General features: G+C 39.3%; 1 protein-coding gene and 1 long non-coding RNA gene across 3 annotated transcripts in view; one reads left to right on the top strand and one right to left on the bottom strand.

Moving 5' to 3' along the window:
- Positions 1-2,650: 2,650 nt before the first annotated feature.
- On the top strand, positions 2,651-13,362 carry LOC308395504. 2 transcript variants are annotated; one of them, XR_013971394.1, is made up of 4 exons: positions 2,651-2,821; positions 4,442-4,529; positions 10,720-10,807; positions 11,906-13,362. It is a non-coding gene; the product is annotated as an uncharacterized lncRNA (long non-coding RNA). The 2 variants fall into 2 exon arrangements; XR_013971395.1 differs by lacking the exon at positions 4,442-4,529.
- A 42,296-nt stretch (positions 13,363-55,658) lies between these two features.
- LOC308394739 (zeta-sarcoglycan-like) overlaps positions 55,659-72,089 on the bottom strand; it is a 378,502-nt gene continuing 362,071 nt past the window's right edge. Inside the window, exon 8 of the mRNA XM_080879204.1 lies at positions 55,659-58,234. Within this exon, the coding sequence (XP_080735330.1) occupies positions 58,028-58,234 (207 nt within the window). The 3' untranslated portion in view covers positions 55,659-58,027. The remainder of the gene's footprint in view (positions 58,235-72,089) is intronic.

The raw sequence follows: 72,089 nt of genomic DNA on the forward strand, positions 1-72,089 counted from the left end.
AAATAAAAATCTCCTGGATCACCTGTTGAGAGAAGAATAGAAAACAAGCAAAAAAAGACAAAAAAAAAGAAAAAAAGAAACAAAGCAACATACTAAACACAACACCATCGCATTAATCTAGCTAAGTGTAAACAGCAGTAAATACTAAATATTCAATGTTGTTGTGCAGCACGCAGGACAGATGTGCTTCGAAGTAGCAGCCAAGAAAGGTGTAATTTGGGTCTACGAGCAGTGAACACCTGTGTGCATACCTGTGTGGATCAGCGCGCTTGTATTCCAAAGGTTTCTCCATGTAACGATCTGCTAGGGAGTGTGGGGGGGCCACAGCCCCGTCCTCCAGGGTGTGAAGCAGGTATGGAGGAGATCAAAACTCCAGACATCCAGAGGCCCCCAGAACACAAGAAACCATGGAAGACCAACAGAGGGGCAGCCGCGCCACTGTTCCAGTAAGAGCTGAGGAGAGTCCCAGATGAGGGTTCACTCAGCAGCCGCGGAGCAGAAGCCAGGGGGAGTTGCAGTGACGCGCCCGTGAGCTCCGCCGGCCGCCAGCTGTGCCTGAGTGACCGAGCCCCAGGCCGAGAGGCCGGGGGCACCCCACCCCCGAAGGGGCCCGAGCGAGCCCCAGGCTCCAGGCCCCGATAAGCGGCCGCCAAGGAGTGAGCCGGTGTGTACCTGGACGCCCACCCCCAGACACAAAGAACCACCAACGCACCGACACCTGAGGGAGTCCGCCACCGGCAGGGGAAGTGGTGGTAGGTGGAGATAGGCCTCCAAACCTTGGAGGGCCTGAAGTGTCCCCAGAGAGGTGGCGTCTGATACCCAACCTGACATATAGACACAGACATACAGGCACACACAGACACAAACATCCATTCCCCCCCTCATGCTCTCATATGCACTCACTCCACACTCAACCAACGTGGAGACAGACATAAAGAGACGCTGTACACATGATCACACTCCCCAAGCGTACTCTACAAACCGGGTCTAGGTACCCTTGCCCCTGGAGGGGGGAACTGCACCCAGACCCAGGTGGTGTTACCCTTTTCCCTGCGGTGGGGAGAGGCAGACCACCCCGACTCCGTAGCAGCAGGGAGGCCCCACACTCCAGACCGCAGTCGGACGGCCAACTCCACCTGCCCATCTCTGTTTGCAAACCATTCGCCAAATGTAAATAAAGCCGTAGAAAGTACATTGCAAACCTGAGACCCTAGTCCTTCAAATAAAAATTGTGCCTTATACTTTGTCCCTCTTCTACTGGTGTGAGAGCCTTTCTGTGGATGTGTGGGATTTTGTGTTCCAGTGGGAGAGTGTGCCTGAGGTCTCCACCCTGCTGATCACACACCTGAGCCTCATACCAAATCACACACCTACAGGCTGTTGGACTGATTCCTGTTGGTGAAAAAAAAAGCTGGAGCATCTTTTCGGTCATAGCCAGACTGTTGCACCGCATGCGGTATTGCAAGCTTAGCTCAAAACTATTACTCGTCTGTTGTTTAATTATTATTGTGCGCTTTACTCACCTTCATGTGTGAAGTGTCCGAAGAGAAGCTGTGGATAGAGGATCTCATTATGACAGACACGGAAAGGAGAGAACTGCTGGAATTTGATCGTGTAGAAGAATGTTACAAGCAACATAGTGTTCGCCACGGCTTCTCCAGACCCTTTCATGTCTGTAACATGTGCTCAGGGTTAACCTGTTCTCATCTCTGAAAAGCAAAGCGTGGCAGTGGACCCGCCAATTTTATATTCTGGTTGGGCTCCATGGTCCCAAGCAGTGAGCATAAGGCCCACCACAAGATGTAGGGCCTTCAGGCAACCCTCGTGAAATTTGTTTCTGATTGTCCGGTCAGAGACTTTCGCATTAGTGACCTGATGGAGGACATTCTGTAGGGCTCTGAGGGTGCTCATCCCCTTCCTCTCTGTACAAAAGAGCAGATACTGCTCCTGCTGGTTACGGCGCTTCTACGTAGGGCTGCTCGATTATGGCAAAAATGATAATCACGATTATTTTCACTGAAATTGAGATCTCGATTATTTGACGATATTTATTTAACCCTTTAAGACCTACTATAGAACCAAGTCCGCCAGAGCTTATATTATTTTTTTTACATGCTGTAGTGCCATTTGTGGGAGCATTTCAAGTTGCTATACAACTGTTATAGCCCATATTTTAATAATATGTATGCATTAAGTCCATAGTAACTACATTAATTGCAAAAAAGTGCAATAAACTACAAGAAAATTGAAAATCGTTTTTGTTTTTTTACATATATTTCTACTTGGAGAAATTTAAGAGGTTTATCCCTCAAAACTTTAAATACAAAAAAGTTGCAAAAAATAGTTTACAACAACAGGAAATTTATTTTGAGTGTCTTCATAGTTTTATTTTGGAGATACACCAATTTTTATATACACTGCAGGAAAAACAAAAAAACAATCCTATGATGCAAATTTGCAAAGAAAACAGCATGTGCATCAAAATAAACTATTTCCAGCAGTGCAATTTGAGTTCTAAGCATCCCAGCAACTATTCAGAAAAGTCAAACATGACCAGTATAGGTTTTTAAGGCCTACAAGTAAAGAACTACATTTCCGCGAAAATGACATCACTTCCGGTTTCGGCCAGGAAATGGCGGACATGTGATAGTTCGCGCTGACGACTTTTTCAATGTGGGAAGTGTTACGAACAGCTGATAGGATCGGCAAAGCGTGTTTCTGGAATATTATGTTTTTGTTCCTGCAAGCGCTTTTTATGCAATTTTTGCAAAGCTGTATGTGGAAGGAAACCGTGACCGAGGACAAGCTGATGGCATCAGATGTAAGTACAACTCCTCCGGTTTCATATGCAAAACAAATTATTGCGCTAGCTTACACGGTTCAGGTTCTACAGGGATTTAAAAATTGTTACACAAAACGGAGCATGCAGCTCTGACCGGCTTTAAAGGGTTAACAATGACTTTAAAAAATAATATAAAATAGTGTGCAACACCACTGAAGTTTTTTTTTTTTAAACTCTCTTTTCAACCAACGGCAGTCACTCTCCAAATAACTTCTGCTTAGCTTTCCGAGCTTCCCTCGGGTCCTCTTAATCAGCGGTCTCCAACCTTTTTTGCGCCACGGACCGGTTTATGCCCGACAATATTTTCACGGACCGGCCTTTAAGGTGTCGCGGATAAATGAGGGAGGGGCTAATAATCGGCTCAGTCATTTTTAATGATCGTTGAAAGCCCAGATCGTAATCGTGATTAAAATTCGATTAATTGAGCAGCCCTACTTCTACGTCCCTTTCCAGATCTCCTAGAGTAACTGCTTGTCTCCTGGAATCTCCGTCATGAGACTGTGCTGGGAAACACAGCAAACTTTGTATTGATGTATTGATGTGTCATTCTGGAGGTGTTAGACTGCGAAACCTCTGTAGGGTTCAGGTATTCCGAGTCAAATACAAAACTAGTGACAAAACAGTCAGAAACTGGTTTTACAGTGGTCTCCATCTGTAAAACCAGTTTCTGTTTTGGGGGTCTCATTGTTTCCCCTGTACTGCACCTGTTGTTAATTTCAAGAGAACCAAAGCAGCTGAATCTGATTAACAACCCCCTCTGCTACTTCACCGACCAGATCAACATCGCAGAGGTTTTACTGACTTGATGCTATAAGTGTTTCTTTATTTTTCTTTTATTTTTGAGCTGTGTACAGCTACCACCTCAAGTTCTCCCCAGAGGAAAGAACCAGGTGAGGGATGTGATATTTGGAGTGAGTGGGTACATTAACTGACTATAGGAGGTTAAATGTAATCACCAAGAATATGAAAGGTGTAATTTAGGTAAGGCAGCGGAGAGGAATTCAGAAAAATACTCTGATGCTTTGATGAAATTCCCATCTTTCTATAAATTAAAATAATCACACAATCACAATCTAATCACAAAACGAAATACTTTAAATGCAGTAAAAATACCAGAAGAGCACTTATAAAGAAACAGCTAAATTTCTCCTTCTTCCACAGGGTTGAGAAAGATACAAGTGATTAAATTCTGAAGGTTGTTTTTAGTTAGCAACTTAAATCAGCCTGAGTGCGAGCAGACCAACAACTGATGGAGAGTGAGTTGAAAATATTTGTTGGTCCACGCAAGAATATCATCTGCATTTATCTTTTATTGAGATAACTGGAATGACAGTATCAATCTGATAAGTTGCTCTTTGAATTACAACAGTTGCCGAAATAGCTCAGTTGGGAGAGCGTCACACTGAAGATCTGAAGGTCCCTGGTTCAAGCTTGGTTTTTGGCATGGTGGTCCATTGACATAGTTTCCTTATGAATTAATAAAGTATTGTGATAATGTTGTAGCTTACATCTGGTGGTGAGATTTACACGGCAGATAATTTATTAATTAAACAAATACAATTAATCTATTTTCTTCCACTTATCTATGGACGGGGGCAGCAGCCTAAGCAGAGAATCCCAGACCTCTCTCCAGCCACCTCTTCCAGCTTATCCAGGAGAACAAGATCTTCCCAGGCCAGACTTGAAGGTGCTAATTCTCATTCTTTCCACTGCACATTGGGCTACAAACCACTAGTTATGGTCCTGTAATGCCAACAGGACCACAATTTCTAGCAGAGAAGCCTAGAAATTCTGTCCATAAAAATTATGAACAGAACCAGTGACAAAGGATACCCCTGTGGACTCAACACCCACCATAAACAAGTCCAACTTCTTGCCAGCAATGCAGACCAAATTATTGCAGTTGTTGTACGGTGACTAAATTGCACGTAACGATGGGCCACACACTATATTACCAAAGTATATCTCATATGACAATAAATGAGAAAACTGTTTGTTTCTATATTTTCAATGTCCAAAACTTTTTTTTTCAACTAGGATGTAATCATTTCATGATCATTACCAAACTAACTGGTAGCTGGTTTATGCTGAACTGCCATGGTACAGTTCCGATCAAAAGTTTAAGACAACCTGAAAATTGGCAAAAAAAATCACATTTTGCATGGTTGGATCTTAAAGAGATTACAAGTAGAGCTTCAACATGCAACAAGAAGAAATGGGAGTGAGACAAAACATTTTTGAGCATGCAATTTATTGAAAATGACGCTTAATCCCACCTAAGATGTTTTTTAAGTGCCACAGAGGAGGGGGTGCCATAATGGTGTGAGGTGCTTTTTCCTTCAGTGGAACAATGGAGGTCCAGGGGCATCAAACGGTGGCTATGTCTGGATGCTGCAGGGAGCGTCCCTCATGACTGAGGGCCTTCGTCTGTGTGATAACGACTGGATTTTTCAACAGGACAACCCTACAGTACACAATGCTGGCAGGACAAGGGGCTTCTTCCAGGATAATGACATCACTCTTTTGGACCAACCAACTGAGAACCTTTGGGGATGGATGGCAAGGGAAGTTTACAAAAATGGACAACAGTTTCAGACAGTAAATGCCCTTCGTGCAGCCGTCTTCACCACTTGGAGAAATGTTTCCACTCACCTCATGGAAACTCTTGCATGCTGCAACGAACTTTGGAAGTGATCAACAATAACACAGTGATGAGTTGTTCATGTGTGTTTGTTTTGTTTGCACATTTTTATTCTAAACATTGCACACGCTTATAAACCTTTTAATATCATAATCCAGAATCGAAATTTTTCAGCTAGTAATTGTAATTTTAAGCATTTATTGCTTTAGTAAAATAAAATACACTATTTGACACCTATGCTAATTAGGAATGTGCTATAAATGGTAAATGGCCTGTATTTGTATAGCGCTTTACTTAGTACCTATAGACCCTAAAGCGCTTTACACTACATTCAGTCATCCACCCGCTGGTGATGGCAAACTAAATGGTAGCCACAGCTGCTGGTGCCACCGGGCCCTCTGACCACCACCAGTAGGCAACAGGTGAAGTGTCTTGCCCAAGGACACAATGACCGAAACTGTTGGAGCCGGGGCTTGAACCAGCAACCTTCCGATTACAAGACAAACTGCCAACTCTTGAGCCACAATCGCTCCATGAGTGTGAGTTTCTATAAATCATAAAAATCAACTCATAAACAAAATAAGACCTCAAATAGGCCCACATTTTCAAGAAATTACAAGCTTAAAAAAGTTCCAACATATTTCCAAAGTTATAAAAATAACAAATTGCCATCTGATCTTTGGTTTAAGCCCTCTTTCTGCGCTGTAAAATAAATGTTTTATGGGATACTATTGAAAGGCAGGCAGACACACCAAACAGTGATGAGCTCATTACCTCCATTTTCTCAGTGAGGCAACCACCTGACTAAATATTTATATATCATGAAGTTAGAAATTAAATGCTAATCCACATATAAAATTAAACAAAACTATGTTGAAAGAATGGAAAGAAGGCCCTAGACCTGAGCACAAGCCTGTGCCTAAGGCTGTGCAAAGATGTAAGCATATATTTAAACAAGAAGCTGTTCAAAATAATGATGTATAATAATTTCAGAAAAATCTAAGAGATACATTTGCAGAACCAACAGAATAAAACTGCTTGGCCTTGAATGATTTATCACACTTAAAAGGCAATAAAACACCAACGCTGGAAAACAGAGAGAGCACTGATGTTGAATTTTGTTTGAAATGAGCCTTAATGAGCCAGAAATAGTTGCTAAGCAACATCTGTTTTGACATTCCCAGTGTGCATTTTCTGTCCCTATTTTCTTCTACTTTACCCTTTCTTCGTCAAAATATCATTATATAAAACCTATAACACTATCAGAATCAGAATCAGAAACTTTATTGTCATTGTCATGAGAACAACGAAATTAAGAATGGTCCCCGATCATTGCATCATCCCTAGCAATATCAAAATATAAATAAAACAATAAAATTCAATAAATAAAATAGATAGAATACTTAAAATACTAATAAGATATAACAGTAAAACATTCACATACATTCCCACACACATGCTTCAGACCGTGCATAGATTAACACAAGAGTGGCGTGATGGACATTTTTTTGTAGTATTCAGATGTGTTATTGCAGTTGGATAACAGCTGTGTTTGAGTCTATTAGTCCTTGCTCTGATTGCCCTGTACCGTCTGCCTGAGGGCAACAGTTCGAACAGGGAGTGGCCAGGATGTGAGGTGTCTTTTATGATGTTTTGGGCCTTTTTAAAACAGTGGGCGTTGTGTAGAACTTCCAGTGTGGGGAGAGGGCAGCCAGTGATCTTTTGGGCGGTGTTAATGATCCCTTGGAGTGCTTTCCTCTGAGCCCCTGTGCAGCTAGTGTACCAGATGCATATGCAGTAAGTTAGAACACTCTCAATGGTGGCTCTGTAGAAGGACACCAGCAGTCTCTGTGTGATGTTATTCCTCCTGAGAATTCTCAGGAAGTACAGTCTCTGTTGGGCCTTTTTCAGCAGCTCGGAGGTGTTCACACTCCAGGAAAGGTTCTCCTCTATATTGACTCCCAGGAAGCGGAAGCTTGCCACCCTTTCTACACAGTCCCCATTTATGAATAGTGGTTGGATCTCTGCCTTTTTCCTTCTGAAGTCTATTATGAGTTCTTTGGTTTTTGAAGTGTTGAGGAGGAGGTTATTGTCCTTACACCATGACGTCAGCTGCTCCACCTCGTCTCTGTACGTAGACTCGTCTCCCTTGGAAATGAGCCCCACCACTGTGGTGTCATCTGCAAATTTCACAAAGATGTTGCTGTGGTGGCGAGGAGTGCAGTCGTGTGTGTAGAGAGAGTAGAGCAGTGGACTGAGCACACAGCCCTGGGGTGAGCCAGTGCTGAGACTCAGGGCTGAGGATGTGTGATGGCCAACTCTGACTCTCTGTCTACGGCCCGAGAGGAAGCTATTGATCCACATGCAGGTGCTGTATGGAAGCCCCAGGTCTTGTAGCTTGGCCACCAGTTTGTGTGGAAGGATGGTGTTAAAAGCTGAGCAGTAATCCACGAAGAGCATCCGCACATAGCTACCATGCTCTTCCAGGTGAGTTAATGCAGCATGGAGTGCTGTGGCTACAGCGTCTTCCGTGGATCGGTTTGCTCTGTAGGCAAACTGGTGTGGATCCAGGCTGCGGGGCAGGGCTGCTGTGATGTGTCTGCGGACCAGCTTCTCAAAGCATTTCATTACCACTGGGGTGAGTGCCACCGGTCTGTAGTCATTCAGGCCGGTGATGTGGGGCTTCTTAGGCAAGGGGACTATGGTGGAGGACTTCAGGCAGAGTACGCACAGTGAGTAATAGTTCCTAATAGCAGTTATCTTGAATTTTGCTGGCAAGTTTTCCCTTTGAAGTTTTGGTTCCGTGGTATTGCACAAAAACTCATCAAACAGAATAAATATCAGTGGCTTCTGAGCATATTGGAATGATCAGCCAAAAACATTGTCTTTTTTGGTCATTTCTCCAACTCCAAACTGGATATGGCCAGAAATATGACTGAACAGAAATGCTGATGCATAAAAGGAAGTGATTTAATGCTAAGTATATATGCCTGCAATTCTTAGAAAAAAAGTGTAAATGTCTTGCCCCAGTCACTCAGGCCTAGAAATTGGTCTGCAACCAGTTGCTAGGGAAAATATTATCTATTTCCTGACCAGTTGGTGAGTGGTTGCTGTAGATGACTCACTCTGAATCTGTTGCTAAAGCCTGAGTCACACAAGCCCATAAACTAGTTAGTAAACATCTGGCAACCACTGGACTCTAGGGAAAAACCTGCTAGTTGCGGTTTTAAGGCACAACTTTGTTTTTAATCACTATCAGATTTTTGATTGATTTTGCCTGGCAGCAACCACCAACTTCCAGCAACCATTCGCCATCCTGTTAAGCAATATGCAATATTCCTTGGATAGGGCACACAGGTATAGACAGGTTTCTATGCATGTGTGACTAAGGCATTAGCTTATACTTTCATTGTGGTAATTTTAAATACTGGTTTTGCAGATTTTATTATTTTGTTCTGCTATTCTGTTACATGCTCCAAAAACTCACTCAGCAGCAAAATCCCATACAGAAATTAATGCAGACAAACTGAACAGAGAAAACAATTTCCTCGTTGTCCTTGCTTCACCAGTTATACACACATATTTTTATTTTTTCAGTGCTATTAATATGTAAATTGATATCATCCTTTCTGCACAGACAAACACACAAAGGAGACACCTTCATACAAGTGCTGATTGACAGACCAGTATGAGGCACACACTTCTTCTATTTGTCAGCAATCAATGCACTAAATTAAATAGCAATCCAGGGGATTAACTACTGCATGCAAGAAGAGAGGAGGGGTGAAGATGGTGTACACATACACAATGAAGATGCTGACTTTTAACATTTGAAAAAACTACTTAATCTTGCTGTCATTGCAGATATGAATACATGTGCACATATACAGTCAGGGACAGGAGGTGATATAAGTACTAGAAGAGAATACAACTTGTCCTGGCCACACAGCTGTCTCTGTTTCAGCTGCAGGACACACACACACACACACACACACACACACACACACACACACACACACACACACACACACACACACACACACACACACACACACACACACACACAGGCCTTCATGTTCTTGTTTTCCCTCCCTTTCAGGCTCTCTCATACACTAATGGCCTAGTTTCAAACTGCTGAATTAAGGGTTTAGTGACTAACAGACTGTGTTTTTTGTGTGTGACCGCTTTAGGTGCGCAGACAATCATCATTATACTGCCATAAAAATATGCCTTCTCTCACTATTTATTCTGATCTGTCCCAGTCTGGGAGAAATAAGATCAGATTTAGCATTGCTAAAGTCATACAAGGATGCCCTAATTTGGCTTCACACATTCCAAATTGTATCATAAAATGCAAAAATCATGCACTTCTTTCATGTGTTTCTGTGTGATTTGTGAAGTGTTTTGAAGCTAGAAGACTGATTTGATCTACATGTACACAGTTTTCTCATGGGTATGTTACATTTTCATCAGTTAGTTAAAACAAGAAAATTTCGCACTTGTGGAAATAAAGAAGATTAATACTGGCAATTATTTCCAATTATCCTCTATCTAATGGAAGCTTCATAGTATAGTTGCTTACACATTCACCTAACAAGTGAAAGGTTCCTCATTTAGTCCCAGGAGCAGACACAAATCCCTCGGGGGTTACATCAGGAAGGGCATTTGGTGTAAAAAAAAATCAAAAAATCTGCCAAATCGAACATGCAGAGCTACCCGCTGTGGCCCTTGGGGTCTACTGTAACAGATAGGCTTACTGTGAATGGGATTTTTTGCTCATGCGGTTTGGGAAATATAACTCTTACTTTCTTTTCCCCCCCTAAAACATTGATACATGATAAAGATGAAAGTTTTCGAATAAATTTGACATTAAAGTAATGTTAACTAAGTTTTTAAATGTTCAAAAGTCATCATATCTATCCAAAGACTCAGATCAGATGGTGAAATTGTGGTGCTCTCAGTGATGTCTCCAGATTTGTTTGACACCCACGGAAGACTATTGATGGAAGTAAATCTTTCTTCATCAGATTCATTATGTCTTGTCTTTTATTTGTTTCTTTTCGTGTCCCTATCAGGCTTTGCATTGCAGTTTATGAGGAAATCATAGCTTTGGTTCTGCCTTGTGAGAACGAATCTTTGATATATGGTTTGGTATGTTTCATAGAGAATTTCTCTACAAGCAGAGTTCCATGAAGCACAGTAAAGTGTAAAGTGTCTGGTCTTCTTGTTTTGGCAGATCAGACTGATGATGTTATCAAAGAAACATAAAGAGGCTTTTAAACTCTCAGTGAAGTCAGAATTCCAACAATAACAACAAAGAAAAGGTAAAATATTTTGGGAAATACTGATTTTGTCTATTTGTTTGTTTACTGCATGTACAGATAAACTGTTTAACAAAACAATTATTGCATTGAAAATCCTAATTTGCATGACCTCAATACATTTAACGTTACTACCTATTTTGCTGTACAGTATTTCTGATTTTTTTTATTGTATTTGATTTTTCTTGACGTTTTAAACTTTTATATTACTATTTCTAGGGAAGTTAGATAACTAACTGCTCGTGTTAACAAACAAAAGAAAATGATAATTGAACACACAGACCTTTACTTTTCAAAGCACGACATAAGTGATGCTGTCATGGCTGCAGAAGCAGACATATAGAGTTATGAGAGAAGGACCCAAGTGCAGGCACTGACGACTGACTTTACTGCAAGTGAGCTTTATTTACAGTAGGAAAGTGAAATACAAACAAAAGCTGAGGGGATAGGAAACAGGAGGGACACACAGCTGGGGCTAATCAGACATCACGCGACAGGGAGGAAGCAAGGCAGTAAACGCTGACATAGGACAAGGACTGTCAAAGTAAAACAGGAATCACGAGACATACGCAAAGACACAGACTCAGAGAGACAGGCTTCACTCTGAGACATGGCTGACTCAGGAACACAGGGAAGATAGAGACAAGGGTGACTAGACATGGGACGTGGGACCAGGACTAGCACAGAGAAGACATAGGAATTGACACAGACTAAGAAAAATAGAAAAATACAGAGGAAGGAAGAACTAAGATCACTAAGCACAACAGAAAAATAACCTAAACCAGCACCAACAATAGTCAAATAATATTAAATCAAGATCTGAAACATAAATACTGGGTTGCAGACCCAGCACCATGACAGATGGAGAGGCTGAAGTGCAACTGACTATTTATTATTTTAATCTTGGCATGTGACGTGTCTTGTTTGACTATTATTTTTCCAAAAGTAAAGAGTAAAGATAAAGCAAAGATAAAATAGTAAAGACAAAAATTAAACAAATATAAAGTAAAAGATGTGGTTTCTACCCCTTTCATCCTGAACTGAAAGCATTCCCCTCTTCTACTTTTCCCTGTTTCATGTATGGTCTTTGATGGAGGGCAGCCAGCAGTGAACGACCCTTTCAGCCACTCACACTCTGAGCTATCAAAGACTGTGATAGATGATGGGAAAGAATTCTCAGTGATGGATTTGGATCACAATGTGTTGTGACACATTGTACGGGGCTGCTGACATAAAAATCCCATTTCTTGACTTACACACATATAACATACACACACGTATACATAGATACACACACTGAGGATGACAGTATCAACTCACTGTGTCATCTTTCTCATTGACAGCATTTTTAAGTGTCTCTGCAGGTTTGAAAGAAAGAGAATCTCTATAGGTTGGTGTTTTCACTAAAGACAAGTTGCAAGAGAATTTGAGTATCTCCTGTGACTCTTCCCTTACCATCAGGTTATAACACCATCTTCCACTTTGGGAAACACAACTGTCAACTCCCCCCCACCCCCTCCCCGCCTTTTTTTGTGAATACCATCTGAGCATCTTATATAAGGCTCTTGTGGCATTCCTTCTTTTCAGCCTCTGTCTTTTTATTCTCACCTGCAGGCATTTCTGAAGGAGCTTCCTCAAACAAAGATCAATGCTGAAAGTAGAGGGAATAGCCACATGAGAAAGCTTTTGTGTCTTTTTCCTTTAGCAAAAGAAAGCAGAAAAAGTAGAAAAAAATGGGGGGGGGGGGCTTCATTTACTTTATCATCTACATTGGAGTTCAGTGGAAAACCCCAAGGGTAAATGCCATCTTTTGGAAAGATGAATTAAGCACACAGCCATTCATCCACCAAAATCAGAAGGTTTCAAGTTGATTTTTCTGTATGTATGTTTAAAATATACAAAAGTGTGTATTTTGTGTGTATTTTGTGTAATGTTTTGTAACCCTCCCTACATAAATAACCATAGAAATGAAAATAATACAAATGACATCCCTACATAAGAGCTAACCCAAAATACTGCAAAATCCAGGCTTGGATGAAGCATTAATATTCCCCTTGGTCAAAAAACATGATATTAACAAGGACAAAAAATAAAATATAGGAGAACTCAAATTAATGCATGCTATCAAAACAGGGATTTGCAGATATGCAATATATACTGTCTATGCTGTTCACTAAGACTATGGAAGGCAAGTTGCCCATTTGCAAGTGTTTTACTTAGTAATACACAATACAAATAAAATAATCTCTTCAGTGTAAACTGCATGAACTGTCTCCTTTTGGCTATCCCTGGGTAATAGATATATGATTGTAGTCCCTGTAATATCCCTTTGGATTGCAGAAGAAAAGGTTTACAGGTCTGCTACAGAACATGAAAATCTGTATTTCTGTAGACTCAGAAATCCAAACCTAATCTCATGCAAAATGACGCAGCGTCTTAAACCATGAATGGAAACCCAACTAAACTGATAGTAGGACACTGCTGACTTTCAAACCAATCATCATGCCTTCTTTGTCATAACCTTTGCCTATCTGACCTTCTGGTTTGTACCTACCTGTACTCCTTGGCAGCAAATAAATGTTAATTTTTAAAAACACTGGAGTTTAAATGTGGTCATATTCAAATGGTAATGATTATCTGAAGAACTGTAGTTTGCTAAGAATGAGATTTTGTTAGAAAGGATGTTAGTCGGTGCCAGGAAAATACTGAATGATATTACTTGTAGACACTGAGCTTTTTTAACTTTATTCTTTCACATCTGTAAGCTGCATTACAAAAGGTTTCTCTAAAGAGTTGTAGAAGGGAACTGCTCTGCTTGTAATGATTCTTCAGCGGCAAACTGTGTGGGACTTAGTGTCATTCTCAGTAAATGGGATGCTGAGAATCTAAGGAATGCTTCTCTATCACATACCCCCGCATTCATTTCTAAAGTTATGTAAGCATTCATTTAACTTTGGAATCGACTAGAGTCAGTCAGGTTCTGTCATCACAAACGCAAGCCCCAATTTTCCCTTTCAAGGTTTACCAAAGGACACACGACAATGGAGGTTTCAGCATCAGGCCTTGTAATTATTGTGAAAAATTCAAGAGAAGGAGATTAATGCCCTCTACCATAGCACGTACTAATTTCTGCTCACTGTGTTACGCAAACTTCTTTCAAATAAACCAAGGGCAAAATATAAAATAGCCCTAATCATATTACGGCAACAAAATATTTTTGTCATGATCAGGCTGTGTGCAGGCAGGATGGGGACCCAAACGCAAACTCACGGGAAAACAGGACTGAACTCAAAATACAGCTTTATTGCTGACAAAAGATAACGGCGACACAAAATAATACGAAACTGAATTGGGAAGTACTAAGGAACTGACTTACGAGGAAACACACGGAGGGGCACACAGTCACGAGGGAGAACGCGACACTGAACTGAGGGAGATGTGGACATAAATGCACAGAGGGTAAACGAGGGAAGTGGGAGCACATGGGGAACACAGCTGACACAGATAACCGTAACGAGACAGGGCAGGGGTGAACACAACATGACGCATACTGACGAGAGACTGTCAAAGTAAAACAGGAAGTACACAGAGGTTCAGACAGGAGGAGAGAGCACGGACATAACGGAAAACATGGAATAAAACACAAGGAGGGGAAACAAGGGTTCACAGATACATAAAGGGGAACACAGGAGGTAACCAAATAAGGAACATCTTAACTAAACAACCTAGGAACCAAGGCATAAATAGAGAACAGAATACAAAACACACAAAAACTAAGAATACTGGCCCAGGACCATGACAATTTTGCTTTCAGAATAAAAATTAAGTCCGTGGATTATTCTGTGTCATCTCCTTTAATACAATAATAATAATAATAATAATAATAATAATAATAATAATAACAAAAACTTTATAACAATTTCTCTCTACTAGACACAACTAATACACACACTTGTGCTGTCTATGTACTTGCATATTTCTATACTTATTTGCCGAGATGCTTTTGTGTGTTCTGGTGTATAGATGTCCTGTCTCTGTTTGGAAACAGAGGCAGAATTTACTCTGTGTGTTTACTTCAGTACAAACAAGGATTGTGTTTGTTTTCTTATCTTGAGTGTGTGTTTTTGCACACCGGTGTATGTATGTGTGAGATGAAGTTTGTAATTAAACTCAAATCCATTACATTACAGTGGGGAGTTTTTCAGGAAGATTCATTTCTACAAAGGCACCACCTCCTCCAAGTCCTTTTAATTTGACAGATAAGTTTATCCATTTTTTCCTTTTGGGGGATAAACTGTACACAATACATCCCTGCATGGTGCCGCACAAATGAAAACTATAATTAAAAGTGACATGGCGGGTTTGGAGTAGTCATGAAAGCATTTGTGTGCATTTTGTCTCTCATAAACAACATAGTCATAGTTGACAAACTGTCCAGCACTTTTTGTAGTTGACATTCAATTCAAATTTTTTTTTATATAGCACTGGCTCACAATAATTATAACCTAGAGGCAGTTTCTATTGTAAGTTCAAGACCCACAAATATTAGAGAGAAAACCCCAACAATCAGACAATCATCTACAAGTAGTACTTTGTAACAACAGGAAGTAAAAACTCTCTTTAAACAAGAAGAGACCTCCAGCAGAACCAGTCTTTGGGAGGGACAGTTGTGTCCTACTTCGGGATGAAGGGAAAGACAAGAAAAAAGAAGGGCACACAGAGACGAGGACAAAACACAAACTATGGGAGACAGAAGACAAAGTATTTATGATATGTAGCAGCGGTAGTGAGTGAAGAAGAAACACCCAGAAACCTGAGCCTATATCAGCATAACTGAGGACTGATCCAATCCTAACTATCGGCTGAATCACAAATGACAGTTATAAGTCTAATATTAACAGTAGAGAGTATGTCTGTCTCCTGAATCTGAAATGGGAGCTGTTTCCACAGAGAAGTGGCCTGATAGGTGAAGGCTCTGCCTCCCATTCTACTTTTAGAAACTCTAAGAACCACAAATAACCCTGCAGTCTGAGAGCAGAAGTGTTCTACTGGGACAATATGTTATTATTAGCCTTATAGTAACATAATCAGGCCCCCTCACATCTTACAGATCTTAAAAAATCTTTAAGATGCGACGAGCCATGATGAGGTTTTGTACGTGATAAGAAGGGCTTTAAATTAAGTTCCAAATTGAGTGTAGGGAGGAATCTGATCTTTCTTTTTAGTCCCTGTTAGTACTCCAAAAGTGTGACATTTTAAATAAAATTGTAGAATGGCTTGAGATGCCAGTTGGACTGAATAGCCTAATAAGGAATTACACTAGAGTGAATGAAGAAAGCAATTCTGCATATTTATTTAACATGCATGTTGAAGAACACATCCCAGTTAAGAATAACTCCAGTGACTTCTCACAGTGTTACCGTAGGACAGAGTAATGCCACACAGAGTAGGTTTCTGGTTGGATGCCATGTTTCTGAGGTATAAGGGCAAAGTAGAATAACCTCGGTACTGTCCGGATTTAGAAGTATAAAATTACAAGTTATCCAGGCCTTTATGGCTTTAAGGCATGCCTGTAGCACTGTGTCTTACATAGGGAAACACAGAGCTGTCCCAGTGCTTTTAATGGAAATTAAATAAAAAAAAGAATTCAAAAATTTGAAATAAAAAAAGAAATGATGTATCTTATTCTATAATTATAATAACAAGTATACAATGATACTACACCCCTTTGTTAAATTATTGAGGTTTAGCAAAAAGTATACTGTCCACAGGTCACATACAAAGCAAATTTACAAAGAAATATGATACCAAAAATACTCATTACACAGGGAAAATTGCAATACATGCATTCAATTGATTGTATATATGTTTTTACCGTATCTGCTATTTTTACATGGTCACTCACTTTGGCCCAACTTCAGTCCCAATTTTGTAATCAAACCAATTTGCAACTGATTTTACAGTCTGGCAAACTTTCTGGTAGTTGTTTTCCTCTGCAATTTACAGGGAGTGTTGATGCCTGATTAAGTCCTAAACCAATCCTAATCTGGATCTTTTGGGTATCTGGCAAGATCCAAAGTCTGATTTCCCACAACCAAGCATGAAATTACCTCAGTGGCCTTGCACAATGACAGAAGTTAACAGTAAGAAACACAGTGTAGACCAAAGAGCTTGTTTTATGGACAGAACACAGGCTAGCATTTTTACTTTTCATTTTTTCCTCGAGGACGAGGATACAGCTATCTTCTTGTAACCCAGCTGGAATAATCTTCTCATCATCCAGAACAAGAAAACAGTCTCGAGTGTGGGGGTAGAAGTATAACTTTAAAATTCACACTTATCTTTTAACAGAAGACAGAAACATGATTTCAAAAAAAAAAAAAAGGTTATTGTTGAAATTTTAGTCAGCAGTGTCCTACTATCAGTTTAGTTGGGTTTCCATTCATGGTTTAAGACGCTGCGTCATCTTGCATGAGATTAGCCTTATGTTAATTATATCTAATAACTCCTGGTGTGACGTGACTCTATGGGCCATGAAAAGAACAAATAGCTTAGTACACACTCTCTCTCTCTCTCTCTCTCACTCTCTCTCTCACACACACACACACACACACACACACACACACACACACACACACACACACACACACACACACACACACACACAGGGAGTCGGTGAGTGTTAAATAATGTAAAATGTGATGAGAACCATGTTGGTAGTTTCGCTCACTCGTATGTATGATTTATTCACAAAGCTCTCTCTTTCTTTTGATGTGATTTTGTGTGATGCGTTATGTGAGGTGAGAGACACACTTCCTTTCTTCACCCAAGAAGAAAAAGGGGATTTAGTCACAGGATAACACAAGTGAAACGGAACGGTCGAGGAAGATGGGGACGACGAGTTTTCAGGCAAAAATAAATAAATAAAAAATGCAGAAGCAGGGAGGACAGACAAAGTGCCTTTCAATTACTTTCCTCTAGAGAACATGAAAGAAACTCGTCATTTCACCTAAATGGAAATTGTTCCAGGTCTGGAGAGACCTAAACCCAAAACATTCCCACCCACATTTAAATAAACTAAACCCACTTAAACATCTTATTAGCAGAGAGGTCCAAATAAGATTAGCACTTACTGGACAGCTGTTAGTGATGTTACGCATTCGCTCTTTCCATTATCTCTCTTTTCCCCACTCACTAAGTGACAATAAGAAGTAGTTGTTTAACAAAAAGTCTAGTTTCTGCAATTTTTACTGCCTGTGATTATAATCTACAATAATCCACTCCATAATGCTTCCAAGACAAAAAAGAGGCAGAGAATTTGAATTGGGGATTTGTATTACTCCAGTTACTTTTGTTTTGCATATTTTTGTCTTAGCCTTACTTTTAAGCTTGCATTTGAAATGGAACACCATCTTAATCGAAGTTTGCACTAATCTAAATGCTAAATGCAGACAGTTGAGATGTGAGGACAAAAACAGCAACATTAACAGGAAAATACACAGAGGGAAAGCAAGTTTAGAATTGCAAGTTTATAATACTATCAACATTGTTTGTTGTTTATTGACCATATTTGTAGATATTTATCTGTATTTGTCAGTGTGTGTGTGTGTGTGTGTGTGTGTGTGTGTGTGTGTGTGTGTGTGTGTGTGTGTGTGTACACCAGCACTGAGAAATCTGACCTTTACTACAAGTTGTAATATGTTCCTGCTTTTCTCTCTGGTGTGCTTTAGAAGTATATTAATCTGTGGTACTAAACCAAACTCATATAACTCCAATGTCAAGTACCAAAGGGTAAAAGGGGAGCACAAACCTCAATTTCACCAGGTTATCCTGGCCTTATGAAAACATGAAACAAAAAGGACATCATGTCATTTATATACAGCAGTTTGACAGATGATTAGTTTGAAGAGTCACATAGTAATTCACTTCCCAATTTTGGATATATTCAGTAATAACAATAACAAAAACAAAGTAGTACGTTTGAACAAGGTTATCTGTTTTTGTAGTAAACATTTATTTCTATATTTTATGTAGACTGGTTCAGAGGAAACATTTCCAACTGAAATCATCATTCAGTCTAGCAGGTGACATTGTGTTGAGTGCTGGGATCCAGTGCATCTCTCTCTGTGACAGCAGCTTTGACAAATTGCCTCCTGTTGCAGGAAGAGTTACATATTTAACATCCAATAAATTCCTCCTCCAGCATTATGGATATTGCACTTATATGCAGCATACATAATGTTTTAAAAAAGTATTGGTTTGCAATGAATCACGGTGAAAGTTACTAGTCACAAATGGAATAAACTTGGAACAGTGGTGAACTTTCCCAGGAGTGGCTGATGTATCAAAATGATTCTAGTATTGCATCAACGACTGTTCCAGGAGGCCACAAAAGTACCCAGAACACTGAGGTCACTTAGGGTCAGTGTTTATTATTCAAAATTATGAAAGAAACTGGATAATAATGGTATCCATGTGAGAGCTCCAAGCTGAAAGCCACTGTCCATCCATCCATCCATCCATCTTCAACCGCTTTATCCGAGGCCGAATGCACTAACATGAGACACAGACCTTCAAAGTAAAACAAGAAGTACACAGAGGCAGCCTGGAGGGGGAAAGAGAACTTGGAGGAGCACATGTTGGGATGAGGAACACAAGGAGTGGGAACACGGCACCAGAACTAACATCACAATATAAACACAGACACACAGAGGAGGACACAGAGGGCAACTATATGAGGGAAACTTATTAAATACTCAGGGAACTAAACAGAGAATACAGGAAACCTAAACTAGAACACTAGACAATATAGGATAAATTAGGACTAACAAAGTAAACTTTGAACATAAGCCTGTAGAGATTGGTACTGTTCTAGAGTTTCCCCCTCGAAACCACTATAACTAAGGAGATGGTGGTGGATCACAGAAGAGTTAGGCCATTCCATCCACCAGTTTCCATGTGAAGGACACTGAGGTGGAGCACTGTTATAAATGTCTGGGGCTCCTATTGAATAACAAGCTGAACCAGTCCCTGCTCTCTACATGAAGGGGCAGAGCTGCATCTACTTCCTGCAGAGGCTGACATCCTTTGGTGCATGTGATAAGATGCTGCACATACTTTATTAGTCTGTGGTGGCCAGTAGTCTCTTTTATGCTGTTCAGAGTGCAGCCTGATGGACAAATATAGCAAGTGGCTGGACATGCTGATGAAAAAAACACAGCTTGGTGCTTGGCAGGAAACCGGACTCGCTTAAGACTGTGGTGGGGAAGAGCACAATGAATAAACTGAAAGTTATAATGAACAACAGAAAACACCCTCTCCACAGCCTCCTGGCAGGGCAGAGGAACAAAGGTAGATGGCTCCTGTCACTGTGCTGCAGATCTGATCAGTTCAGGAGGTCCTTTGTCCCCACTGCAAAAAAGCTTTCTAAGACTCTCTGTAAGTGTGATAAATGAGGAATGGGCAAATACTTTCTCAAAGCTCCTTATGTACAAATGATTTTAAATCATTTGATTTAAAATCTATAGTGCTGGTGTAGAGAGGCAAAATTACAAAAGTGTCACTTTCCAAAAACATATGGACGTAAGAGGAATTGTGACTTTCTTTTGTTGAAATGAATCAATCTGTTTTTCCTTTTAGCATAAGAGGGATTAAATTGCAACAATTAATCTTAGTGCAGCCAAGCAGCTGTCATCCCTTTGCTGCTGCTTCTTTAAAACTTTGGTAGTTTATAAAACTTGCCTGTTTTCACAAATGATGCATATGCGTGTATGTGTGTACATGTGGGTAATTGTGTTAAATTAGCTGGCTGCTGAATGACGCTACACTTAATATTGTTAATATATTGTTAACTTTATATTACCATAATCATCTTGCATTTCCTCATTGAATCCTAATTTAATGCATCATTTAAATAAAATGATCACATTACATTAACTTATCAAACAATTATAACAGTACTTGCATTACATAAGTTCTCTGCACAATGAGAGGATAGCAAAAAAATACAAAAAAACCCTTCAGCTTCATAATATAGATATTAATGTGTCTATTATCCACAAAAAGGCAATATGATGAGACATGAGCACACTGCACCTAGACCAGATATAACTATTTAGTGCTGCTAACCTGGCACCCTCTCTTTTCAAGCGTAAAACCCCCAAACCCAGAGTGGTGCTCAAGATGAGTGTATGCTGACCCCGAACCAATCAGCAAAAGCTGGATTTTCAACAGGTATCAAAAGCAGCAATGAGCTGCCAGGTTTATAGTACTGTGGCCTCCACTGTACTAAAACCTCCACCTGTACCTACTCAAAAAATATATGTTGTTTGTCAGTTGTCAAAGGTTTATATTGTTAACTTGTAATTATGAGACAATGCACCGCAGGCCATGTAATGCAAAAGTGATACAAAATAACATAGAAGTAATGTTAGGAATTTCTTTTTAGTTTTAACTGTTTTGTGTAAAAACAAAGTACAAAGTAGGAAAACTCAATAAATCTGCTTCTTAAATGTTTAGCCAGGAGATATTTTAACACACCAGCTTCCACAGACCTCTAAATAAACAGTTTAGCATATATTTGGCTACTATGATAGTACATGATCATGGATGAAGTGTTGTGTAACTTCCTATCTCTTGGTAGCCAGTTGGACATATAGATAGAGTTAAACCTTATGATCTCTGAACTCAAATGCAATAACCGCAAACAAACGAACAAAAAATCAGCCAAAAGTACGTTTATAAAGGATACATTAAAATAAAAAAATATTTAATTTCATATTTTAGCACTACTTAGCAGAAATCTGTCTGTGCAACATGAAGATATAGTGCATGGGTGCAGTTTTCTCACTAAGGTTACGTCATGAATTATGGTTATGAGCATGTTTCTAAGAGATGTGTCAAATCAAGGGCTCACAAATCAATGGGGTAATGCAGTTCTAGCTTTGTCCTCCTTTTCTATACAGTCTGTGACTATGTCAGCTTTCACCAATGCCTTCACAGCACAGACCGTGTGAGGAAATGTTAGAAGAGGATTACAAAAGTTTGAGGCGTGTTTGGGAAAAATGCACATGACCTATCCAAATTTTCCACTGCTTCTGTTTGTGCCAGAATGATACACTGGCGCACACACACACACACACACACACACACACACACACACACACACACACACACACACACACACACACACACACACACATACAGAATAAACATTTTAATTATCTCTCTCCCACATATACACATGCACATAGAGATATGTACGCAAATGCAATCTCGCATCAACAGAGATACACACACTCATACATAAAGGCAAACTCAAAGAGTGCAGACTTAGCAAGGTAAACATAGGCACCATTACACATGCAGTTTAATATGTACCCACACACACACTCACATACACAAACTCTCACACATGCACAGTCCCCCCACAGCCCAAATCCTCTCTGGCTTGTTTAGACAACCCACTGCTTTCCAGTAAATCCTAAATAAGCTAATCCCAGAACATCAACAAATGTAATTTTCAGCTTACCATAAAACACATGCAAATGGAAGGCAACCCCTCTATGCCCTCACTGTGACAATATGTGAGTGCATGGATATGGGTATTTTGTAATGTGCAGGTAATGTCCGACAGGCAAAAATGATGATGAATGTAGGTGAAGAGGTGCATAAGGCTAAGAAGGTCATCCAAGCATGGCATATATAGAGAAAAAAATATGGCTTTTGTTGGAGTGGGGGTAGCAATTAAATCCACAAATTTCTTAAGTAACCTTGACATTGTTAGTGCTGTCTATGTCATAAAGTCACTGAGTTGACATATAACCCAATAATAATGTGTTACAAAACCTGTTACAAAACACATTATCACTGAAAAATACAAAACTGGGATCAACTAGTCAGACACAGACTATGATGTGAATATGAAAATGTGACATAGTCTGAGCTAGTTATTGTGTACTGTAGTTTGTTCCTCCTCTGAGTCCAGGTTGTGGGATGGGGAGGCCCTCCAGCCACCTGCAGGGCAGAGTCTGAGTTCCCATTCACCAGGAAGGCACACCCATTTCTCACCAAGCTGCAACCAACCACCAGTACTTAAGGATCAGTGCCTCCGGTCTTTGCCAGATAGTCTGTTGCTGTTCAGTGCTTAATCTTGCCTGAATCAGGAACATATCACTTACCTGTACAGCTTACCTGACTCCACAAGACTGGTCTTCTTTACCTTAAAACACTCACCTACATTCAGATTCCTACCGCTCTCTGCTGGCCCTCCTGGAACTCTCAAGTAAGCAATAGTTTCTCAATGTTTTCCCTGTCAACAATCATCTCTGCAGATCTCTCTCTCCTGAAACTGGATTAACTCCCCTCTCCTCTTCCTCAGTGTTCCTGAGGATCCAGCCCTCAGTTCCTGCTTCCCGGCATCTGCAAATTCTTAAAAAATAAAGACTCTGAATTTTATAAAACTGTCTCAACCATGGCCACATTTGAGCCCTCCCTTTTGTTTTTGCCTGTAATAAAATGGCATCTCTTGAAAAAGAAAAACAATCAGCAGATATTTATTTATTAATTTTTTAACAGAATTCAATTGAAAAGTGCAAATAAATTATTAATAAGGGTTTTGGTTTAGGCAGCAGTTGTGCTCCTCTCTTTAGTGATCCCTTATTTGTCAAAAGTGTTGGAACAGTTGAGATGCATTTTTTCTAAACACAGCATCTCCATGACTTTTAAACCCAAAAACACGCTGCTCAAAAACACCCGGTCCACCCCATGGATCGGGTCCCCGACACAAACATTGACTTACCTGGATGATTGAGCATGCATCAATGCTGGAAAACTTCTTAAGTTTAGGCTTGAATCACTAGAATAAGGTCTTTTGTTGAGAATCAAATACTAAGTCACTGATTTTCTTTTCTGGGCCATTCATTTATTAATTATCAATATTCATCCATTTCTTTTCAAGCTGCCAAAGAGTTGTGGAGCCTTTCCAAGATATACTCACTGGAGGGGAGTACTGACTGTTTGCCAGTCATCACATAATTATGGCAATTGCATTCACAAGTATAGACTAATTAGAGTGTCTTGTTTACCTCACTTTGAATCAGCTGGTAGGAAGACACAAAGGTGAATGCAGAAACAGAAATGAAAGTTTTAACACAAATCAAACTGAATATGCTGGCTTTACAGGTTATAATGTGTTACTGATACAGAATCTGAAGGATAAACTCCATAAGTAGCTGCTGGTATGCACAAAGATACTTTAAAAAGTGTTGACTAACCTGAGAATTTTCTTTCTACAACATCCTCCAGCCTACAGTAAAGCACCAGAAGACTTAGCTCAGGATGTCATGCACCAACACAAATGGAAGGAAATCTCATTTTTGATTAACCCAAAAGTGTTTACTAGATCTAGGAAATTTGTGCATTATTGAATCTAAGGGCATGCGTATATCCCAGTGCACAAGTTTCAGTATCTACTAGGGTTATTTATGGATGTGTCTGGAAACCTGTGTGTGCGCTCTGGCCCAGGTAAACATTAATCATTAGCCTTGCCATATGGTGGCCACGTTGATCACATTCCCCTGACAGGCAGGGCAGCTTATTCTGGAAAGAGGATGTACTGGTTCAGGTGAAAGCAAGTACACATGTTCATGCACACGACACACACACACCCAGACACAAAAACACACACGATCCTAAAGCCAACAGGAAACTCAATCTGTAACACAAATTCCCCTTGCTGCCACGTTGGGTTTGAGTATGTCTACAGATATGCTGTTGCTGTTATCAACAGTTAGGAAAAAGAAAAGGACTAAACAAGAGTTGAAGTTTCTTTTCCTCAGTGAAAACTGTGTCTATATTTCCTGTGAAGACAATTATCTGGTGTTGACAGAAAGAAAAATAATATATATTTAAAAAAGGGGGGAAGAGGCAGGCATACCCTGAACAGGTTGCCAGCTTGTCACAAGGCAACCAGAGAGACAGACAACCATTCATACCTATGACCAATTTAGAATCACCAATAAACCTAACCCCACTAACTGCATGTCTTTGGACTATGGGAGGAAGCCAGAGTACCTAGAGCCCAAAAACTATTTGTAAGTGTCTAGAGCTGTCTCTAATTCTTGGTGTGATGTAATGCTAATGTTTTATAGGCCTATCTGTTATCATACAATACACCTCTACCTTCTTTTGGTAATTGTCTTTTTTCATACATACAAGTGGAAATATCTGGTTAGTGGCACAACTTTCATAGATTTTATTTTCAATGCCATCCTGCTTATTTCACTGTGACTGCAGGTGATCTAACATACTTTGGATTATGAGCTGTTCCTCTAATCTTTATCTGTCAAAAAAAATTGTTTTCCAAAGTGATCTGAATTTTCTATTCGACTTTTCTAATTTTCAGATGGATAGCAGATTTTCATGTTTTGTTGAACCTTTGTATAATGATTTCACATCTCTAAAAAATGTTCTTCACTTGGCTGGATATTGCAAAGTCTTTTTTCCCCTTTTACTTTACCAGGTAAAAGACACTGAAAACATCCAGTACTATTTTACCTCATGAGCACATGCGTCTTTTTATGTTGTTCCTTCATATGTGCAAAACTGTCCTAATATTCCCACTATCTCCCTGATAAATTTGTTTTGTTTTTGCAGTTTAAGGATTACCTTCATTTGCATTTAAATGTTTTTGGTTCACAGCAACAGCTTCCAAATGCAAATCCCACACTTAGAATCAACTTCAGACCTTTCACCAGTCTAATTTATGAGGAACTGCACACACCTGTCCATTAAAAAGCTTTTTAGTCAGTTGTGTATGAGAGTCTGAAACTAGAGGACTGTGTTTAAAAGTGACTATAATTCCTTGACAGTGAATGTAGTATTGTTAAATATGTAAACTTTGTTTTCAATTCAATTCAATTTTATTTATACAGCGCCAAATCACAACAGTCACCTCAAGGCGCTTTATATTGTAAGGTAGACCTTACAATAATACATACAGAGGAAAAAACAACAATCATATGACCCTCTATGAGCAAGGACTTTGGCAACAGTGGGAAGGAAAAAAAACCTTTTAACAGGAAAAAACCTCCTGCAGAACCAGGCTCATGGAGGGGCGACCATCTACCGCGACCGGCTGGGGTGAGAGAAAAAAGACCGGATAAAAGACATGCTGTTGACACGCATTTCAAGAATTCAACTGCATACTGATTGTTTTATTTAAAATCTGTTGTGGTTGTATACACGGTTAAAGCTGTGAACATGTCACTGTTCAAAAAACTGTATTTCCCTGTAAGTAGCACAATGTCTTATCATTGGCATCACATAACTGAATAAATGACTTTTTAGAATTGGAAAGCATTTGATTTCTTTTGTTTAATACCTTGTATTGGGTGTTACTGTGACCTAGGTTGAGTATGTTTCAGTTTCAGTATCAGCACCCCAACTTCCTCTCCTGTTAATGACCTAAGGCAGTGATTTTTGTGGAGGAAGCTGTACAGAAAGCAATACACTTTTGCATCTTGAGTGTTCTTGTACTTCATATCCAACCTGTTCAAGCACACTCAGGAATGGCATGCTTAAATATATCCAAGTTGGGTACTCAGTTATCACACTAGTTAAAGAAACTGTACTGTCAAACTAGCTTATAATGGATTGCATTTATATAGCGCTTTTCGAGGCACCCAAAGCGCTTTACAATGCCACTATTCATTCACTCTCACATTCACACACTGGTGGAGGCAAGCTACGGTGTAGCTACAGTTGCCCTGGGGCAGACTGACAGAAGCGAGGCTGCCATATTGTGCCATCGGCCCCTCTGGCCAACACCAGTAGGCGGTAAGGTAAGGTGTCTTGCCCAAGGACACAACGACCAGGACAGAGAGCCTGGGGATTGAACCGGTGACCTTCCGGCTTCCCAACCCCCTGAGCCACAGTCGCCCTAATAGTGGTTTAAAATGGAACTGAACCACCCAGAAAAACATCAGCTATAATGTATCTAAATATATACAAGTCTGGTATTAGTGTAATATTACTTTGCACTATGTATTATGTATGACATAGACTAAATTCTTGGGACCAAAAATGAGCCTGTTTTCTATTTATTTTCACCTCAACCAAATTTGTAGTCTCAGTTACTTTAAATGTGCATTTATGATTGTCATGTCATAAATGACCACTCCTCCTTGAATCGCTACCTTATCGTGGTGGAGGGGTTTGTGTGTCACAGGGATCCCAGGGGCTATGTTGTCTGGGGGCTTTTGCCCCCTGGTAGGGTCTCCCATGGCAAATTGGCCCTGGGTGAGGGACCAGACAAAGAGCGATTCATAAGACCCTTATGAAAAGGACACCGAGGGAACAGTTTACCCTGCCCGGGATAGGGTTACCGGGGCCCCGCCCTGGAGCCAGGCCCGGGGAGGGTGCCCGAGGGCGAGCGTCTGGTGGCCGGGCCTTAGTCCATGGGGCCCGGCCGGGCACAGCCCGAAGAGGAGACATGGGCCCATCCTCCCGCAGGCCCACCACCCACAGGAGGCGCCATAGGGGTCGGGTGCATTGTGTGCCGGGTGGCGGCCAGGAGCGGAGGCCCTGGCGGACTGACCCCCGGCTGCCAAGACTGGCAATAGGGACATGGAATGTCACCTCTCTGGTGGGGAAGGAGCCTGAGTTAGTGCGTGAGGTTGAGAGGTACCGGCTAGATATAGTCGGGCTCACCTCTACACATGGCTTGGGCTCTGGAACCAGTCTCCTGGAGAGGGGCTGGACTCTGTCTCAGTCTGGAGTTGCCCCTGGTGGGAGGCGGCGGGCTGGGGTGGGTATCCTAATATCCCCTCGGCTTGCTGCCGGTACGTTGGGGTTTTTCCCGGTGGACGAGAGGGTTTGTTCCCTGCGCCTTAGGGTCGGGGAACGGGTCCTGACTGTCATCTGCGCTTATGCGCCGAGTGGCAGTTCAGAGTACCCAGCCTTCTTAGAGTCCCTGGGGGGGGGGGGTGCTGGAGGGTGCTCCACCTGGAGACTCTGTTGTCCTGCTGCTCTGTTATTGGACTTCTGTGCTAATCACAGTTTGGCCATAACGAACACCCTGTTCGAACATAAGAGTGTCCATAAGTGCACGTGGCACCAGGACGCTCTAGGCCGTAGGTCGATGATCGATTTTGTAATCGTATCAGCAGACCTGCGACCATATGTTCTGGACACTCGGGTAAAGAGAGGGGCTGAGCTGTCAACTGATCACCACCTGGTGGTGAGTTGGATCAGGTGGCGGGGGAGGACGCTGGACAGACCTGGTGCACCTAAACGCGTAGTGAGGGTGTGCTGGGAACGTCTAGCAGAGGCCCCAGTCCGCGAGATCTTCAACGCACACCTCCGGCAGAGCTTCAACAGCATTCCGAGGGAGACTGGGGACATTGAGTCCGAATGGACCATGTTCAGCGTCTCCATTGCCGAAGCTGCTGCATTGAGCTGCGGCCGCAAGGTGGTTGGTGCCTGCCGTGGTGGTAATCCCCGAACCAAATGGTGGACACCAGAGGTGAAGGAGCCACCAGGCTGAAGAAGGAGTCCTATCGGGCTTGGTTAGCCTGTGGGACTCCGGAGGCAGCCGACAGGTATCGACAGGCCAAGCGGAATGCGGCTCGGGCAGTGGCTGAAGCAAAAACTCGGGTGTGGGAGGAGTTCGGAGAGGCCATGGAAAAAGACTTTCGGACTGCCTCGAAGAGATTCTGGCAAACCGTCAGACGTCTCAGGAGGGGAAAGCGGTGCTCTACCTGCACTGTGTATAGTGCTGGCGGAGCGCTGCTGACGTTGACTGAGAAAATTGTCAGGCGGTGGAAGGAATACTTCGAGGACCTCCTTAATCCCACTGACACGTCTTCCGAGGAGGAAGCAGAGTCTGGGGATGAGGGGAATGACCCGCCAATTTCCGGGGGCGAGGTCACTGAGGCAGTTAAAAAACTCCTTGGTGGCAGAGCCCCTGGTGTTGATGAGGTCCGCCCCGAGTTCCTGAAGGCTCTGGACGTTGTAGGGCTGTCCTGGTTGACACGCCTCTGCAATGTTGCGTGGAGATCAGGGGCAGTACCTGTGGACTGGCAGACCGGGGTGGTGGTCCCCATCTTTAAGAAAGGGGACCGGAGGGTGTGTTCCAACTACAGGGGGATCACACTCCTCAGCCTCCCTGGGAAAGTCTACGCCAGGGTGCTGGAAAGGAGAGTTCGTCCGTTAGTCAAACCTCGGATACAGGAGGAACAATGCGGTTTTCGTCCTGGTCGCGGAACACTGGACCAGCTCTTTATCCTCTCCAGGATACTTGAGGGTGCATGGGAGTTTGCCCAACCAGTCTACATGTGTTTCGTGGACTTGGAGAAGGCATTCGACCGTGTCCCTCGGGGTGTCCTGTGGGAGGTGTTGCGGGAATATGGGGTGTCTGGCCCATTGCTACGGGCCATTCGATCCCTATACAACCGTTGCAAGAGCTTGGTTCGCATTGCCGGCAATAAGTCGGACTCGTTCCTGGTGGGTGATGGGCTCCGCCAGGGCTGCCCTTTGTCTCCGGTTCTGTTCATAATTTTTATGGACAGGATTTCTAGGCGCAGCCAAGTGGCGGAGGGCTTTCGCTTTGGTGGCCTCAGAATCTCATCTCTGATTTTTGCAGATGATGTGGTTCTGTTGGCTTCATCGGGTGAGGGCCTCCAGCTCGCACTGGAACGGTTCGCAGCCGAGTGTGAAGCAGCGGGAATGAGGATCAGCACCTCCAAATCTGAGGCCATGGTTCTCAGCCGGAAAAGGGTGGAGTGCCCACTCCGGGTCGGGGATGAGTTCCTGCCCCAAGTGGAGGAGTTCAAGTATCTCGGGGTCTTGTTCGCGAGTGATGGGAGAAGGGAGCCGGAGATCGACAGACGGATTGGGGCTGCAGCTGCAGTAATGCGGACGCTGCACCGGTCCGTCGTGGTGAAGAGGGAGCTGAGTGTAAAAGCGAAGCTCTCAGTTTACCGGTCGATCTACGTCCCTACCCTCACCTATGGCCACGTCCTGTGGGTAGTGACCGAAAGAACGAGATCGCGGATACAAGCGGCAGAAATGAGCTTCCTCCGAAGGGTGGCTGGCCTCTCCCTTAGAGATAGGGTGAGAAGTTCGGCCATCCGGGAGGGGCTCAGAGTAGAGCAGCTGCTGCTCCACATCGAAAGGAGCCAGCTGAGGTGGTTCGGGCATCTGACAAGGATGCCCCCTGGGCGCCTCCTGGGTGAGGTGTTCCAGGCATGTCCCACCGGGAGGAGGCCCCGGGGCAGACCCAGGACACGCTGGAGAGATTATATCTCTCGGCTGGCCTGGGAACGCCTTGGTATTCCCCCGGATAAGCTGGAGGAGGTGGCTGGGGAGAGGGAGGTCTGGGCCTCTTTGCTTAGGCTGCTGCCCCCGCGACCCGGCCCTGGACAAAGCGGATGAAGATGGATGGATGTCATAAATGTAAGAACTCCAAAGTTTCAAAGTCTTAACTAATACGCGTTTTAACCTTTCATTTTTTGTGGTAGCTGCTTAATCTGTCCACATCTTTTTCACTCTCTTGCCTTAGTTTGAATTGTTTGACTGTAAACCTATTTTCACAAAAAAACATAATGACTCATCAATGCAGGAAACACACAACTGAAACAAATTTCAGCAATGACGGGCCAGCTCCATTAAGTCATAATAATAATTGAGCACACACACTACCTAGAACCAGAAGCATGAAAACTAGAACTGTATTTACACACAAAGGCAGAGACGTGCTTACGCATTCTTATTAAATAAACAGGTAGGGGTCCTCTTTCATAAATGTCAGTCATTATGTACAAGCCTGGCTTCCACTCCCGTCTCTAGCAATAAACTGATGTAGACAGTCATTTTTTTTTAAACCGCAAGTTATTAGAACCGGCAATGCAAAAAACAGCAAAGAAGTAGCATAATTTCACTGAATGTCAAATTCATGGAATTGTGAAACAAATAGAAACTACTGAATGGAAAAATGGAACAAAATCGACTCGATCAACTCTGCAAGGTCTGCATTGAGGAAAGCAAAAAATATAAAATGGTCACAGCATAAATATATTGGCAAGATCCTCCAACAAAGCCTGAGCAGCCATCATTTTGCACAACTGCAGGAATTTATAGCGTCAGCATTAGCATAATCATAATTAAATAAATAAGTAAATGTGAAAACAGTAATAAGAACATGATAAATTCAATACACAGTCAATTATTTACAAGACTGATTATGAATGTTAAACTGTATATATCAATATTGCTGCATTTGTAAACTGAATAAATATTTAGATGATAATAAGAAATGCAATAAATAAAACTGGATGTTTTATTTGTGTTCACTTCATCACCATATTTTAATCTCCATAGCTTCTCATAAACTTGATTTACTCCAAAGCAATGTGTGTACACTTGTCCGCTTATTCTTCCTTTATATTTTGTTAATTCCAGCTTACCTGTGGCATGTTTTTGTGCATATATCAAGATGCTGCAGTTAATGGAAATCAGAATTCATTGTCTTAAGATTTTCAGTTAAAGTTGTGCTCATCCTGTTGCAGAACGTCTCTGGACAAAGACAAAGGTAAGCAATATATAAATGTATGTTTTTTAATAGTTATTTAGAATTTGCATGAGTTATCTGAGTATTAGTTCCAGTACGATGAGTTTGATGTCTTGTGTTACATATCCCATTAGAAATCTTTACAGATAAGTATCATAAAGTAAATCAGGATAATAGTTTGATGCAAATGATGCTTAAGAAGTAGAGTGATGCATTTTGTGCTATTGCTGTTTACATAGGAGTAGATAGAAGCAGTAAAAAAACAGTATTTCATCCACAAAAGTGGATTTTTAGTATATTTTACCCTCAGGCTGTCAGACTCACGGGTCACTCTTGAGAGGCTCAGGAGAGAAACTATAATAACCCCTCAATACAGAAGATATCATTAAAAGCAAATAATAAAAATGATCTGTATGTTTTACATTATACTTTTTCATTTTTCTTTGTAGTTCTTACAAGGACTTAGGCTCAGAGCTATTTGAGGATTCTGCTTTGTTTCTTCTGGTGTGAACATCTAAGCACATTTATTCTGTTTCAGGGTTCAGTCCAGGCAAAACGAAAACAAAAAAATATATGTCAGTGTGTATGTGTGTGTTTGTATTAAATTACTTGTTTGCAGCACAGCACTACTGCAAATCATTAAATGTCAGAGTACAGACTTTATTATTATGTTTTAGTTTAAGGCTAAAGTAAGGAAAGGACCATTTCTAATGAGAACTCCAACTTATTTTTTCTAGAGATATCCAAATTAAATTTAACTTTACAGCTTTTGAACATTTCCTCATAATTCTTAAATTCAGCTCCTGATCTTACTCTCCCATAAGATCTTAAAAAAAACCCTCTTTTTTTTCTGTCTCCACTGATCTTTTACTGGATTAAACAGCTACTCATATAAATATTTGTATATAAAAGAGAAATCTTGACTGGCTTATAAATGAGGCTTTATGTGTGTACATGTGTATGTGTGTGTGAGGTCTTGGCTACAATAAAAATACTGTAAGTGTCAAAGAAACTGTACTGTGTTGGTATTGCAGTCCTGTTGTATGTCTTTATGCTTCTTTATCTGAACAGATATGCACATATGTGTGTTTGACCTGGCTTATGCCAGAGCCTAGTTAACCAGAAATAGCTACAAGAGCATCGCATCCCCAGCAAAGTGGTAATGGTTTCAATTCCTAAGTCATTTTTCAAATGTGTGGTGTGATTGAGTCAGCCCGCCCATTGAATTCAGTATTTAATTTCCTCAAGGTCTCATGAGCCATGTCTCTATTTCCAATTTCTCCTCCTCATGAGATCAGGACAGGACACTAAATGAAGGGTTTTCTTTTTCTTTTCTCCCCTTTTTTCAGTCCATCGTTTCCTTTTCTTGCCTGTACAATGCTGAAAGCTCAGGGTTGGATAGGAGGGGACAGGTTAATAGGTGTTCTTGGAGTAGAAACACTTTCCATTATCATCATTTCTCTTTCCCTTTTACTCTTCCACAGCATTTATCAGCCTTAATCCTTGTTTCCTTTTCCCCCTGCTATCTGTCACCTGATGCCATTTATTTTCCCCATTTTCTGTAATTTCTTGTAATTTGTATTAAATTTTTTTAAATGTGCATGCTATAACATAGAAGCAAAACTTTGCCCTACCTAGAATTTGTTTCTGTTCTCTCTCTTTAAAAGTGACCAAATTATAAATTTAAAAATAAGTAGAAAACATTTAAAACCTAAAGAAATCACATTTTCCACCTAAACAATTAACACAATGCAAAATTTTAAAGAGTGGTGGTCTTAATAGTTGCAGCATTTGAAGCTGGAAATCAAAACTCATATGTATGTGTGTACTGGTAAATGTGAAACAAATACAAAAAAGCGTACTGTCTCATGGTTGAAAAGCCTGGAGGGAGACAAAAAGTTGCTATTTATGGTGGAAATGTTGGGAAGAGAAAATAAACTGACCTCAGTCTTTACAGGAAGAATGACTGCACACAAGTAAAGGTAAACATGGTTTTATTTTTTTACTTTTTACTAAGAGGCCTACGTGACCAGGCATGACCAGGCATGCCTCTGGTCAATGGCATCGACCGAAAGCCAGATGACCGCTAATGAATCAAAGATTGAAAACACGAGTGGCTCTTCCCTCACAGGAGGATGCACTTGAAATGAATCACAAACACTTTTACATATCCATCCAAGTTGATTCAAACTTCAAGGGATATACTGTAAAGTCATTACACATACAAACCCAAGCACATGCAATTAGTTTTCAGTTGTAGTACAAGAACTGAATTACAAGTGCCAGAGAGCAAATTATAACTACATTAAAACTGTGAATAGGGATGCAAACAACCCCCTTGGAAGGTAACTAACTGAATATGGAGTTACTATATCACCCTTAGTCTTCAGCTGCTTTGACACGTCCTACAAAAGGCAAAAACTTCCACAGAAAACAGGCACTTTGAGGGATTTTTTTTTTAACCAGATAAACATTACTCATTTTGCTTTTTATTTTATCTCCTGTAGAGAAAAAAATATGAAAGTGTTGAATGCAGAGGTTGGTATCACAGTATGACTTGGGAAGCTCTGGTTGATGGATGGTGCAAGCCCAAAGTCAAGTATGTATAATTAAAAACAAAAACAAAAAGTAGAAGAAAGAAAAACTAATTGAACAGCAAAGTGGACTAGCAATTCAGTTTTCTCTAGCAACAAGGGAATTCACCATAGGGTGCTATGGGATCAGCTCAATTATAAAAATGCTACAAACAATCTAAACAAATGAAAGGGACTCCTGTGGTGCTTTCAATGAGCAGTACTGCTTCATTTCTTTTATTCCAAATGGGAAACACAAGTTGCATGTAAGTGTGTTTATATTTCAAAAAGAATATGAACACTTCTGAACAATTTTTAACTTTGTGTGCTTTGGATGCCAGTCCTCAAATGGAGAATTTTGGTTTTCACTGTTTTATCATTTAAGAAATTGTACAAGGTATTTCAGTAAGGATTATAAACTTAAATCACACATTGGATTTCAATGAATAAAATATTAATATGTTCTCTTATTCACTGAACATTGGTTTTGCATGGAACGGAAGGGCAAATAGGACAATAAATATAAAACTGGACTTTGGAGAATGACCTAGTATTGTGTTAAATTTAAATTACTAACAGACCTTGAGATAGTGGCTCAATGACAAAAGGTCAATCAATTATTTTTAAGATCTTTCTCAAATTTGGGGGATTACAACACAATAAAGATAAAAACATGATAATTGCTGTTTCCAATATACCACTGTGATTTTAAATGTGAACCACAAAACAGAGTTCCTAGGAAGGACTTTAATGTGTTTTTAAATATTTATGCCCTTTTGAAAATATTTTCCCCTTATTTTCCAAGAGTCATCCTTTCAGTAACATGCATGAGCTGGAAGAGTACATATTAAAGACTGCTAAAAGGATTCTAATTCATATAGATATAGGAGAATACCACTAAAGCACTTCTGTTGCTTGGAAAGACATGACTATAGTATCACTATCCTTCTTATGATTATTTTGAACTGTATATAAGGTAATATAAAGCTTCAGAAATGTAGGTCTATGCTTGCATGTGTGTATAGAAATGGATTGGCAGTAAAACATCATGAGCTTTTATTAGGAATAAACATTTAACTGATTGAATTTATATCAAAGCCGTTTTTCAGAATTAATCCTTAATCTTTGAGCAAAAGCCATTGATCAGTGACAATTGATCAATGGCCATTAGTACCATTCACAGAGAGTTGGGGAATGGCTGCAATGGTCTTTGATCAGTGGTCATGACAATTATTATTAATAACCAAAATACTGACCATTATCATTATGCAAATGTACTGTTTATAAGGTTGGGGAAACCTGCAGTCAGCTAAGACGAAATCACCTGGATGAGTGATGAAATGTTTCTCCCACTGAACATCCAGATGAACAGAATCCACTTTTTGGCATCCATCCTTCCATTCTCTTCTGCTTATCCTTTTAAGGGTTGCAGGGAGGCTGGAGCCTATACTAGCTCCTATAGGGCAAAATGCAGGGTACACCTTGGGCGGGGCTAACACATGGAGACCATTCACACCTGTGAGCAATTTAGAATTACCAATGAACCTAACCACACTTACTGCATGCTGTTGGACTGTGGAAGGAACATCTACACAGCAAGGTGGAATCGAACTCAGGACCTTCTTGCAAGGCAACAGTGCTAATCCCTGCGCCACCATGCTGCTTGACTTTTTGGCATGTAGATGAACTTTTAAAAGTACTTTTATTGCACTATGTTCATTCACTAATGAGCTTCTGTAACATGAATCAAATGGCTGAATTGCCACTTCAGCATTCGGTTAAGTTCTATAGAGTCTTACTAATGACCTACTAATTGTATTCAGGTGTGTTGCAACAGGGAAGCATGGAAAAGCTGCAGGACACCGGCCGTTGAGGGCTGGAGTTCGAGACCCCTGGTCTAAAAACAGCAGAGCTTATTGACGGGAATGAATATCCTCAACAACTCACCCCAGTACCGGTGTCAGAAGTGAGCTTTACTGACTTACTGACAAAGTTTGACAGTCTCTTCCAGAGTAAATAGAGGTAAAGACCCAGCCTATGGGCAGTAGGGATGGGTATCGTTTAGATTTTATCCGATACCAGTACCAAAATGGTACTTTTGAAACGGTGCCAGTGCTTAAACGGTGCTGGAACCGGTGCTTAAAGAATGGAGAACACACACTTTGTCCAAAAACCTCTCATGTTTAGCTTTTTTTGTGTGAAAAGATAACAGTGTTAGCCTTTTCTGCAGCTTTAGGGGATATATGGTATGACTCTTGGCTGGAAGCAGTGCTTAATCAATGGGGGAAAAAAAACACAAACTTTGTCTAAAAACCTCTCATGTTTAGCTGCTTCCCACTTTTCTTTGGTCATTTTAGCCTTTTGGTCATCTCAGACCTAGTCCCTGTCTTTAAAGTGACCACTTCAAAGGCAGGGATCTGTGTGTTGATTGCCAAAGCTGTGCTGCATTGTGCTGTTTTCTCTATTGTAACTGAAGCCTGATATATTAACCTGGGGAATTATGGTCTGGCCGGGTCTTCCGTAGCCTTTCACATCCTTGCAGTGTATGAAAAGCTATGGACAGGGTGGAATGACCCATAAGTGTATTCACATAGTGTCGATGATTAAATAAAGACACCAAGACATTCCACTCCATAGTTTGCCTGTTTGTTAAAACTGATGATAACCTTAAGACAATGACTCAACAGAAAGTGCTATCAACCCACTTTCCTTCCACCTTTCCACAACAAGAGGAGCCAATGCATTTCCAGAGAGCTTGCCTCTCTGCTACTGAACCTCGGTGGAAGATCCAAGTGGGTGAGCACCTTTATTGCATCAGAATGAAGCTAAAAAAGACTCACACATCAGTAATGGCAGGAGTACAGACTTGTGGCTCTCAAATAAACTTCCTGCCCTTTCTCCTGTTATCTGCCTGACTCTGTTCAGGCTATAAATTCCTTTCACATCAGGCTTTGGTTGACTGTGGTTTTGAGAAAAGTTTTCTAAGTAAGAAACAGAGCCACACACTCTCTGAAATGATGACAGTCACAACTTTAAACAAAGATTTTTTACTTATATCACCTAATATAATTTCCCTCGTCTCAATAATCCTATCATTGATTGATCAGCTGGTAGGTGGGGTAATTTCTTTCTTGCTACCTGTTTTCCGTCCACCCTGACTTCAGTTAAGGATCTTGTTTGAGCTGAGTAGTTGCTTTCCTTAGAATATAACAACCTTGAACAGGCCTTCAGCAAGGCTGGGCCTCGGATGTTACCTCCCCACTGTCCATACAAGTGCACCACAGATGTCCTCCCTTCGGCTCTGTTTCCCTCCAGCCAGATTTATAATCTATCATGCAGTAAACATGAAGCCATGGAGCAGTTCATTTTATTCTCTTTCATTATTCTCATATCATGTGTCCCCTGTTTACAAGAAAGAACAAAACCAACACGCTTGCAGTTTTTTGTCATTGGTTATACTATTATAATAGTTTTTCTACCATTAATCAGCTCAACTTGTTAACCTCTTCACTGTGGCCACCATAATTGTTGAGAAAAACCCAACAATCATATGACACCCTATGAGAAAACACTTTGGCAAAAGTGGGAAGGAAAAACTCCTTTTTAACAGAAAGAAACCGCCAGCAGAGCCAGGCTCAGGGAGGGGCGGCCATCTGCTGCGACCGGTTGGGGTGAGACAAGGAAGACACTATAACAGACATGCTGTGGAAGAGAGCCAGAGATTAATAAGAAGTATGATTCAGTGGGGTTAGGGTTAGTGCGTAGGCTGTAGCTAAAAAGCTGCAGCCGCGTGCGTAAGTTGACAGCTGCAATAAAGAAGTGTACTGAAAAGTGTGAGTATGTGGTTCGGTCTCTTGTGTCCCAGTCCTGGGTTTCGGCACCACTGTAAATGATGCACGACAGATCCGACCACATGTTCACACTTTTCAGTACACTTTTTTATTGTGGCTGTCAACTTACACACACGGCTGCAGCTTTTCAGCGGATGCGCATATTATAAATGTAACTGCTGTGAATTTCTTTGTTCTGACATAAAAGTGATTCCTATGTTAAACATTAGCGCTGCATGACTTTCCTGCCAGGTAACTTGCTCCTCACCTGTCAGAACTCTGCGCCACACACTTTGAGAACCACTGCATTAATCCAACACGTCACACCATAATCACTGCATTTTAATAGACAATCAGCATCATATATCACTTTGTTATGACATGACATTTATCAAATAAAGTAAAAAAAGAAAAATAGAAGTTGCGCTGTGTGTGCACCGCTGAGAAAAGAAATGAGTTTTTAGTAGAAATGTTACTAAAATCCTGAAATACTGGAGCGTGCTCTGTCCACTGTACAGAGAACAAAATGTGTTGGGATTCTTATCTCATCACATAAAGTTCAGTTTAGCTCTGTTCTGTTTTAATAAAATACTAGTGTTAATGCAAAGCATAAATATGTGGGGCTTCACTCTAAACACTTAGAGTGAAGAGTGAGTAAAGGGTTAAGGCACAGAGTCAAAGTTTTAGATCAGAGTTTTGAGATCAGAGTTTTGATCTAATGGCAGCTGTGCCAGTAATGTCTTTGTTATAATAACATCTCCCTGTCTACTTTCTTTCGCTAGCTGTAACTATCACATATATATATGGTGCTTTTTGGTGCTAAATCAAGCAGAGTTTGCATTTGTGTGATTGATTATATTCCATGCTCACTTGGGGAAATAAATGGAAGAGCAGATGAATTGCACTCACTGGTACAGACGGACTCTGAATGACTGCAATCTGAATTGCCTTCCACCAGGTGACCTGTGCAATTGCCTTGCAACCCAAAGTCTAAACCTCTGGGCAACCAGTGGATCACTGCAACTACTCACTCTCAGTTTTAGACAGATTGCAATGATCTTTCCTGGTTGCAAGGAGGTTGCAGTTCTATGTTTACTATTGTGTGACTGAATCTTTAAAGTTATTTACATTATACATTATATACATTTGGGAGCATGCTGTTCATTTCACATGAACCATGAGATCAAGTAGCTAATTTTATCTCACTGCAGTGAGATAAAATTAGCCCTTGTTACTGCTCTAGACAGATGACATACTGCACACTGAGTAGCAATCTCTTTATAATCTTTATTCTATTTCAGTGAAATTAAATTGAGTTTAAAGTGCAGGATCCTGATCAGAGAGTATATGCATGGCCTCAGCTGGATTGGAGGCAGGAAGCCATATTTAGGCTTTGATAGCTGCTTGTAAGAGGGTTTGAAGTTCATAAAAAGATTTGGGGAGCGTTGTCATGAGCCCAACCCCCCCACCCCACCCCCACCCCCAACCCCTCAGCTTCAGAGTCCAGGGAAGTAAATTAACTTAATTGGAACAAATCATTTTGTACATGCAACATCAGAAGTTCAAGTCTGTAATTATGAGCTTAAAGGATTTTAGGTATGCTTGTTATTGGGTTAATCTAATTTTAGAACACAGATCGTAAAGGTGTTTATTAGCTACTTGATCTCATGGTTCATGTTAAATGACCACCATGCTCACAAATGTATATAATGTATATTTCAACCAGAATGTGTCGTTGTAAATAAATAACAGAATGAGGAAAAAAGGCTTTTAAATATTCTGTCTGTGTTTCTTGAAATAATCTGCAGAAGGAACTGAAGATTATCAGAATTAGTTACCTTGGGGGAGTTTAAGTCCATTTTAAAGGAACCGGATAACTCTTTTACTCAGTGCGATTGTTTTTAATGTCACTCTTAATTGATTTGCTATTGTATATTTTTCACATGTTTGAACGGGATATTGTATTTGTTTTAAATTTTGTTTGTTTTAAATGTACTTATGTGGTACATGTATTTTTGACGTTTGTGGCCATGATGCCAGGTCTCTCTTGGAAATTAGATTTTTAATCTCAATGAGATTTTTTTACCTTGATAAATAAAGGACTAGTAAAATTTGGCTGAAGTCCTTCAAAATATTTCTGCAGATGAGTCAGAAACAGGATAATTTAGCAAGACTGGGGGTCCATACCAACTGGAGAGAAAAAAAGAAACTTATGTGTAATACTGCCTAAAACAGTCCACACTATTAATTTGGCAAAGAATATGAATTAATATTTTAAAAATGAATAAATATATTTTAATAACCATTATACCCAAAGCTATCCTTCATAGTTTAATAACCAGTCATGTTTTTAAAATCAAAAATATCTATTTGCTTTTTGTTGTAAATTGCAATTAAATGTAACAACACATCTTCTGGTATCTACTCCGCACTCTTGAGACTGCACTGGGAGACACACTAAACCTTGCAACTGGCAGATGTGGCAATGGTATCTTGAAGCATTTGGACTCCCTGGGTAAACCTGAGTGGCTGCAGGTAATGTCTCATGCAACAGAAGCGAGAGGAACATTAGCAAATAGCAAAATTATAGAACAAAAAGGTCAGGAGAGAAAAGGAGATGCTAATGGTTTGTGGCAATCACCTGTAATTATTTTTTAGGAGTTGTGTTGCCGCTGCTTTTCCAGTGACCTGTTGCCACTTTCATTTCCATGCAGGTGAAACGGATTCATAATGGTTTACACTTTCAAGCTGGACTAATTGATATCCATGAAGTTTAACTGACTTGGTGTTTCACTGTGATGATTGAGCGTTCTGTTAATTTTACTGAGCAGTGTGTACCCTCAGGCAGTTTTCATCTCACCTACTTAATGAATCTACCTTAAATTTTCTTGCACCCTTCTTCAAACAAAACCAGTATAGTGTATGGTTGGAAGTGACTGAGAGTGAAAGAAAGACAGAGAGAGAAACAGATGGCTAATCCTTTTCACCTAGTAGCAGTGTCATTGACTGTCACTGATAACAGAGTGAACATCCCAGGCCAACATACTCTTTCCCTGGTGGGTGATGTACACAACAACAATAACAACGACATCAAGCTGCTCTCACTCTGAGTCTGACAAGATCAGCTACTGGAGGGCATACCCGCTGCCAAGGTGACTTCAGCTGCCTCTGTGTGTGAATGAATCTAGCAAGAGTAAAAAAACAAAACAAAACAAAACATACTGGCAGAAGAAATACAACAGAAATTCATAAAACAGCCAAAACACCTGGCTGTGTATTACTCTGAGCATTTTGGTTTGTTACCAAATCATTCATCAAAAAGGAAAATGTCAAAAGAGAGATTTAATGTCATCTTTAATATTCAATAAAAAAAAAAAATCTAAAGCTTAAATAGGCGTAAGCTTAAATATAAAATGAATGCAGGTATTATTGTAAAAGATGGTAAATATTTTTGCGTGTGTTGTGATGCCAGAGAAAATGTTCAGCTGCATTTTCAGTAAGTGGTGCACAGGGCAGTCTGGATCCATTAAATATCTACAGCCATTCACCACAGCCACATTAGAGCGACTGTTGCGTCAGTTAATGGAGGAATGCACATAGTGTTGATTGAAATCACATTCAGATTGAAACAGAAAGGATGATTTCTCTCTGTGAGTAATAGGAGTGCATTTCAACAGCAGTTCAGTCCTGAAGCCACAAAAATGTCACTTCACAGTTACATATCCAGGTTTACACAACTTCCCCAACTAGTGTAATCCACATTTCTTCCTACAGCTCAGATTAAGGTTGCTGTCTCCTGAAAAGTTTTGAAGCCAGTTATGGTCACATTGTGGTCCAGGAAGTGTGAGTATTGTCACGTCTCACTGCAATGCTCTATGAACTTAATCCTTTCACTGTGCTCCCATTGGTCTTAATCAGCTCACCAAGCTCACCCACAATATTGCCCATATAACACCTTACAGTCTTCATGTTTGCAGGTGGATCAGCACCATTGCTGAAAACCCATAATTTCCTCCATAGTTCCTCCTGGATTGCAGTGTAATGTGTAGAAAACTCGTGGATTTGTAAAATTTGACTTTACAACACTTGCAGAACAAAAATGACCAATTAACCTTCACAGAAATCACAAAGCGCAAGAAAAGTAAACTTTAACAGGTGATAAAATATTTTTTTTTAAATCAAGGGATCTTCTGCAAGAGCTACTCCCAATTCAATTCAGTTTTATTCATATAGCACCACATCACAAAAACAGTTGTCTCAAAGCACTTAATATTGTAAGGTAAAGACCCTACATTAATACAGAGAAATCCCAACTATCAGACGTACACATATGGGCAAGCATTTTGGCAGTAGGAAGGAAAAAACTCCCTTTAACAGGTAGAAACCACTAGCAGATCCAGTGTCAAGGAGGGCCAACCATCTGCCGTGACCAGTTAGGAGTGAAAACCACCGCAACAGGCCAAGAAAAAAAAAAAAGGTCACATACCAGAGCTGAGCTTGAGAGATGCTGTCTTCATGCAAATCTGAAACATCTGGCTTGGTCTACCTTGTGCTTTTGGACAGATAAAAATAATATGGCCATTGTTTGGCAAGAATTTCAATAGGAATTTCAATTCATGAAGTCAGTTTCACAAAAAATATAGAACCAGTGGAGACAGTTATACATCAGAATCCAGTACAACACTCAGATTTCAGATTTATTAGGAAGACGCAGCTGTCAAAGTTACACTGTTAAAAACAATTCTAATGTTTATGCTTGGTAACATAAGTCTACTGTATAATGTCTCTTTAATAAATACAAAAAAACCTATCACTTTCATTCAGAGGTGTCAAACTGAAGGCCTGGGCCCATACTACACAACAGTAACTAAATAACAGAAAACATCCTACTGATTATAATGATTTCTTTTTTCTTTTCTTTTCTTTTTTGCAATGAGTCCACAATAAGGACATTTTCAGTGGGTTCAGTTTTGAGCTAACAGATATACATATTTAATTCTTACAGTTTAAGCCCAAACAGTCATGCTGACACATTTCTTTCATTTACCAAGCAGTATTTCTTTATCATGTTGGAAGACTGAGACATCCTTTTGGAACTGAAATTCTTTTTCTTATATTGAGGCATTTAATGTGTAATGAAACATCTTTACACTGACAGAAAGGGGAGTTTCGCCGGTGCTGCCCACTTAGCATCAAAGTGGTCTGCATGTTGTCCTCGATATAAAATGAGTTTGAGTCCTGCTTTTATTCACAGCCAAATCTCCCTGACCGTGCTAAAGGTCTCTTCCTGTTCAAAGGGAGTTCGTTCTTCCTACTGTGCCAGTGTATTTGCTTATCATCTGATTCTCTGTAATACTAAAGAGTCTTTAATATCAAGTTGACTCTTATGTGTTGGCACTATAAAACCGAGTTGAGTTGAACTGAGTTGAATATTTCGGTATGATGTATTTTTTTTTTACCTTAAAAAATATCAAATTTTCCAGAACAAGTGAATGATTACTTTAATTCTTATAAGTTAAAAGGTTTTTGATGATTTTGTGCTCATAGCACTGTGCTGTTTTGTGCTTAGATTTTGTGCTGTTCAGTCTACTCACTAAGAAACTATGTGATGTTTAATGCACAGTGCAGGATATTTGTTTGTGCTGGTAAATATTTATTTTATTCATCTTTGAGACCTGAATATGAATTAAAACTTCTTGCTCACCTTCCTTATCATGTTCTCTTTTTCTTGTTCTGCTTGTGTTTCTGAAATTGACGTTCATTTACAGTATAATGATGGAAAATATGAAAATGCTTATCAGTAACACAGGATAAAGCACATGTTTGATGCTCTGTGTACAGAACATCTATCTGCTTGTAGGATTATTTTGATAGTAATCCTTCTTCCAATCCTTATTTTGATCATTTGGAATAGACTTGGACTTAATTTTTGGAATTATTTGCATTCATACATGCGTTACACAATACACTGCTATATGATAAAGAAAAGAAAAATGAAATTTTAACAGCATTCCCTTCTAATTATTTCCTGTCACAGTTGTCAGGTTCAGGTTGCCTGTGGTAGGTAAACAAGGGAATATATAGAATTACTTTTTTGTTCATTGTGTTCAGTTTTATGTTTGAGTAGTTGAGCAAAAGAGTACAATGAATCGTTTATCACTGCTTATTGACTGTCTTGGAGATAATTTGCATAGAGACTTTCAGAGTCAACATCAGCATTCATTCTAGTGAGACTTGCACTCAAGACCATTGGCCTCGCAGTCTGCTGGTCTTCAGGTCCAGTTTCATCATATGTAAAATCCTTAAAGTTTTAAAGATAGAAAAGAGAAAAAAAGCAGTAAAACATAAAAATGCTATTACCATGCTGAAAGCATTGACATAAAAGTCACTGCCATCCTTATTAAACACAGCTGATGTTATCTTGTTACTGAAGATGGCATTATAAGGTTTTAGCTATCAATATTTTAATTTACGAATTAAGCTTTAGAGAGTTCAGTAATCAATATATTACCTCAATAGACGTTACTGGTGAAATAACAAAACTGTTAACTGAATAATATGCATGCAAACGCACACACCAGCCTGCCACCCCCCACCCCCACCCACAGACATCTAAAGAAAAGAAAAAGCAAACTAACTTACCACATGTGCATCTTCCTGTGGAGACACAATTTCTACTTTAAATTAGCCAGTCTGTTAAAACTACTTCTCCCTGAAATATTCATACAAAGTTTTAATTATAGTTTCGTTATTTTAAGGGTTAGGGTTAGGGTTAGCACCAACATGTATTTCGATCCACTTTTATTTTTTTTTCGCAGGAGCATAAAAAGCCCCCCAGGCGGCCAGCTGCTGGCAAGCTCCCCACAAAGACTGAAGGTGGAACGATCACGATCCCTTTAACCGTAATTAATCTGCAGTGAAAAATAGCGTTTGTAATGGGTTTCAATGGGGCACAAATCGACCACTAAGACCAATAGTGTAAGTTTGTCTGTAGCTTAGCCACTGAAGCTAATTTCCGGAAGTCATACTGGAATTTTAATAGTAAATGTGACCAAACTTTTTTTTGCAGACTTTCGCTATATTCCATTCAACACAGTGCGAATGGCGTGTATACGAACAATGAAAAATGGCACAAATCGACCCAAGACCACCCAGAGGTTAATATTTACCATTTAAAACCATGACTCTATTCCATTATTCTCCCTCCTCACTGCTCCACAGGTTCTAAATTACCTTCCTCCTATTGACTGGTAAAAGTAATATATTTGTGATACATCAATTAAATGCATGTATACATATAAATGTTTTTTTTTTTTTTTGCTTCCTGGGCTAAAGTATATAATGAAATAACTTCACTAATAGAAATTTGAAACTCCCACAATTTCTGTAAAACTGGCATTAACTTATGGCACTTTGCACACTTGTTGAATAAATTCACAGACACTGAAACTAATAACTGGACATGAATTCTTTCATAACTTTCTGCACTAGCATATTTAAAAATGCTAATGCAACTAAGCTAACCGCACAGCTAAGCTAAGCTAACAACCGGGTATAGCCTGCCATGCTAGCGACTTAACATGCAACATACCAGAACACAAAACATAGAAAAAACAAAACAGTCACATACCTTTCAGGTTGGCAATTGTTATTTCGTCCAGTTTTTCCATAGCGTGCCTTAATTTCTTCACACTGTACCAACTGTATCGCATCTACACCCAGACCCCAAAATCCTGCAATCCAACCGCTTAGGCACGGAGCTAGAGGCGGGAAGGTGGGCTGTACCAACTCAGGAGTATGGGGTTGTGTACGGAAATGGTTTAGTTCGCTCTTTTATACCTATAAAATGATATATATTTAAATATTTGACTATTTAGTTAGATTATGTTCTGTAAATACTGACGTGTGGGTGCTGTTACTTACTACAGCTGTTATAAGGCACTGAATTAGGATAGCCATTCCTACCCCATAATGGAATAATCCTGGTTATCTTGACTTTATGGGAAAAGTAGTTCACAGACCAGTAAAACAAAATGATTTGGCGCTGTGTTATCTACATCGTTTTTGTGGGTCTGACCCTCAAATCCCTACTGAGTCATATTAATTCTGCACATAGCCATAGTCCAGATTTCCGTGAAGATTGTGGCATAGATGGATGTGTCAAAGAATATCGTGTTTACAGCTAATTTTGGTATCACATTCTTCGAACACACTCCGACCACCTTGCCAATGGACGATGCAGCGGATCGATTAGGACACAAAAATCTGTAAGGTGAGACTGACTATATACTTTAATATCTTTGAAAATAATCATATAAAATATTCATGTTAGATGTCTACTTGTTTTTACAGCTTAACAGTAGATATGTTAATGCTTATTCCTTATAATCCACAACAATGCTATCTATTTATAAAGAATATTCTGATAGTGTTTAATTTCTTCTACTAGAGAAAACAACATTTTGTATTTTTTTAAACTTTTGTTTTAAATAAACCGATTGTCATGGTCCGCAGTCTCCTTGGTTGTTTGTGTTTATTAATATTCATTGTGTCAGTTAGTTTCCTAGTTATTTGTTAATTATTTCCAGTGTTTAGGTGTTCTCTGTACCTCCCTTGTCTTCAGTGTATTGTCCCTGGTTCGATATTCGTGTTTATTCCTGTTTTACTTTGATAGTCCCTGCCCTGCATCGGTGTATTCTGTTTTGCTTCCTCCTGGTCTCTTCTCATCTGATTAGTGTCAGCTGTGTTTCGTGCCTGTCTGCCAATTCCTCGTTTCCTTTTGTGTGTGTATATTTAGTGTGTTCTTTGTCGGATCGTCTGTATTCTCTCCTGTGTTATCATCTGTGTTCCCTCCCTGATGTTTTCATGTCTTATGTTCCTTGTTCAAGGTTGTAAGGTTTTTGCAACATTTTCCATGTTTCCTGTGTTCTTTAGTTTAGCTTTCCCATTTTAGGTTTTTGAGGATTTTTCAAGGCTTTTAAACTACAGTTAAGCTGCCAAATAGCAATGAGCATTAAATGAATATCCATTTATTAAACTCAGCTTGAAAACATGCATATTTTGGAGTAAATTATAAAATGCAGTATATTTCTGACATTAAAATTTTTTAGAAATTATCAGTGTACCTTGTATTTAATTTCCTTATCCGCAACTAGTCAATTAATCAACCAATCTCAATTGCAGTTCTAGGAGGGAACCCTCATCAGCAGTGAACAGAAATCTGAGTAACATGTGGGCATACAGGACTGATTCAGTGGTGGAAAGCCAGCCAACAATGATATGATATGAGATTCCATTCCATATTACAGTTTCACACACAAAGATATGACATGTGCGGTCATGAAATATTACCTGGGTGATGTAATTGGACTACACGTGAGCTCAACATATGTTTTATAAAAGGTACACTGCTTTACATGCATGAACTGTATTTTCAGGTTATTGTTTTGGACAGTTTTGTGACAATTTTTAAAATGAAGTTGTTGTTTTCCTATAAATTCTGACAGTTGAATGCGATTTTAGCATTGCCATAGTATAGATATACTGATGCTGATCTATTATTCTGTTTGACATGGCCTAAAGTGAATGAGTTGTGCTGTTTCTGTTTTTCAAATGGGCCTGTATTTCATGTTTACCATGTGCTTTTAGTTCCTGCCTTTGTTCATATACTGCATATTGTGTCAAACTTGACAGCAATTATATTAAACTTTAGTGTCAATAAATACATTTCTTAAACTGAGCAGCTGTTTAAATGCCCTTACTCTTGAAATGAGAAAAATAATCTTATTTTTATTCTGGAAATTCAACCAAACCATTGTCATGCCTTGTAACTGGTAAATAAAGCTCAAGATGAGCTGAAATATCCTTTTAAGGAAAAGTTAGACATATTTTCCTAGAATAAGCTTTATTTTCTTGTCCAAAACTTGCTTGTTAAGAATATATTTTCTTTTTAGGCAAAAAATAAGAAAAAATGTCCATAAACAAGGTTTTTTTTACTTTCTTGAAAATCGTTTTTTGCAGTGCAGAATACAACATGAAGAAAGCATGTGAACCACTGATTTAGTTCATGTGTGTTCTTACCATCTTTTTGAATGGGTGGTGTAGTTGGTGTTATATAGGATAGGACAGACAAATTAGTAATAATATCCAAATGGCTTGAAGGCATAGTCGTTCTGTTTAAAACAGCAAAGGACACAGTTGACCCAGCAGTGACTGTCTTAGCAGGTTTTTTGGGACCTGGAACCACAAATGCAGCATACATTTATAAATAAATTAAGATTGTAAGTTCCTTCTGATTTGAACAAAGGATTTGTTTTGTTTAATTCTTGAAAGAAAAGAAAGAAAAGAAACTCACCATGTACAACTTTTAGATTGATCTCTATAAGTGGATCAGAGGCGAGTCTCTCAACTCCACAGTAATATTTTTTTGAGTCTACCAATTTAAGATTATTGAAAGTCACTAACAAATCATTCCCTTTGTTTTTTAGGATTACTCTGTTTTGATGTTTAGTCTTTCCAGGTGCAGCAGTGATGATTATGTGTTTTTTATCTGAGCATGGACTTTCACAAAGGTACTTATTATTAGTGGTCACACTGAACCAAATGTTCCAGTTTGAACATGTGAATGACACCTTTCCCCCAATTTCACCTTGTACATTGAGTGTCATTATCTCCACAATATTGAGAGCTATAAGCAGAAATAAAAAGAAAACGTTTTCAGTGAATGCATACCTTCAAATATTAACATTTCTATCAATAGTGATATGAATTGTATTTTAATATTTGCAAACATTACTTGACAGCTACCACGTTTATGCACCTGCTTATTGTCTAGGTGCAAATACTAAAAAAAAAAGAAGCAACCCCCCCCCCCCCCCCAAAAAAAAAACAACAACAACAACTTACCAGAAAGAATAAAAGCACATCCACTGATTTTTACCATGTTTACGATGAAATCATAAAAATGATCAATGACATAAAGTGTGTGGCAGTATTGACAAATAGCTCCACTGTCGATAATTTCCACTTCCCCTTCCTGTTACTCTTTTATGAGCTAGACGCTCCTCCCTTTTGCAAACACACACAGACACACAGTCCATTCGCAGTTTTCTCCCAGTATGTTTTAAAGTTGAACAATGTTTTTTATTTACTGTTGTCGACTTTAGAACTTCACTATGAAAAACTAAAAAGACTGACAACAGCAATTGAGAATACACATTCAGTGATAACAGCAATCAGTATTTAATCAAACAATGCGGAACACTTCACAGCTTTACCCACACGGTCGATTAAGAGTGCTATAAACTTGAAACACTTTTCTTTTAACTTGTTTAACACTCATACCACTTAATGTATGCATGTGAATGTCTCAGGATCACTTTGAATCACTGTCAGAACTAATAAATTGAACATGAGCATTGAGGTCACATACTGTAAGAATAAGGTTTAAAAAGGTAAAAAAATATTTTTTTTCAGGGTATGGCTATGATACGCTATGATTATTTATTTGCGATCGTTAAATGAAGCCACAAACTGTGTTTCAGAAACTCACAACTAAAATAAATAAATAAATAAAAAATCCTGCCCTCATGCCTGAATGACTACTGGCCACTTGCACTGACTTTGGTGGTAATGAAGATGTTCAATTCAATTCAATTCAATTCAATTCAATTCAATTTAATTTATATAGCGCCAAATCACAACAAAAGTCGCCTCAAGGCGCTTCATAGATACAGAGAAAAACCCAACAATCATATGACCCCCTATGAGCAAGCACTTTGGCGACAGTGGGAAGGAAAAACTCCCTTTTAACAGGAAGAAACCTCTGGCAGAACCTGGCTCAGGGAGGGGCGGGGCCATCTGCTGCGACCGGTTGGGGTGAGAGAAGGAAGACAGGATGTTCAAAAGGCTGTTGAAGAACATCATCTCCTCCTCCATCCCAATCACCACAGGTCCGCTCCAGTTCGCCTACCGACCCAGCAGATCCACAGAGGACACCATCGCCTATGGCCTGCACACCACTCTCAGCCACGTGGACAAGAAACAGGGTAACTATGTGAGATTGCTGTTTGTTGATTACAGCTCAGCGTTTAACACAATAGTGCCCATCCAGGACTCAACGGCCGTCTATGTGCATGGGTGTTGGACTTCCTCACTGACGGAACTCAGGTGGTGAGGGTTGGTAGGTGTGTCTCCGACAGCATCACCATCAACATGGGAGCGCCACAGGGGTGTGTACTCTCACCACTGCTCTACTCCCTCTATACTTCTGACTGTGTGGCCACCCATGGCTCCAATACCATTGTGAATTGTGACGACACAGTGGTGTTGGGCACCATCTCCAACAATGATGAGGCAGCCTACATGGATGAGGTGAAGAACCTGGTATTGTGGTGCCAGGACAACGACCTCCAGCTGAACGTCTGCAAGACATGTAACCATTTGTGTTTTGCAGTGTACGTGACAGTAAACTTCTTGAATCTTGAACATTCCACTCACACAAAGTACATTTTCAGAATCCCAATTTAAAATTTCCAGATTATTTAATTTAATTTACTTAATGTATATAATTCACTTACCTACTACACATAATGTCCTCTTTTGTATATAATTCACTTACTGTATACAGTTTTCTCTTTTTGCACAGTCGATGAGCGTTTCAGGACACATTTCACTGCGTGTTAACTATACATGTGGCAAATAAAGAATCTTGAATCTTGAATCATCTACATCATAATTCTTTACAAAGATGAATTCTGCATTTTCTTATCTTTTAGATGACTATCACCTCCAATCTACTGAACATGGACAAATATTTATTCTCATAAACTAAACATCTTTAAAAAATCTTGGTGGACTCATTTGAACATGATACAAACACATCCTCTGGATACCATGCATTGTATAGGTCATCAGGAAATTTCAACATTGTAATATATGTGTATCATCATTCCTAATCAAGAGTGCACAGTTATTTCCCTTTCTCATTGAAAGGAGGCAGGTTTCTGAAAACATGTCATTTTGTTTTTTATAACAACAAAAAATTTCCATAAGTGTCACTGAATAGTCAAACTAAGTACAAAATCACTGTGCCAGTCATGTAAATCGAATTGTTTTGAAACGTCATCAGCTCCTGCATTCATGAGCAGATAATTTCTTTTTTCCTATTAGTCACATAATTGTAGTATTTTTGCATGCTCTCTAACATCAAAAAACCAGCTTAATCACACATGAAAATAGGCAGAATTGTAACAGAGTTGTTGATGCCTGTCATTACAAAGAACACTGTGTATTGGTGTTTTGGAAGCGCAATTTGTGTTTTTAGACTACAAAGAAACATAAATAGCTCTTTGTGGTGTGTCCTGGGAGCCATAAAATCTTTTTTTCTTTAAGTTTATCTTTTACAGCTGGGACTGGGATTTAAGCACATCAGAATGCTATGGTGATTTGCTATATTTGGAAAGGATAACAAAAGCTGATTAATGCCGCCATGATTGAAGGTAACCTTCACTTCACATACCTGTGGTTTAAAGAATGACCAAAAATATGTTCTATATTCATGGAAACATAGGACCTTTATCTAACCAGTGTCATTCTTCTTCTTCCCATTTCATGTCCACTGTACTCTTTTCTTTTCTCATATGTAGTGACCATAGTGGTTAACCATTCTCCTATTATAAGTAATGTGTCTTAATGTACAAGGAGGAAATGAGGGTATTATCTTGCACCTCTGTTGGCAGTGCTTGTCATTCAAGCACACACATTTATCACACACCGGCAGTACTAGACCTCTTCTTTGTGCATATGTACAACTTGGGTCATCAATAAGTAGAGATTTGTTGGAGCACCTCAGTAAATGCTGTCACTTGAGTACATGGCGAGTCATCTACTGTCTGTTTTGTAATGCAGCATTCAGTTCAAATTTAGACAAAGAAGTGGGCAGGCAAATGAATAAAACTTTTTTAAATAAAACTTATACTGTGGTGAAAATAAAGGTAGCCAAACAAAGATTAGCTGGAGATCCAGAAAAAGTAGGTAAGTCCAAGTATAAATCAAGCAAAAAGGGGAACAAAAACAGGGTAGAGAAAACACAGAAGTTAGGCGATACAGCCAGGGAACATAGGCAGGTAAACACAAGCTGACAAAGAAGGGAAAAAAACAAAAGGCTAAAAAGTAATGAGTGTTGGGAAAAAGAATAATGAGCCTGTTATGTCTCAAACTCTAACACAGAGCGCAGAGGACAGAAGGAGTGCAAAAAAAATGTGACATCAAGACACAGTAGAGACTCTCTGCATTGTTTTTTATTACATGCATATTTTGATGGATGCACCTTCCAGTGTGGCCTTCCAAGATTTACTTGCCAAATGGAAAATCTGCCTGGATTTTGCAGTTTGTGGACCCCACATAAACACCACATTTGGCCCATTCTCCTTTTTTTGTTGAGAATCTGAATTTTCTGCCACCACTTTAGGGAATTAGGAATAGGTGGCATAAACAACTTCGAAACCACATTAACAAATAATAAAAATTACTATATTGTGCAAATCTTGACAGAATTATACAAGACATTCCACTGAACACGGTCCTGGAAAGAGGTGACATCCAAATAACAAAAAATGATTAACAAAAAACAAAATATAGAAGGAGAGCACTTTTAATAAGAAAAAGGATTCTTTAATTGTTAATTTAACTTTTTATGTTTTGTTGCTTAGGCAACAAAAATGTTTCATATTGTTATAATATGAGAATATCATCTTTAATAAAAACCTACAGCTTCAAACAGAAATCAAAACCAGTAATGAAATTTAAGCTTCACTAGCCTAGCATTAGCTCACTGACTGCATTGTTAATTATAAGAAAACAAACAAAGTAACTTGACTCACCGTCGAGTGGATTGAATGAGGGCACAATGCTGAATCAGTTGGCCGTGTTATTTTATACTGTCAAGTGGTATTGTGTCAGTAATTAGTCAACTTCTGACAGAGCACGCCAACTACAGGGAGCAGCAATGAAGCAGGGGAGATGCAGCAGATCGCCCCAGAACTTATGAAAAGTTCACTCCCACCACAATAACCAGATTGCTGGAAATGGGGTCTGATTTCAGCTTGTTTACACGATTCTCCTTCAGCTGCCTGCTATTGATCTGAATTGTCACATTGTTTCACTATATTACATTATATTCTAAACATTTGCAAAACTAAAAACCCTGGCTCACCAGGCACCATGACAAATAAATTACACTCAAAACATTGTCATTTTTAAGCTTGTAACCTCACACTAATTAGAGCCAATTTGAGTAAATTTGGCCTCTTTCATAAGTGCCCTTCAAAACAAACTATAATGCAAGATAATAGACTTCACTCCCACAAGTTGTCATTGTATCTTGCATCACTATAAGGTTCTATACAAATAAGGTTTAGGTATAATAAGGTTCTGAATCACTTGTCTTTATAGGACCACAACACAATTTTAAATGGTTCTACCTGTACATTTTTAAAATAGGTTAGAGCATATAACATCCTTCCATTACTGTCAGGAAGCCTAAGGGTCATGTGACCCACCGGCCTCACTGATAAATGACAATTGAATGTGCTGGTCAGGGTTGCTCTGCCCCAAAGCATCTATGTGGTTACATGTGTCTGTAAACAATTTTTTTCATGATTTTTGAAAGACACGAAAATAAATGTTTAGAGGGTGAGTTTACCTCTATAGAAAAATGTGTATACTCAGGGGTTAAAGTGACATTTGGCAGGTGGCAGAATCCTAAGATCTGTTTTAGTAGCTGAGCAAGGTGAAAACGATCACAACTCACATTCATTCCTATTGTAAGCTCTAGTATGTTTTCTTGGTGTACAGGGTGTGATGAGCTGACCTGCTTCTGCTCTGAGGTTTACTGCTCTTTGTGGAGTCACACAGCTGAATTCAACAAGATGTAAGCAGAAGTTTCAGGAGCAATCTTGGCTGATTTCCATCCCCTGCTCTAACAGTATACCATTTATACCATGGATGTGAAATGCATTTTGAAGCCAACGTACATGCCACTTTGATCTTAGGTGGTCTAAAGTCTAAAGTTTTTTCCCCATTTCTGTCAGTGTACAGTAGTTTAGCTGCACAATTAATCTCTGAGATACCTCAGTACAAGCTGATCGAAACATTGCATTTAAAATGACCTGTTACTTCAAAAAAAAAATACTGCCTTAATTGTTGCCCTTCTTAGTGCCTTTACGTGGTGAAAAGACTCTGAAACAAACCGTGCAAGTTTCTCCTCGTATTTGCTAAAAATAGTTCTTTAACTTTACTTAAAGAAATCCTGATCAACATGCCTTTGCCTCAAGTTTGATAACTCAAGTATCCACCCTGTATTATAGTAAAAACTGTGATGATTCATTCAGAATCTTTTTCTTTTTTTTTTTTTTTACACGACAGTACAAACTGAGATGTGAAAATGATTGAATATGTTTTGCCAGCATCATAGTCCATTGCAAGGGGAATATGTGTGATATTATAATTGGGGGCTTGGCTTCCATAAATGTTCGATCCTAAAATCACCCCTGCTTGAGCATTTAGTTGAGTTGACACAATACCCAATGGGAAAAGACATCAGCAGTGATCTTAAAGAAGTAATTGTTCCTTCCCATTGATCTGGAAAAGGTTATAAGGCCATTTTCAAACAACTGTACATTCTACAATGAAAAAGATTATTCACAAATGGAAAACTTTCAAGTGAGTTGCCAATCTTCCCATTAGTAGACATCCGAGCAAATACAAACATTGGATACAAGCACAAACACCTCATACCACCTGTCAAGCACAGTGGAGGAGGGGGTGATGATTTGGGTATTTTAGAGCCAGGATCTGGATACCTTGCAGTCACCGAGTCAACCATGAACTCTGGAGTAAAATCTGACACAATTTGATTGAAAGTATGCCCTTTATCCTTTGAAAGCCTACTAGGAGTAACCCTCAAAGCTCTTTTCTGAACCAAGCAGTTTCATCCACATTTCAGGCATGCTTACATAACAAAATAACTAGGTGTGCATCAAAAGTTAGTGTGGGTGGTCATTGCCTGTGTAGTTACCCCTAGAAAATCCTGGAAAGTATGCTAATGGTCGTCAAACCACATCTTTATTGATAAACACTGAGAGGTCAAAATGTGAAATCAAGGGTACAAGGGGACGATGTCAGTTGTGATCTTTATGGGAGAAAAAGGTTAACCTTGGCTGAAACTGGGCCATGCAACAGGACAAGAATCCCAAGCACAACAGCAAATTTACAGCAGAAGAGCTGACAACGAAAAGCATCAAGGTGTCACAACTGCCCAGTCAAAGTCCATCTGAAATGATGCAATGATAGTCATTTAGTTTTATTCATGTTCAATTAATAATATAGCAAAAAAAACAACCCATAAAACTATTTTCTTTGGAATGACGTGGCAAAGTGATGGTGTCCTTAACAGACAGTTATATTCTCAGCTTATCTTTGGTAGCAGTTCTGGCCATGTTTGCATTCTAGTGCAAGACCAACCTTTCTGCTTTATGTATTGTTAAAGTGAGTTGTCAGACTGTAATTGAGCGATACAGCTGGCAGCGGTCTTTCAAATTCTTCTCCTGTTGAAACCAAGTTCTTCAGGTAAAAGGTAGCAGACAAAGAAAAGGATAAGAGCAGGGTTAAATATGGTATAGCTTTCCCAAGATAAAAAGTCCCAGAAGATAGTTGTGTTCTTGTCTGACCAAGTGCTTCTCGATGTTCTATATACCTTAAAAAAACATTGTTAGGAACATAAAAAAGTGATGGTTACATACTAATTACAACACCAGTTCAAGAGATTCTTTTTAAAAACAATACTATTTTATTTTGTATTTTATTGGTATTGTTATATACATGGCATAATTTGTGCTTTTTTATTATCAAGAATAAACCATAGGGGAACACATCAGAAAATTAAACTTTAAATGATTGAATTATTCATTGTTCAGCTGGATATACTGAGAGTTCTACAAAACCAGGAGGGAAGGGGCAGAAAGGGAAAACAAACTAGATAGGTAGATTGATAAAATAGATAGTTCAGAGACACTTGCAGATGGTCCACTGAGGGTAGTGTGAATGTTCAGACTGTGATGTGCTTTTACCAACAGTAGCAAAGGCACCTGTGTATCGCTTTGTTTAAAAAAGAAAGTAAGCTGCAGGGCCTTATTCTCGTTGAGTCCATACACATATAAACCAAACCCATCCATCACTTCTTGCAGGGGGATTTCTTCCACACAAATTTTTTTTCCGCCAGCCATTACAGATTTTGGGCACCAGGTTAACCAGCTCATGGCCATTCACACTGATCCCCCTTCTGGGACTGACTGAATAATATAAAAAACAAAAATACACCCCAAAATAGTATTTCCCAAGATTTCCACATTTTCTTGCCCAGATTTAGAGATATTTTGAATGACTATAGAGGGACATTTTCAACTTAGACTGGAGAAAGCATAATGGATAGGATGTGGAAACAACATTAATGTATGCTAGTTGATTGATGATTGGGATAAAAATATGAGATAAACAGGTGAGATGCTTCTTAACTGGGAAGATAAACAATGAATAGTGAGTGGCAGGCATACTGCAATAAAATACAGAAAGGACAAAATGGACTGAGCACAAAGAGTGAAAATGTCTCTTGGTGGCTGAGAAGGAAGAGCACAAACCTGGCATGAAAAGCAGAAAGGTCAAGCAAAAAAGATGTAAAGACAGTATGACCGACAAGACAGCCTGGATGAAGACGTATAATACCCCATAAGAGGACTAAAATTGGTCTGTCTTTCAGCTGACTGCTGCCTCTGCCTGGCGTTGGAAGTTTGGCCCTATACCAGAAAGTGGTCTGTCTGCTACAGCACCTACCTGAGTATGATCGAAGACTGATATCTCATTTTCTCCTCCCTTTTTATGTTCCATTTGCTGTCTGTAGCTAACCATCATATGTCCACATAGAATAACTTGTGAGAAACAAAAGACGTGGAGACAATGGTGGAGGAGGAAGTCGAAGCAGTCTGTATGTGGCGTTTTTTTCATTTTTAAACTACACTGCTGGAAGAAATAGATAGGCCTTTTCCTTACCTGAACAGTGCTAGTAGGTGCATAGACAGAACAAATAACTAGCGCATGGAGAGGGGCACATTTGCAAAATATGAAATGATAAAGGAATACAAAAACATTGATTGGGAAAAAAGAGAAGAAGTAAAAGATTTCATCAGAAAAAACTAAAAGAAAGTAAAAATAGATATGAAGAATGTAAAAAAAATACTAGGAAAAGAAGCTGGTGAATACAATGGTTAAATCACAATAATTTGCATTAGTTATCATATGAAAAGTGGGGATAGAGAACATTTTTACTATCAGGTGCGGATTAATGCAGAAGAGTCACATGTCAATGTTTGAGTTGAAGGGCTGGAGAGGAAATAGAGGGAGAAGGCCTTTCTGGTATAGATTGGTCCGTTAGCTAGCCTTAGCTTCCCTAGAGACAAAACTATATTTTGATTTTCTTGTTAGCTACCCACTGGGGTAAACAAATGTCATCATTGATGTCTGTTAGCCAACTGATAACCAAGTTTTCATGTCCATGTCACTGCCAAGTATGTGTTCCTTCATCATATTATAGCAACAAGTGTATGTTTTGTCAGGACATGTTGGCTATTTTCTGAACACACAAAGGTTGCTGTTCATAAAAAAAAACCCCAAAGTCTTTGCGACCTTCAGCAATCATCATGGCAGCAATTAAACAATGGGAAAGACACTCAACAACAGCCCCAGAATGAGACTGCTCACATATGTCCAAGAGTGGTCTAAGCATGAAACCCATCAGCTGATCTTGTTGGCTTTTGTGTCCCACAAAGTTATCCATGCTCTGGACTGGCATTGGCTACCCACCAACACATTAATTCAACCAGTGAGCTGGTATTAGCTTTGCTCAAGCTCTAGTCTCTGTTGATTTAGTCCTTTAGTTGGCATTAGCTTAACACCGAGCTACAGTCTATGTTGATTTGGCCTGTTAGCAACCATTAGCTTCCTGCCAAGCTGTAATCCATATTATTTGATTGGTGAACAGACATGAAATTGTCGCCTTGTTACAGTTCATGCTGATTCAGTCTGTTAGCTGGCAAAAGCTTCCCATCAAGCCATAAATCCATGGTGATTCAGTCTGTTGGCTATATTAGCTTCAAACTCAATCGTCCATATGTCCCGTGTGTATTTCGACCTCCCGCTTTCAGCTCCAGAGACAAAAGTTACTGGTGGTTTGGCAAGTAGAGCCTTTCTCAGCAGGGGACAGGTAGAGCTTGCCGTTAGCACAGGCACAAAGCTCGTACACAGTCTGTTTGGTGTAGGTGGTACCTGCAGGCGCTCCCTCCAGGGGATCCACAGCACTACCAAGGGGAATGTTGCCCAGTCTGATAGTGTTGGCATCTAGAAAGATCTGTAAACATAAAAGAAAAAACATGCATAAAACATGGAAACAAAAGTTACAAAGAATCCAGCTGTAGGGGGCAAAGCTCTTAGGGATGGTCTTGGTGCTGAAAGTAATGCACAAACAAAGAGAATTTGAAAAAGGGAAAAAGAAAAAAAAGGGAACCAAGGAATGCTTGGTGCGTCGAAAGAGAGGTCACATTGCTGAAGGCAATGACTACTTCTTGCTGTTGACTACGGTTGTCATCATGAAAGATCTATGAAGACACAAAAAGGAATTTCTATGTAGAACAGGTCTCTTTTGATAAAGAGGTAGGGTGGGAGTGAATGAGGCAGAGAGCAAGATAGATTATGAGAAATGGAAGGAAATCAGTGGGAGAAAAGAGAAGTGAAGTACTAGCATGCAACAGAAAAAAAACACACTGGAAGCAGCTCTTTTTTTCCAGGTGATTTGATATTGTATCACACTTATCACAAATCAGACTTAAAAGAATAAGACTGTCTAAGATAGATGATTTAAGCGCCACATTTAATTAAAAAAAATGATCACAAACTGTTGAATCTGAATTCTATAGTTTCTTTTAAAAACATATGCTTATTTGAAATTTAACAGACTTCTTAAAGGGTTGAAAGGCCAACAAAATTTACTTGCACAAGTTCATTTACTTCCAAGGTGCATGGAGAAGACAAAGATCTGATGATGTGAAGACTCCAGAGAAACTTAAAGTATTAGGGAACAACTTTATTGGGTGACCAACGCATTTCGCCTTGTGGCCTTCATCAGGTTCATTGCACAATATCAAACAGTTTGTGTTTAAACACAAAAACAGGAAACAGAAGAAAGTGGACCAATCACACATTTGCAAATGCTGACCAATTAGCATTTAACAAGGTGGTACTAGCTGACTGGTTAAGCCAGTACCACCACTACTGGACTGAACCACTACAGATTGAAAGGGGGGAAAAAATCTCAATAAGTCCAAAAGTAGTTCATACTCAAAATTACACAGAAAAATGCAAACAAGTTAAAATAAAAATAAAGTAAGAACAGGGTCAAAAGGCCAGCAAAGTTCCATGTGTCTTGTTTCTAAAAGAGAATAATTTGATTATTATATTAGTTGGCAAGGTCAGTAACATTATTGAATACCAAAAAAGCATCCAACAAATATTCATATCTGAACATGAGATCACTCAAAAAAACATATTTTCAAATCTGTGTTCAGTGATTTTTTTTGTTGTCGTTTATTTTGGATTCTCTAAAATCAAGTAAATATTTATTGATATTAACACAAAAATAAATATAAGGATAATAATATTTGATACTTAAACACTTCTTTGCTATATCTGGATGTCAAGTTAGCTAAACAAATAATTTCCAGTGTTTGAACCTTTGTACAGTTTTCAGCAAGCTGATACAAAAAATGCACCCCCCCAAAAAAACAAACAAACAAACATACAAGCAAGCAAGCAAACACCGCCCCCCCCCCCCTCCCAAAAAACCCCCCAAACAAAACAAAAAGAAAAACAAAAAACCCAAACAAAACCAAACAAAACAACAAAACAATAAAGGCCACTTTTAATTTATTTTAATGCATCCTTTGATGGACTTAATCACTGTTTTTTAGCAGCTTCTTGTTGGTGTCACTGGATCTGGGTTATGTGTCCAGACAAGCTTAGTGAAATACCCAGTCAAAAAATCAAAAATGCATTGCACTCTAATGTTGGAACATTATAAGATCAGAAGTAGTTCAGTAGATTAACATGATAACCTTGGTTTGATTTTTTGAAAATACATTTTGAACCATAATCAAGCACAGTTACTGAAAACATACTGTATAATCCACTATCAGGCTGCACAGAGTGATGTGGCTTCCCAGTCATAAAAATCATGTTCTAAAGAATCACAAGAGATTACAGTAATCAAAAAAGAACACAGTTTCATTTTCAGCTATTGATGTATTAGCCTTAATTACAACTTTGTGGACAGCTAAAAAAAACACAATTGTTTCTAAAAACTATCTGTTTTTTCCTTTGCTCTGTCTGCCTTATTTTCTCCTGTCTTCATAAGATACAAGGTGAGTTTTAAGCAATAATCATTAGACAATCTTCGCTTCTATTGACAGCTTCACTTGCCTATTTATTTACTCTGTAATGTTCAAGGAAACTCTGCTTGTTATTTCTCGCTCTCTCACACATACCCACAGGCTGGACGGTAATCTCAGCAGACATCTGCATCCCTGTTATTTGTCTACTTCATTTTAGAAATGAGGACAGGGGAAGTGAAAAAGTGTGAATATAATTGCCATGAGTGCAAGAGTAAGGTAGAAGAGATGGAAAGGAGGGTCAGATAAAAGAGTGAGAGACAAAATGTCATATCAGAAGTGGTTTGAAGAAGATAGGCGACACAGAAGGAGGGAAATAGATGAATGTAGGAAAAAGAGGAAGAGAGGAATGAGGGATTAAGATACGCCGGTAGTGAGGAACCAATTAGTATAACTAATGATTTCACGTTAGCTGACGGGGCACATCTTGAGCTGTATAAACAACATCCGTACATATAGTGTATACACACACACACACACACACACACACACACACACACACACACACACACACACACACACACACACACACACTCAAGCGCTCTGTGTGTGCTGCTTATGTTTCCTTTGAGTATCTGTTTCGATAAAAGCAGTACATGCATTAACATGAAGACAAATCTGCAGAACTTTTGAAATTGTTGATTTCTTTGATACTTAAGAGACTCAAATTCCTATAAATAAATAAAAACTGGAATTTCATAATCTCAACATTAATTAATTAATCATAAAATTAAAACATGGCCTGATCTCTATCAACATTACACACAAGAGACAAAATAAAAAAATAAAAAAAATCTCTAAAATGGTTTATAGTACTACCTTTACCTACACTTGCTGCAATACACTCATAAAGTCATAATCGAATCAATTCTGCATCACTCAACAATGTATATTTTACTGAAATGAGAAATGAATCCTGATCAATGTTTTAATAGTCAGATTACAGTAAATGCTATTCCAAGCCCCAATGCGCTCCCTCGTATCTTAATAGGCTTCAGCATCACTTAATAATTTCATTTTATTTAAAAGAAGTTCTTTCTTTTTATTCGTATTTTCAGTAACTCTGCAGTCAAGAGCCTACCAAGTTGTAGAGTGGGGAGTGATCGGTTCCGTTCAGACATTTAATTTGGAAATTACAAGCGGAGAGTCAGTCTGTTCTGTTACTGTAGGGCAGTTTGACATGGGCATTGTGTTTGTGAAAAAGGGTATAATAATTCTTCTACTAACATTAAAGAAAGGCACACAACCGTAACCATGGTAACTGGTCTCACACAAAAAATGGCAACAGCTTCGAACCGCTTAGCCTCCAACAAGTGTAGATAAAATGACTTTAATACAAAATAGAAGTTACTAATATCATAGTTCTGTCTCTGTAGAAATAGATGGGCAAAAAGAAATAGATGATTTTGTGTTAAATAAAATGGGCAACCTCTTTAACAGAGCTGTGTAGAGCTATCTCATTAGCCTGTCATGCCTATTGGTTTTAATGAGACATAGTAACAATGAAAAGGAGACACTTTAAGAGCCAGTGAAAAAACGGGTGTGTGAACTTCTTTACTTATGTATAGAACAAAAGAAAATACCGCAGTATCTCTAAATGTCAAGGTATTCCTTTAACAGGTCCCTGGTGCACACCTGTCATCTTCCCTTTGGCTTCCAACAAAAGCTGCCAGGGCTCAGTTATAGCCTTACAGGAGCAGGACTCAGTCACGGTTGGCAACAGAGCCCAAATCTAATTCTAACAACCTACTTGCCACAGTAACAGAAAGCTACATCTAAAACAAACTTGGGTACGGCACTCGAATGTGGCGGCGACAAGAGTTGGGTGCATGCATGTTTAAGAGAGGAAATGGAAATCGGTTCTCCTCTAAACAATAGAAACATCAGTGCAACAAAATGGTGCAGCAAAAAGAGAGGATGAAGTTGGAGGAAATAGAGGTGAAGAGTAGGAAATAATGGGGAAGAAAACAAGGGGAGAAGAGGATATGACATTGGAAAGACAAAAAGGCAATTAGTGGGTAACAATGGCTTACAAGGAAGGGTAGAGCGAGGAAGAGATCAATAAAAAAAGGAAGTGAAGAAGATGGAAATTCAAGAAAGAGAAATGTATGTACGGTGATTATGTGAAGGAATAAGGATAACAGAAGTGAGACTATGGATGGACAGACAGATGGATTGATAGAAAGGGGAGAAAGTCATTTGATGAAGCTTAAGATCGGATTAGTGATGACATTCATTCTAAATGAAAGTGTCTGTAAGTATTAGGTGGCTCGACGTTAGCTGTCTATACACGTGAGACAGTGTGTGCTTGAGAACAAGTAGTGTGGGAAAGGATGTGTCTGTGAATATAATATTGTTTGTGAACAAGTATGAATAAGTGCTTTTCATTCTTTCTTCTGTTTATACGTGTACTTACTGACATGCCTTCATTACATTAAAATGTGTGTGTTTTACACATTATTTTTATGATTAAACTATTAATTTTCATGGGGTGCACTGAAGTTACTACCATGACTGCACAAAGTACACGTCGTCATGATTAAATAGCACTCCAGTTCAGATTTCACTTTTATAGTCATTGTTATTAAAAAAAATGGTATAATTATAAACAGAAGAATCAATATTCTTTCTTTTGACAAACTCTACCAATTTAATTTAAATATTAAATAACATATAAGCGAACTGAAACAGTAAAGACTAACAGTTTGAATCCATCTCCAGTGCTTCTTGCCTTGCTTCACACATCTGTCTAGTCTCTTGCGCACACAATTTATCTACCTTCTCTCCATCCTATCAGCAAACTCTCTCTCTTTACCATCATCATTTAGCCTATTTTTAAAGTTGTTCCTCTAACCTTTGCAGTCCTGCCTTTCCTTCTCTCTCGCTGGCACCAAACATGCCTTCTTCTTCTCCTCTTCCTTTTGTCTTTGGCCAACAGTTGCAGCTGTTTTTTCCGCTTTGTATGTAATAGTGTGTTTATAACAGTTATGCGGTAATAACCTAGTTAAAATAGTCCTCAAAGATAAAACATCATTTTGGTCCAAATTTGGTTTTTATGCTACTTCTTTTGGTAAGCTACATATTCCATCTTTCAAGTTAAATGTACAGAATTCTTTAAAAAAAATGTAGTCTCCAAAATAAAACAAAAAAAATTAAAATAAAATATAAACATTGTCATCTTACAAGTTAATCTAAAGCTCTAAAAATAGCAATTTTGGTTTTCTGTGTGTCATATGCATTCCTTGCACATTTCAGTCCAAATATACAAGTCTGTGTGGGTGGCTGTTTATGTGGATACAGTATGAATGGAAATGTGTCTACACCCATCTCTTTCCAGCAGCAGTTTAGCAAGCACATTGCTAAGGCATTGAGAAGACGGAAACATGCAGGAAGTAGCAATTATGGGGGTTCAAAGCATTTTTCATGGATGATTTCCTTTGGCAAAACAAAGGAACAAAAGGGTTGAAGGCAAGTTAGCTGAAAGAGAGAAGGGGGACGTGGTGGCGGTGAAAGGACAAGATTTTTCTGGGATTAAAAAAGAAGGGAGGTGGAGAGAGCAAAACATCAGAGGACATATCAGAGATAGAACATCTGGAAAGAGACCAGGAGAGAGAAAAAGAGCTCTCTGTATACAGTGGAGTTGTTTCAAAGGAGAAAAAACATCTTTTTAGGACACCTTTTTAGGTGTATTTAAGATGAAACCAGATGCATGAGGAAGAATAGTTAAGGACAAAAACGAGGGTGCAAAATTGCATCTGCAAAAGTAAAGCACATAAGAGTAAAAAAGCCAGAAAAAAGTTTTTTTTTCAAGAATTTATTTTATTACCGCCATAAGGTTTTCCATTAAATGCAAACAATGCCATCTTTCATTTTCTACAAATACCTAGAGGACACTTTCTGCACTTGAATGTGTGTAAGTAGCATGATACTTCTCAGTTGTCAGTGTCCTAAAAAGGTGTATAAATATAGTTTCTGGCATCACTGTCATTAAAGCAGCTGTCAAATTATATTAAAAATGATTTTACACAACTACCTTTTCCTTTCAAACCATTCTTGGCTGTCTTTATCTACTTTTTTCATCTGCTAAAAGCGAATCCTTATTGGCACATCCACAAAACCAAGTGGTAATTTCAGAATGAATGGGCTCTCTTTGCAATGGGTTTTATGGATTCATTCTTGCATTTATTTATTGTATCGAATGCCCCAAAGTATTCACATAATGTATGACATGTATAGGAAGAAATGAGCTGTGGCTATTGGGAAAATGAAAGCAATGTAGCTGCCTTCATCAAAAATATAATAATAAATAAAATGGTAATAGATACGTTTTTTTTTTATTATTATTATTATAATAACCATGGGCTAATCTGAATTTGATTGGTTCCCTATGAACTTCTCTTTCATTTTGCAATTATGTCTGGCATCTGCTAAGAAATACCCCGGGTTTAATAGGGAACTGATAAAATGAACTGATAAAATATGGAAACTTGTGAGTTCAGGTAGTCATAGAAAGTTTTTTGTCTGTTTGTTGAAAGATGTGAGAATTTTACTGATCTTCATATCAACCTTTTCAGCGAGAAACTGAATAAGTATATTCGGTTTCCAGTGTCAAAATATAATCAACTGACTTAACCCTCCTCTCGTGTTAGGGTCGGCACCGACCCATTTTAAATTTCAAATGCATAAAAAAATCACATACATTTGTTTATTGTATCAAGGCTTTTTGACTTTGTCAGGAACCTCTATTTCTACAAAATATGGAACACACACACACACACACACACACACACACACACACACACACACACACACACACACACACACACACACACACACACACACACTCCAACAACACCAATAGGTGGGAGGCTGTGAAGCTTTCTGAGTGTATTACACAGACCATTAGGCTTGTTGAATGGACGGACGCTGGAATGGGAGCTGACAACGGACTAAATGACAGAGGCTGGAGAGAGACTGAGAGTTTAGTAACCCAGATGTAGCAGGGACATAAAGCAATATCAGCCTACTCTACTGTACCATACAAACAAACACATTCAGAACACACACAGGTGCAGGCATAGACAAATTCATTCACCCAAACTTCTACAGGTATACAAGAAGAGAGACTATAAAAATGATGTGTACAAACACACAACAAATGCAGGAAGTAAGAGCTGCAGAATAAATGAGCCCCCAAACATATGCAGCGACAGATGGTAAAACAAATGAGAGAGAGAGAGAGAGACAGACAGACAGACAGACAAAACTCCCACACACAATGAAACACTCAGACCGAGAGTGACAAAATAACAAACACATCTATGACGATCACCTCAGGGAGTGTGAAGTAGGCTAATAAATTTCCATTAATCACACCTTTGAAAAAACATACACTACTTAGAGCTATTGGCAGATATCTGTTAATCTATTCCTCACACTCTGATGAAAACAAGTTTTGGAAGTAAACAGAAAGGCTCTGGAGACCAAGAGAGCAGGGGGGCAGCTGTGGACGTGTCCTTTGAGTTCATGTTTGTGTGTATGTGTGTGTATCAGTGCATAAAAATGCATGTGCGTCTCTTCATCTGTGGGTTGAAGATTTTGCGTGCATGTTTTGCATTTAACTTGTATATAGTTATATGTTTGTGAGGCTTCCACAGCACAGCATCACTTGGTACAACAGCGAGTTACCCCCTGCCAGCATTCTAATTTACTTACTATTCTCCCTTACCCGCAGGTAAAACATGAAGTAGTGAGGAAAAAAAAAATTTAGTCCCAGTGTACCACCCCAATAATACCTCCAGGCTACAGTTTCTTAATAAGCCCCATCATTGTGTCAACAAACAATAAAACTCCATGGTAACCTAACTTTGTCAAAAGTTTGTGTAAGCTGACCTGATTTCACCTCGCTGAACTCACTGGTAGAAAGCACATACAGATGTGCAAATGTGCCATGTTGGGTATTGTAGACATCTTTTGAAAGTGTTTAAGGTGATCAAGAAACTTTGCCAAAAAAGCTGCAAGTGAAAAAAGTTGTCGGTTTTTATCAGGTTTAATTCTGCATTTAGAGATTTTGGTCTTCATTTTTTTTTTATTTGTCTTATTTGTTCAGACTGCTTCAGACTTCACACAGCTCTTGCTCCTGAGGTGAGAAAATACAGCCCACACTTAAAATACATGTGGTTGAACTAATTAAATTAAATTCAGTTATCTAAAAATTGTATTTAAACATAGTAACTAGTTCCTATTATCACCATGATAACAAAAATTAACGTGCACTCCCTATATAATGATTATAGTAATAATAGCAGTCATAGTAAAGACCAAATGGTTTTGTTGTGCCAACAACATGATAATACAGCTTTGTGGATTCCACTTCCTGGTGACAGGGGAGGTGTGAAATTGGTATACCACATTCACACCTTTACATATAGAAAAAATGATATCTTTAACCTCCTAAGACCCGAACTCTTCCATATCATGCATTTTTAATTTCTCTTTGAACTTTGGGCATATTGGGAACTGAAGAATGTAAAAACAAAGAATTGCCAGATTTTTTTTTTTTTACCTGATTTTTGTTCCTGACAAAAATGAGATGCACATATGAGGACATTGGTCTTAAATTTTGATAGAACAGTGCAGTATAATGTCCTCGTAAGTGATATCAGGCTGCTGTAGAGCAAAATTTAGTATTTTGGTCTAGACAACCCAAAATGTGATGTCCACATATGTGGACGCCAGGTTAAATAAACAAATGCAGTAATATTCAACATGCAAGCAGCAATATGCAACATGAAGTCACTTTCTATTTCTCATTATTACACATTTTGCAAATGAAAGCAAACTCTACACCAATGTATGAGCATGCAAAAGCTCTTTAGCGTCTGCAAACCAGTATGTAAACTACAATGGTTTGTGTGATTTCTGCATGTAATAAATTGTTAAAAATGGGACTAACACCCTGCCCACAGATGGGGAAGTCATCATGGAATTTATATGTCTTGCATTTATGGAAAACACATCACTGCAGTTGATTTTGTTCCCACTTAGTAAATAAATGAATGATTTCTATTTACAAAGTTGTAGTTTCACTGGAAAACTGCCACTGTTAGAACTCATAGACCTTACTCAAGGGCATTCTAATTGTTTGTAGCTTCCCTTACTGCAGTGGTTCCCAAACTTTTTTTTGCTGGGCCCCCCTTTGTTTTAAAAGAAAAATATTTGCCCCCCCCTCGCCCCCGCCCACGCACGCACGCACACACACACATGCACAATCACAAACACATCCTCCAACCACACACACCCACATTTTGCTCCATTGTTACGGTTCTGGGTCAGTGTTGACCCAGCATTTTGAATTTCTTATATTTTGGTTTATTTTTGCATTATGGATTGTTTTTTGATGTTCTGGTGCTTTGTTTATTATTATTATCATTATAGATCTGTTTCTGTTATTCTTGGTGAGGGATCAGTTCTTAGGTTTTGGGTTCTCATGTGTATTGCAGTTTCTGTTCAGTGTCTAGTCTGTCTCTCAGTGTCGTGTCTGCATCTTTATTTAGTGGTTCTTGTTTCCTGTCTTATTGTGAAAGTCTTTGTCTTATGTTAGCGTGTGCAGCTTAGCTCCCCCGTCTCATTAGCCCTGATCTCCCCCAGCTGTGTCTCCCTTCTGTTACCCATTCCCTGATTACCACCCTGTGTATATTAGCCCTGTGTTGTCCTCAACCCAGTGTTGCATCGTACCATCAGATTATGCCTGTGTCTTTTTTGGTCTCAGTGTTCAGTCTTCACTTCATGTTTTGTTTTCTTGCCAGCAATAAAGCTGAGGTTTTGAGTTGTTTTCCGAGTCCTGCATTTGGATCCTCATCTCCGCCTGCCCGCACACAGAGCCCTGACAGTTTGTCCGTGATTTAAACAGCCCAGCGCGTGCTCTCGACGCAGGGAAAACCAATTCTGCAGGGGAAGCCAAAGGGAAGATATGCTTCACCATATTTTCGAGTCTTTGGCTTAGAATGAAGTTGGTTTGGAAACATATTCAGCTATGCTTCATCTCCTGCTTTGCGTTTGTGTGGGCGCCCCGTGCTAGCAGTGTCCAAGCGTTGTTTTGTTTTTTCCCTTTTCATGCCGCGCCCCCCCTGCAATGGCTCTGCGCCCCCCCTAGGGGGCGGGCCCCACACTTTGGGAAGGTCTGCCTTACTGGAACATATTTCTGTACTTTTTACGTAACAACAAAAGTGTCTTATTAATTTTGCTCACCTCCAACGCTATGCAGCTCAGTCTTCATGAGGACTTCTGTGTCTTCCTTTTCATTTCTTCTTGCCCCTGCTTTTTTTTTCTGTGTCTGTATTTTGCCCTGTGTAGCACCTCCTTCCAGCTCTTGGCAACTACCAGTTTGGCACAGATGCATTTAATCACTCAATCAGCCTCAGTAGCATATCTACCCCAGTGTTTATTCAGTGCTCGCTAGATTATTCTGTGTGCTTGTTTGGTAGCAAACTTGGCTACTTATGTCAAGTTTGTTGGTTCCTTGTATGTTTACTGCTCCTGACTGAAATGTTGAATCCTGTATGCTTGGTTACTCGACTTCATCTGTTGTTTTCCGCACGTGCCTACTCTGCGTCTGCTGTGCTCCCAACATCCCTCGCGCTCTCGGTCAGGCTTTGTCTTTCCACTGTTTTCTTCTCAGCCAGACCTGATCTAGTACAAATTTCTCCTGTGACTTTGTTCACTGCAAACTTCAGCTTACTTCAGACACTTCTCACTTTTTTTAATGTATTCATTTGGCAGTCTTCTCTGCTCTGAATTTTTAATAACTAGTCTGAGCTACTGAACTCCCACATCTAAGTGCTTACGTATTCCCTATTTCACAGACACTCACCTACCAAAGTTATTTGTAAGTCTTTAAAATGTTAACATTAAAGCAGTCATCCAGATAAAATGAAGCCACATTAATGATAGAAGTGCATTGCTTTAGAAAATACAAGTCCAGTGGTTCAAAATGTTGGGAATTTACTCACCATTCATTATGTGAATGATGAGTAAGGGTGAGTAATTTTACTCTAATTTTACTCACCATTCATTATGTGAATGGTGAGTAAAATGGTGAGTACCTCCTGTGGGACAGAATATAAAAAAATGAAATAGAATAGACAATTAAGTAAGTGCATATTATGTGGCATACATGTCTTCTTGCATCATTTCATTTATGTTCCTTTCAACTTGACTCCTTCCAAACTGATTTTAGTGGTTCCTGCATGAGCCTCCAAACTGTTATGCTCCCTTATTAGGGCCAGGGTGTCCGCAAAACAATAACAAAGTATCTGAGTAAAAACAATGTCAAGACTTTCTTTCAAGGTTTAATTTGCATAGAAATTAACTTGAATATGTTATTTCTCTCTTCCTTTCAATAAACACGGACATTATTGCAAAATACTTTTCTGTTCTCGGATAGAAACAGTCTCACTTATAACTGTAGACTGTATATAAAAAGATGGATATGGATATGCCCATTGGTTATTAAAGTCCTGATGTGCAGCTTCAAACTGAAGATATAATGAAAGGGAGTTGATCTGACTCAAAAACCGAGGGACTGTGTATGCTCATATGCTAGCAATTTGACCATCGCATTAACGTATACTCAGGTTTATCAACCTTCAATTAGTTAACCCTTTAAGACCTACCACAGAATCACATCCGCCAGAGCTTATCTTTATATTTTTACATGCTGCAGTGCCATTTTCAAATTCAAATTTTATTTGTCACGTACACAGTCATACACAGTACGATATGCAGTGAAATGCTTGGGAGCATTTTTGGGAGCATTTCAAGTTGCTATACGTCGATACAACCGTTATAGCCCAAATTTTAATAATATGTATGCATTAAGTCCATAATAACTACATAAATTGCAAAAAAGTGCAATAAACTACAAAAAAATTAAAAATCATTTTTCCTTTTCTTTCTTTCATTTTTTGCCAAATTTGCCAAAAAACAGCATATGCATCAAAATAAACTATTTCCAGCAGCGCAATTTGAGTTTTAAGCATCCCAGAAACTATTCAGAAAAGCATCAAGTCAAACATGACTTATAAAAAGGCCAGTATAGGCTTATGAGGCCCCGATGGTAAAAACCCCCCAAAAAAAACCCCTACATTTTCCGCGAAATGACATCACTTCCGGTTTCGGGCAGGTAATGGCGGACATGCGACAGTTCACGCTGACGTCTATTCCAACGTAGGAAGTGTTATGAACAGCTGATCGGATCGGCAAAGCGTGTTTCTGGAATATTATGTTTTTGTTGCTGCAAAGCCATATGTGGAAGGAAACCATGACTTAGGACAAGCTGATGGCATAAGATGTAAGTACAATTCCTCCTGTTTCATATGCAAAAAAAATGATTGCGCTAGCTTACGTGGTTCTGGTTCTACAGGGATTTAAAAATAGTTTTGCAACCAGGAGCGGCCCAGAAAACAGGTTTAGGGACTTCCTACTTTAGCCCCAAAAGCTCTGTCCATCTTTTACTACAGTCTGTGGTTATCACAGAGGGACAGTGATTTCTGAGTTATGAAGACGCAAAGGTGAGAAGTAACAAGAATTAAAAGAATAGAAAGCTCACATAGACTAAAGTGTCGACAAAGGGAGAGTGAAAGAGACAGAAAGAGAGAGAGAGATGACAAAAGGGGAGAAGACAATAAAAAAAAAAACACAGGAGGACTGCAAGAATCCTGAGAGGATCTGTCAGCTCTCGTTGGCTTTGATTTTAATGGAAGCCAGCGCTCCCCTACCTCTAACCCATTTGGCCCTAATTCCAGCACTGCTTTCCAAACTTTTTAAACTTTAATGGCCTCTTCTTAAGTGCCAGCTGCTGACAACATTGATTTGGCTTTAAGCCTTGCTGTCCTGCACGCCTTTATTTTCTCCTGCAAAATCGACAGAAACATCTATTTTCTGCCATCCTTCTCCACCTCCTGCTCATCCGATCCCCCTTCTATCCTCCCTTCATCCGCTCTTCTCTGTTCATTTGATGGTGTCAGCAGTCGAGGAACGCTTGTATGAGACTGGATGAAAAGGAATGCTTTTGGATAAAGTCTTCTTTTTAGAATGTATGTATTTTTTGTTTTTAAAGAAAAGCTTGGTTGCCATTCAGTCGTGAATCTTTACAGAACAGAGCTGAGATTTTTTTTTCTAATGTATTTGAATATTCCTGTGTGGTATCACTGCAATACCTTTAGGTGTTGCCCAAAGTGGAACACAAAGGGAAATACGGGTCATGATAAATGTTCTTTAATAAGTAGGTGGATTTACCAGGAGCCCATGTAAAAAACCCAAACAACCTTTATACCCCACCAAACTTACTACTGAAGGAAATTCAGGGATTCAATCTGATGGTTAACTTATAAAAAGTTTAAAAATTGTTGAAGATATTAGTTGCTTAAAAAAAAAACTAACTAAAAAGCAAGTCCAAGTTCTGTATTAGAACAAGACCGCAGCTCAAATTTATAAAAAGCTGAGAATATTGTTGAGTGTGCATGCGGTTCATGCAGATATGAAAGAAAACACTGTAATATGTTTATTTTCTTGATCTTTTAACCAGTATAGACAATTCTTTCGGTTTCACAGGGTCATGTTGAGGTGGATGTGGTTAACTGGGGATAACTGGAAAAGGTCATGCGAAATGCAAAACCACTGTTGGATGAAGCAGTAAAAGAATATGAAATTTATATGAAAAATGTCACTGATTGTAACATTCATAAATGCCAGAAAAAATGG

The sequence above is a fragment of the Rhamphochromis sp. 'chilingali' genome, assembly GCF_963969265.1.
Source record: "Rhamphochromis sp. 'chilingali' genome assembly, chromosome: 4".
In the NCBI taxonomy this organism is placed as follows: Eukaryota; Metazoa; Chordata; class Actinopteri; order Cichliformes; family Cichlidae; genus Rhamphochromis; species Rhamphochromis sp. 'chilingali'.